Below are 60948 nucleotides of genomic sequence, written 5' to 3' on the forward strand. Positions count from 1 at the left end.
GTCCCAGCTACTCAGGAGGCTATGGCAGGAGAATCGCTTGAACCCGGGAGGCAGAGGTTGCAGTGAGCTGAGATTGCACCACTGCACTCCAGACTGGGCAACAGAGTGAGACTCTGTCTCAAAAAATCAATAAGTAAAATCTTAAAGTAGCAAATGACAGTTGCAGCCAAGTAATTCCAAAAGCCAGCTTCACTCGGAGAACCCTGTGCTTCCTCTTATTTCCAGTGATCCACATATTTAGAGAAACTTTTCCAGTAATAAACCATAGAAATTATACCTGGAAGTAGAGTCTTCAACTTGGATTTTTAGGTGACCCTAACAAAAGGGGGAAATTTCCCAAAACATATCCGAAATGGACTTTCTCACTGCTTTGGCTAGTCGAGGTTAGAATCAGAGGTAATTTTAGAACATATAGATAAGGTGACAACTCATACACCCAAGTATGTAGAGCAACTCATATCTACCCCACTGCATTTGGAGGGAAAGTGTTTCTCTGGTGAACTTGTGAGTATAAATAGATGGAAGAAGGTGTACTCAAACAGCAAACTTCTAATTATACAAACTGTTATATTTTCTGCTTAGTGAAGCCACATCCATGTAGATTACGATGCTATAATCATTACACCTGTCAACACAATGAAATAGCTCAAATCTCTGAAAAACTTTGCTTCACTCTTTATTATGTCAAAAATTACAATTCAAATTAAATCTTCATGTCTCTAATGAAACCTCAACTCTTTTTGCAAATTTCCTTATTTAAAAATGCTGTTTTAGCCAAAGAAATGTTTCAAAAATTCTGTATTCAGGCCAGGCACGGTGGCTGACGCCTGTAATCCCAGCACTTTGGGAGGCCAAGGTGGGTGGATTGCTTGAGGTCAGGAGTTCGAGACCAGCCTGGCTAACATGGTGAAACCCCGTCTCTACTAAAAATACAAAAAGCCAGATGTGGTGGTGCATGCCTGTAGTCCCAGCTACTCAGGAGACTGAGGCAGGAGAATCACTTGAACCAAGGAGGCAGAGGTTGCAGTGAGCCGAGATTGTGCCCCACTGCACTCCAGCCTGGGCGACAGAGCGACGCTCCCTCTGAAAAAAGAAAAAAAATTCTGTATTCACAAATAGCTTGATACTAGCAATCACTTGTTTACATTGTAAATAGGTAGCAGGCTGAAAATTTTTGATGACTTAATTGCAGGTTCACAGCTATGAAGGCAAGCCAAAGGGCTACCTTGCCAGGTCTGTAAAACTGATGTACATAGTATGAGCTGTTTGATCTTTGAGTAATCACAAAAGACAAATCAGGCTGGGCATGGTGGCTCATGCCTGTAATCCCAGTGCTTTGGGAGGCCGAGGCAGGTGGATTACTTAAGGTCAGGCATTCAAGACCAGCCTGGCCAACATGGTGAAATCCCATTTCTACAAAAAAAACAAAAGTTAGCTGGGCATGGTGGTGTGTGCCTGTAGTCCCAGCTACTCAGGAAGTAGAGGCAGGAGAACCACTTGAACCCGGGAAGTGGAGTTTGCAGTGAGCCGACATCATGCGACTGCACTCCAGCCTGGGAGACAGAGTGAAACTCTGTCTCAAAAGAAAAAAAAGGAAAGAAATAAAAGACAAATCAGCAAAAAGAGGAATTCATAAAAAGAGAATAAAGCTTTGCAAAAAAAGAACCTGTCTTTGGATCTTCAGAAGTGACTAAAATATTTTAATAGGTCCCTTTTAGGGCCTCTTTTTGCTTGCCTATGAAATATTGACAGATCTTCCCAACTGGGGGGAAAAAAACCCAAATTCATTAAACTCACTGTGTCTTACTTGGTTAAATAAAAAGAGGTAGAAAGACTATTATGAGAAAAGAGAAGCAATAGAAACTGTGGAAATTGGAGTTCCAAACATCAATCTTAATTTGATTGAATAGTAAAAAGTATATAAACTATGGAAATTGATGTTCCAAACATCAATCCGCATTCCTGAGCAATTTTCAAATTGGTCACCAGCTCTCCACTCCTCCTGTCATGAGTCACTTATACCTTAAAATATATCCTCTGAGAATTCTGAGAGGTATCCAGACCTTCCATTAGACAACTTCCAATCCATATGTGCCTCAAAGTTGTGTCTTCATTTTCCTCCTGTTCCATTTCCTTCAGATTTCCACCAAGATATGCATGTTGAGCTTTGTTTTGAGACTACATCCAGATGCCACCTACCTCTCCTCTGGCCTTAAAAAGATTCTGTAAGCACAGAGAGATCAGCCTGAGACATCTGAAGACTTAAGCCTGCATCCTTCCTGGTTTTTAGATTAAGGGAATGTAAAGATGAGAGGAAAATGAGTAAGGTGAAGTGATAACTCATTTCTAAATAAAACAGGAATATTTTTAAAAATCTGACACTGCTAAAGGCCAAGTCATACAGTAGGATTCCCACCAGGCCAGGCTGTAAATATTGATTCTCCTCTCTGCAACCCCAGTGTTCAGGCTTCAGAGTAACAGTCTTAGTTCCTTCAACCACATTTCTAACCACAAGGTCGCTGCACACTTCACCATCCTGGCCATCTTCCTTTAGCACATACAATTGTAAGTTTAAAAATTTTATCTTTTATTTTCAGTCCTCCCACAGCTGTTGGGACTTGGACAAACCTACCTCATAATCAAATATTTGCGGTGTTTTCTAGTTTGAAAAGCACTGTTCAAAAGTTATCTCATTTAATCTTTTCAACTGTTGACTTTACAGATAAAGAAAACTGCAGATCAGAAAGGTTAAATAAATGCCCAAGGACACACAACTTGTAAGAAAAGAAGCCAGGGCTAGGCTAGGCCGGGTGCAATGGCTCACACCTGTAATCCCAGCACCTTGGGAGGCCAAGACAGGTGGATCATCTGATGTCAGGAGTTCGAGACCAGCCTGGCCAACATGGTGAAACCCCGTCTCTACCAAAAATACAAAAATTAGGTGGGTGTAGTGGCGGGAACCTGTAATCCCAGCTACTCAGGAGGCTGAGGCAGGAGAATCACTTGAACCCAGGAGGTGGAGGTTGCAGTGAGCCAAGATCGTGCACTCCAGCCTAGGCAACAAAAGTGAAACTCTGTCTCAAAAAAGAAAAAAAAAAAAAAGAAGCCAGGGCTAAAACCCGCCTGTGCCCTTCCTTCATCTTCTAGTTCTGGGTTCTTTTCATGCCACCAATTGCACTTCAACGAAGTAGAAACATTTTGAAGTTTTTGATAAGACTAGTAGCAAGGCTTATTTTCAAATAGTCTATGAATTTTTATAGCTTGTAGAAGGTCTGAGGAAGATATAATTTCATTTGTATCACTTCAGAAGCAATACAAAAAAAAGTATTATCCTGTTTCTTTATTTTATATTCTAGGCCTATTAGAGAACAATAAATTAGATAAACTCAAAATCCACTTAGGCCTTCATGTATCACTTTTTTTTTTTTTTTTTTTTTTTTTGAGACCAAGTCTCACTCTGTCACCCAGGCTGGAGTGCAATGGCATGATCTAGGCTCACTGCAGCCTCCTGGTTTCAAGCGATTCTCTCAACTTTGCCTCCAGAGTAGCTGGGACTGCAGGCACGTGCCACCATGCCCAGCTAATTTTTGTATTTTAGTAGAGATGGGGTTTCACCGTGTTGGCCAGGCTGGTCTTGAACTCCTGACCTCAAGTGATGAGCCTGCCTCAGCCTCCCAAAGTGCTGGGATTATAGACGTCAGCCACCACACCCCACCTGCTCTGATATTTATTATTTCTTTTCTTCTGCTAATTTTGAGTTTGGTTTGCTCTTGCTTTTGTAGTTCTTTAACACGTACCATTAGGTTATTTATGATTATTAGATTAGTTTTTCTTCTTTTTAAATGTAGATACCTATAATTATAAAATTCCCTCTTAGTACTGCTTTTGCTGTATTCCATAAGTTTTGGTATGTTCTGTTTCCGTTATCATTTGTTTCAACAAATTTTTCAATTTCCCTCTTAATTTCTTCATTGACCCACTGGTCATTCAGAAGCATATTGTTTAATTGCTGTGTATTTGTATAACTTCCAAATCTCTTGTTTTGTTACATTGTGGTCAGAGAAGATGCCTGATGTTATTTCAATTTTTTTGAATTTTTTAAAGCCTTGTTTTGTGACTTAACATATGGTCTATCCTTGAGAATTATCCATGTGCTGAGGAGAAGAATGTGTATTCTGCAGCCTTCAGATGAAATGCTCTGTAAATATCTATTAGGTCCATTTGTTCTATAGTGCAGTTTAAGCCTGATGTTTCCTTGTTGATTTTCTGTCTAGAAGATCTGTCCATTGGTGAAAGTGGGATGTTAAAATCTCCAGCTATTATTGTACTGAGGGCTGTCTTTTTACCTTAAATAATATTTGCTGCTTCATATATCTGGATGCTCCAGTGTTGGGTGCATATATAATTGTTATATTCTCTTGCTAAACTGACTCCTTGATTATTATATAATGACCTTCTTTGTTTCTGCCGCCTGTAGAGACAAAGAAGGTTATTATATAATGATGAAAGAGTCCAGTTTTTTGTTGTTGTTGTCATTTTTTGAGATGAAGTCTCACTCTTTCACCCAGGCTGGAGTGCAGTGGCACAATCTTGGTTCACTGCAATCTCTGCCTCCTAGGTTCAAGTGATTCCCCTGCCTCAGCCTCCCGAGTAGCTGGGACTACAGGTGCCCACTACCACACTTGGCTAATTTTTGTATTTTTAGTAGAGACAGGGTTTTCACCATGTTGGCCAGGCTGGTCTCCAACTCCTCATATCAAGTGATCCGTCCGTCTCAGCCCCCCAAAGTGCTGGGATTACAGGAGTGAGCCACTGTGCCTGGCCCATCGTATGTTTTTCAATTTGGGGTTACCATGAGGCTTGCAACTACTGTTTCATAACCCATTGTTTCAAACTGATGACAACTTAACACTGATTGCATAAACAAACAAATAAGCAAAAAGAAAACTAATAAAAACTCTAACTTCATCCTCCTGCTTTTTAACTTTTTGTTGTTTCTCTTCATGCCTTATTGTACTGTCTGTTATGACAAATTGCTGTAGTTATTATTTTTGATTAGTTCATTGCTTAGTCTTTCTGCTTAAGAGTATTTTGAACACCGTAATTAAAGTGTTATAATATTCTATGTCTTTCTGTGTGCTATTACCAGTGAGTTTTGTAGCTTCACGTGACTTCCTATTGCTCATCAATGTCCTTTTCTTTCAGATGTAAGAACTTTCTTTAGCATTTCTTTTTTTTTTTTTTTTTGAGATGGAGTCTCACTCTTTTGCCCAGGCTGGAGTGCAGTGGCATGATCTCAGCTCACTGCAACCTCTGCCTCCCATGTTCAAGCAATTACAGTGCCTCAGCCTCCCAAGTAGTTGGGTCTACAGGCATGCACCACCACACCCAGCTAATTTTTGTATTTTTAGTAGAGACACCTGACCATGTTGGTCAGGCTGGTCTGGAACTCCTGGCCTCAAGCAATCCACCCGCCTCAGCCTCACAAACTGCTGGGATTACACACATGAGCCACCACGCTTGGCCTCCTTTAGCATTTCTTATAGGACAGGTCTGGTGTTGATGAAAATCCCTTAGCTTTTGTTTGTCTGGGAAGGTCTTTATTTCCCCTTCATGCTTAAAAGATATATTTTGCTGAATATACTGTTCTAGGGTTAAAGTTTTTTCTCCCTTCAGCATTTAAAATATGTCATGCTAGTTTCTCCTGGCCTATAAGGTTTCCACTGAAAAGTCTGAGGCCAGATGTATTGGAGCTCTATTATATTTTATTTGTTTCTTTTCTGTTGCTGTTTTCAAGATCCTTTTTTTATCTTTGACCTTTGGGAGTTTGATTATTAAATGCCTTGAGGTTGTCTTTTTTGGATTAAATCTGCCTGATGTTCTATAACTTTCTTGTACTTGAATATTGATATCTTTCTCTGGGTTTGGGAAGTTCTTTGTTATTATCCCTTTCAATAAACTTTCTATCCCCATCTCTTCCTCAACCTCCTCTTTTTGGCCAATAGTGCTTAGATTTGCCCCTTTAAGGCTGTTTTCTATATCTTGTAGACATGCTTCATTGTTTTTTACTCTTTCTTTTTGTCTCCTCTGACTGTGGATTTTCAAATAGCCTGTCTTCAAGCTCATTAATTCTTTCTTCTGCTTGATCACTTCTGTTATTAAGAGACCCAGATGCATTCTTCAGCATGGAAGTTGTACTTTTCAGCACTAGAATTTCATTTCTTTTTAATAACTTCAATCTCTTTGTTAAATTTGTCTGATAGAATTCTGAATTCCTGGCCAGGCGCAGTGGCTCACACCTGTAATCACAGCACTTTGGGAGGCTGATCACTTGAGGTCAGGAGTTCAAGACCAGCCTAGCCAAAATGGCAAAACTCCATGTCTACTAAAAACATAAAAATTAGTTGGGTGTGGTGGCACATACCTGTAATTCCGGCTACTTAGGAGGCTGAGGTGGGAGGATCACTTGAACCCAGGAGGCAGAGGTTGCAGTGAGCCAAGATCGTACCACTACATTCCAGCCTGGGCGTTCATCTCAAGAAAAAAAAAAAGAATTCTGAATTTCTGTTTTGTGTTTCTTGGATTTCTTTGAGTTTCCTCGACACGGCTACTTTGAATTCTCTGTCTGAAAGGTCACATATCTGTTTCTCCAGGATTGGTCCCTGGTTCCTTATTTATTTTGTTTGGTGAGGTCATTTTCTCCTGGATGGTCGTGATGCTTGTAGATGTTCGTTAATGTCTGGGCATTGAAGAGTTAGGCACTTATTGTAGTCTTCACTGTCTGGGCTTATTTGTGCCCATCCTTCTTGGAAAGGCTTTCCGGGTATTTTGAAGGAACTTGGGCCCCAAGTCCAATAATATTATGTTTCTTGCAGACTCATAGAGGTACTGCTCTGGTAGTCTTGGATAAGATCTGGAAGAATTCTCTAGATTACCAGGCAGACACTTTTATTTTTTTATCTTATTTTTTCACAAGCAGCGTCTCTCCCTGACTCTGTGCTGAGTCTCCTGGAACTGGAGGTGGAGGGACACAAGTACCCTGTAGCCACCACCACCAGGACTGTGCTGGCTCAGACATGAAACCAGCACAGCACTGGGCCCCACCCAAGGCCCGCTGTAACTACTATCTGGCTACCACCTAAGTTCACTCTAGGACCTAGGGCTTTATGATCAGCATATGGCAAAGCCAGTCTGATTTATGTCCCTCCATTCAGGGCAGTGAGTTCCTCCAGACCTAGGTTGGTCCAGAGATGTTGTCTGAGAGCCAAGGATTTAAGTCAAATACCTTAGAAATTTACCGGGTATTCTACTCTACTGCAGCAAAGCTGGCACTCAAACCATAAGACAAAGTCCTTCCCACTTTTCTCTCCCTGTGGCCACCACCACAAGCACCCCACGAGGGGTTCTGCCAGGCTACCACTGATGTTCACTTAAAGCCCAAGGGCCCTTTTGTCAGCTTGTGATGAGTGCTGCCAGACCTGACACTCACTCTTCAGAGTAGTGGGCTTCCTTCTGGTCCATGGCAGGTCCAGAAATGCTAACCAAGAGCCTAGGCTTGGACTTGGGGACCTGAAGAGTCTGCTTATTGCTCTACCCCACTGTGGCTGAGCTGGTACCTGAAGTGCAAGACGGAGTCCCCTTTACTTTCCCCCCTGTTTTTCTCAAACAGAAAGATCTTTCGCTGTAGCCACCACAGCTGGGAATGTGCTGGGTCACACTTGAAGCCAGCATGTCTCAGAGCCCAAGGCCCATAGTGTATTACCTGGGTATTGCTGGTGGTTATTCAGGGCCTACGGGCTCTTTTGTCAGCAGGAGATGAATCCTGCCAGGTCTCCACTGTGAGACGGCAGCACTAAGTTCAATGTAAAGTCCCCCGGTTGCTGTGCTCTCCCTCTCCCAAGCACAAAGATTTCTCTGCACCACATGGCCACTGCTGGGGGGTGAGGGAAGGGTGACACAAGCACCCTCCCAAGCCACCCCGGCTGGTGTCTCAGTAGGTTTCATGCCTGCCCAGTCCACTGGCTCTGAGCCCAGCTCAGCACTAGGACTTGCCTAGGAATTGCACTCCTTGTGACCTAGACTGACCCTTAAGTTCACTTAGTGCCCCAGAGCACTCCATCCCACGGTAATGAGGCTTGCTGGAACTCAAGCTCCCACCATTGGGATGGACAATTTCTCTCTGGCTAGAGCTGGGCCAAATGAACATCAGCTGAGTAGAACCTGGTTCTGCTTTGCACTGTAACAGGGGAGCACTGGGTTCAATGAAAAGCCTCACAATTGCTGCACTCTCCCTCTCCCAAGCACCCAGATTCTCTGTGCCACATGGCCGCTGCTGGGGGATGAAGGAGGGGTGGCGTCAGTGCTTCAACGCTGTCTTTCCTGCCCTCTTCAATGTCTCTTTCAGTGATATAAAGTTAAAATCAGGTACTATGATTGCTCACCTGATTTTTGGTTCTTATGGTGGTGCTTTTTGTGTGTAGTTAGTTGTTAAAATTTGGTGTTGCTATGTGGAGGATGAACAGTATAAGCCTCTATCAGCCGTCTTGCTCTACCCCATTCTCAGTTAATTTCTCAGGCACCAATAAGTGTGTGTAACTGTAATATGTCCATTACCCAATGTGCACAGCAAGTCAACGTGCTGATATATTGGATTGCAGCAGAGAAAGAGGTTTACGCGAAGGGTTGCTGAATGAGGAAATGAGAGTAAACCTAAAATCCATCTCCCTGAGAAATTTGGGGCTAGGATTGTTAAGGGTTTTGGAGTTGGCTGAAGTGTGGAGATATTGATTGGTCGAAGAGTGCAGGGTGAAATCATGGGCCAGGGAGATGAAGAAACGTGTTCTCATGCTGATTCAGTTCTGCTGTGGGGGTCTTCAAACTGGTTGGCATCAGCCATTCCACTGGAATTCAGAGTCTACTTAAGCAATTCTTAAAAAAGTCTTATGAATCTGATGTCAGAAATCCTATCTATAGGAAAAACAGGGCTGCAAATTGTCAGTATCTAGTGCTATGTGACTTTTGGTTACAAAGAAGTGGGTCAAAATATAGCCTGATTAGTGCTTAATTATAGCTATATTTCTGTCCAAAATTCTTATTAACCCTGTGAGAATGGCTTTATTAGTAATTGGTAAGTCAAGTCTGTGCTTTCTAGCAATAGCACTGGGTATTTCTACCCTAGTAGAAGGCACACACATATAGCCAATGTCTTATCCTTGCTTCTCTGCTCTTCTATGTGTTGAATTAATTTTAGCTGGGCTGGGAACAGTGACCTTCAGCATGGCTCCAATCACTTTATACTTACCAGGGAAGCTTTTTAAACATTTCATTCCTAGGCTTTGCTTTATATGTACATAAGTCAAAGTTCCTGGAGGTAGTGGTCTAAAATCTGTATCTTTATCTTTATCTTCCTGAATCATTTTAGGACCATATTTAGCATTTGAAAACCTCTGGCATAGGCTATGCAAACAGAAACTCTCTTATCCGACCTCTACTTAACTGGCTTTTCAAATTTGTAAAATGTAAGAAATGAGGCTCACAGCATGTTGCTACCCTTCCTGTATTCTCTAGTGGTAATTAGTGCTTAGTGTGTATTCTTTCAGGCCACTTCTAATGTACTTCAATGGATAAATATGTGCTTATTAAATATATATAGTAGAAAATATGCTTCTAAGAAAATGGCATGCCTGATGAATCCTTCTGCAACTTGCTTTTTACACCTACCAATGGAATTTGGAGATCTTCCCAGATAAGAATACATGGCTCCATCTCATCCTTATTAATAGCTGCCTAGTTTTTCAAAGATGGACATGGTTTATTTAGGTGGTCATTTATTGATGGACATTTTAAGCTTAACATCTCTTCCTATTTTAAACAATGGTCCAATGAACATGCTTATACATTTTTGCTTGTGTGCATGGAGGTTAAAATGCAGTCATTGAGTGTGCATTTTAAACATTTCAGTAGAATCTGTCAAATTCCGCTTACAGGTTACTGCACCAATATATATTCCCACCAGCAGAGCATGAAATATCTATTTTATCCATGGTCTTGCCAGTATTTGATAATATCAAACTTGATTATTTATTTATTTATTTGACACAGGGTCTTGCTCTGTCACCCAGGCTGGAGTGCAGTAGTGCGATCACTGCTCACTGCAGCCTCAACCTTCCAGGTTCAATTGATCCTCCCACCTCAGCTTTCCAAGGAGCCGGGACTACAGGTATGCACCACTATGTCCAGCTAATTTTTGTATTTTTTTGCAGAGATGGGGTTTTGCTGTGTTGCCCAGGCTGGTCTCAAACTCCTCAGCTCAAGCAATCTGCCCACCTCAGCCACCTAAAGTGTTGGGATTACAGGCATAAGCCACCGCATTTGGCCCAAACTTGATTTTTTTTTTCTTGCCAATATATCTAAAAAGTGTTACTTCATTTTAATAAAAATTTGCATTTTGCCATTTTTAATGAGGCTGTGTTTTTGCATATGTTTATTGACCATTTCTATTTCCACTGTTTTGAACCGCCTGTTGATGCATTCTTATACATAATTGTGTCAGTAATATTTTTGTTTTTGAAAATTAAACTTTTCTCTTAATTTTTAATTTTTAAAAATGTACATTTGGGGCATATGTGATAATTTAATACATTTATATTATCTGTAAAGATCAAATCAGTGTAATTGAGATATCCATTACCTTAAATATTTGTCTTTTATTTATGCTAGAAACACTTGCATTATTGTTTTCTAGCTATTTTGAAATATGCAATAAACTATTGTAAGCTATAGTTTACAAATATAGTCACTCTACTGATCTAGCAAACACTAGATCCTATTTCTTCTATCAGACTGTATGTTTGTACCCATTAACCCAGCTTTCTCCATTCCCCTCACCCTTCCTGGCCTCTGGTAATGACAAATTTATTTTCATCTTCATGAGATCCACTTTTTAAGCTCCCACATAAGAATGAGAACATGTGAAATTTGCCTTTCTGTGCTTGGCTTATTTTGCTTAACATAGTAACCTCTAGTTCCATCCAAGTTCCTACAAATGACAGGATGTCATTCTGTTTTACAGATTAACAATATTCCATTGTGTATATATACCACATTTTCTTTATCCTTTCGCCCAGTGATGGGTACTTAGGTTGATTCCATAGTTTGGTTATTGTGAATAGTGCTCCAGTAAACATGAAAGTTCAGATATCCCTTTGACATATTGATTTTGCTTCTTTGGTATATATACCCAGTAGTGAAATTGCTGGATCATATAGCAGTTTTTAGTTATTTGAGAAACCTCTATATAGTTTTCCATAATAGCTGTACTAATTTACATTCTCACCACCAGTGTATGAGTGTTCCTCTTTCTCCACATTCTCAACAGAGTCTGATATTCCTTGTGTTTTTGATAAAAGCCATTTTAACTGACTTGTGATAATTCATTGTGGTTTTGATTTGCATTTCTCTGATAATGAGTGATGTCGAACATTTTTTTATATACCTGTTGGCTATATGTATGTATTTTTTTTGAGAAATGTCTATTCAGATTGCTTGCCCATTAAAACAATTGAATCATTTGTGTGGGTTTTTAAATTAAATTTAATTTAATTTTTTTTTTTTTTTTTTTTACCATTGAGTTGTTTGAACTCCTTATATATTCTGGTTATTAATTTCTTGTTAGGTGGATAGACGTAAATATTTTCTCCCATTCTGTGGGTTGTCTCTTTGCTCTGTTGCTTGTTTCTTTTGCTGTGCGGAAGCTTTTTAGCTTGATATAATCTCATTTGTCTATTGTTGCTTTGGTTGCCTGTGTTCTTGAGGTCTTACACAAAAATCTTTGCCCAGACCAATATCTTGGAGAGTTTCCCCAATGTTTTCTTCCAGTAGTTTCATGTCTTAGATTTAAGTCTTTAATCTATTTTGGTTAGTTCTGTTGTATACGGTAAGAAATAGGGGTCTAGTTTCATTCTTCTGCATATGGTTGTCCAGTTTTCCTAGCACCATTTATTGAAGAGACTGTCCTTTACCTATGGTATGTTCTTGGTGCCTTTGTCAAAAATGAGTTGGCTGTAAATGTGTGGATTTATATCTGGGTTCCCTATTTTATTCCACTGGTGTATGTGTTTGTTTTTATGCCAGTACTATGCTGATTTGGTTACTATAGCTTTGTAGTACATTTTGAAGTCAGGTAATGTGATGCCTCCAGCTTTGTTCTCTTTAATTAAAAAAAAAATTTAGAGGCAGGTTCTTTCTCTGTCACTCTGGCTGGAGTGCAGTGGTGCGATCATGGCTCACGGCAGCCTCAAACTTCTGGGCTGAAATATTCCTCCTGCCTTGGCCTGCCAAAGTGCTGAGATTACAGGTTCAAGCCATCACACCTGGCCTAGCTTTGGTTTATTTTGCTCACGACTGCTTTGCCTATGTAAGGTCTTTTGTGGTTTCATGTAAATTTTAGGATTTTGTTTCTATTTCTGTGAAGAATGTCGTTGGTATTTTGATTGAGATTGCATTGGATCTATAAATTGTTTGGAGTAAGATTATCATTTTCATAATATTAATGATTTCAATTCATGAGCCTGGAACATCTTTCTATTCTTTGTGTCCTCTTCAATTTCTTTAATCAGTACTTTATAGTTTTCCTTATATATATATCTTTAACTTCTATGGATATATTGGTTCCTAGATATTTTATATTCTTTGTAGCCATTGTAAATGAGATTGCTTTTTTGATTTGTTTTTCAGATTGTTACTGCCCACTTACAGTAGCTTATGTAAGTGCTACTGATTTTTGTATGTTGATTTTGTATCCCGCAATTTTACTGACTTTGTTATTTCTAACAATGTTCAGGTGAAGTCTTTGGGTTTTTCTAAGTATAAGATTATATTGGCTAGGCATGGTGGCTCATGCCTATAATCCTAGTACTTTGGGAGGCCAAAGTGGGTGGATCACTTGAACCCAGGAGTTCGAGACCAGCCTGGGCAACAAGGCAAAATCCCATCTCTACGAAAAATACAAAAATTAGCCAGACATAATGGTGTGGGCCTGTAGTCCCAACTACTCAGGAGGCTGAGGCAGGAGGATTGCTTGAGCCTGGAAGGTTGAGGCTGGAGTGCAGTTACACCACTGTACTCCAGCCTGAGTGAGACAGAGAGGGAGACCCTGTCTCAAAAAATAAAAAATAAAAATAAAAAGAAAATTATGTCATCTGTGAACCAGACTGAGTTGACTTCTTCCTTTGCCATTTGGAAGCCCTTTATTTCTATCTCTTGCCTAATTGCTCTGGCCAAAATAAAACTCTTTTTAACCCTAGAGAAAACTGAGCAGCCATAGTCTACCAATGAGTTAGGCTTTGGAGATGGTGTGTCCTGTGTTCTGAATATTTGCATCCCTCACCAAATCCAAATGTTGAAATCCTAATCCCTAAGGCAATGGTACTAGGTGGTCGAAGCCTTTAGGAGGTGATTATATTACAAAAGTTGAACCCTCACGAATGAGATTTGTGTCCTTATAAAATAGGCCTGAGACCCCTTACTTCCACCTTGTGAGGACATAGTGAGAAGTTTCCCTCCATTAGGAAGGTGGCCCTCAACCAGACACCAAATCTGCTGTTGCCTTGATCTTGGACTTCCCAGCTTCAGAACTGTGGGAAATAAAATTTCTGTTATCTATAAGCAACCCAGTTTATGATATTTTGTGATGGCAGCCTGAGTGAACTAAAACGGTGGGGTATGACATCTTTGAGCTCATCAGGATATGCTACAGTACAGTTAAGACTGATTGAATTTGCAACAGTAGGACTGATCCATTGATTACGTGGCCTATTGCAGTATGCAGAAAGACAAAGGGGTAGAATCCCTCACCTTACACCAATTAGTACCTGTCAGGGTTTAGTGCAGGAAAAAGCTATTTTAATCAGGAAGGAACTTAGTAGAGAAAGTTAGATGCTTATAAAACCATTGAAAGATGGTTTTGAAAGGAGCGAAAATTGGTGACTAGGACTAAGCTTTTGCCTTCAAGGTGATACATTGCCACTTCTGGGGTCCAGAGATCAGGAAGCCACTGTGGCAGTAGAATAGGCAATGTTGCCCAGCACTGCCCACACTCACATCTATTGGAGCCTACATGTGCTCCTGCACCTCCACAGGAATACAATGGCCTCCGCCTCTCTTCCGCTTTCTTTTCCTTCCTTCGTCCCTCCCTCCGTCCCCTCTCTCTCTCTTTCTCTCTTTTTCTTTCTTTCTTTTTTCTTTCTTTCTTTCTCTTTCTTTCTTTCTTTCTTTCTTTCCTTTCTTTCTTTCCTTTCTTTCTTTCTTTCTTTTTCTCTCTCTCTCTCTATTTCTTTTTTGACAAGGTCTCACTATGTTGCCAAGGCTGGTCTCAGACTCCTGAGTTCAAGTGATCTGCCTACTTCAGCCTCCCAAAGTGTTAGGATTATAGGCGTGAGCCACCATGCCCAGCCTAGCCACTGTGCCTCGCTTTCTTCTATTTTCAAATGTCATGTAACTGCCTCAAGGGCAGAGACTACATCTAAACTCCTAGCTGCAAGGGAGCCTGGATACTGTAGTTTTTAGCTGTCAATGCAAAAAATAGAGCATGTGAAGAGAATAGCAGTAGATGCTGAATATCAAAAGTCTCCATCCTTCCAAAATACAGTCATGTGCCACATAACCATGTTTTGGTCAATGATGAACCACATGTATGATGGTGATACCATAAGATTATAATGGAGCACATATAGAAACCTGATACCTGGCACAAGGTACTGGCACTGCACATTAAGTGGGGGAAAAGATTGATATTCAATAATGGTGATAGGGCATTTAGTTTTCCATATGAAGAATATATATAAATAATAATATATATACCTTCTAGGTCTGTGGAAGTACATGCTACGATCTTTGCACAATGACAAAATCTAGTGATGCGTTTCTCAGAATGTGTCCCAGTTGTTAAGCTCCGCATGACTGTATTGAAACTTAAGTTGCCATCTGGCACTTACTAGGTGCCTACCTCCTGCAAAGCATTCTCATTTATCTAATAGATGAATGAATAATCACTTAGTAGGTAGAATTTCCATTAAGTGTATCAAACTCTGCTGATAGATAGTACTCAGTATCTGTAGTACTCTGCAACTCTCCCCATTCCCCATTTAAGGTATCAGGGTCTGGCAGGTGCAGAAGTGAGATGGGAGGCAACAGAAGCTCTCTTAGTCCCTTCCTCTCTCAAATCAGATCCCTTTACAGCTGCTCATCTTCAGGTCAGAGGCAGTGCAACTGTATAACTTGAAATCATGATAGTCTATTTTCTAACATTTTATTATCAGTAGATCATGTTTTCTTTACTCAAACACACTATGTGTAATAGCCCTCTTCTAGCCACTCTCATGGCGTATTACTCTATGAAACACTTTAATCAAAGATGACATGTGACTCTTTTTGACATCTTAAAGGCATCTACCCCCAAAAGGTATCTACAGCAAACATTTATTGCTGGTGAAATCTTTCTAGTAGGTTACAGTTAATACATTATTGGTTTATTATCATTTGCATATGTATGGGCAACACTACGTTTTTTTAAAAAAGGCTAGCTAGAAATACCATTTGACCCAGCCATCCCATTACTGGGTATATACCCAAAGGACTATAATTCATGCTACTATAAAGACACATGCACACGTATGTTTATTGCAGCACTATTCAGAATAGCAAAGACTTGGAACCAACCCAAATGTCCAACAATGATGGACTGGATTAAGAAAATGTGACACATATACACCATGGAATACTATGCAGCCATAAAAAATGATCAGTTCATGTCCTTTGTAGGGACATGGATGAAATTGGAAATCATCATTCTCAGTAAACTATTGCAAGAACAAAAAACCAAACACCGCATGTTCTCACTCATAGGTGGGAATTGAACAATGAGAACACATGGACACAGGAAGGGGAACATCACACTCTGGGGACTGTTGTGGGGTGGGGGGAGGGGGGAGGGATAGCATTAGGAGATATACCTAATGCTAAATGACGAGTTAATGGGTGCAGCACACCAGCATGGCACATGCATACATATGTAACTAACCTGCACATTATGCACATGTACCCTAAAACTTAAAATATAATAATAATAAAATAAAATAAGAAAATTAAAAAAATAAAAATAAAAAATAAAACAAAATAAGATCATATCATTAAAAAAAAAAAAAGGCTAGCTTGGAACCCAGGCACCACACGCCATTACTGGCTTCCTGAGTACACATCCTTTAGCTCTTACCTACAATTCTCTCCTAGAAATTATTGTTTGAATGCTGTGTCCAGAAGGTAACATATATATGTGTATACACACACACATACACACACGTATGAAAAACTAAATTGCTGCTTAGACATATAGAAAAGTTTTCCAAATTTTTGAATTCATAAAGTCTATCAACCTGATAGCATTTCTTAAAAAATTTTTTCAATGGGTAGAGGACTTGTGCTTTTCTTTTATTCTATTGAGAAATTCTCAAACCTCTAAGAAATTGTGCAAAGGAAATTTAAATCATATGAAGGACATAGTCAAAATGTGTAGCTACAAGGACTACACATTTCAATTGTTGAGAAACAGTTTACTCTCAATAATTTGTGAATGTTTGTTTTAATCTGCCAAATTCTGAGGAAGATAGTGTAAAAGGATATAATTTTTAAGGTATTTTTAATAAACCTGGTAACTTTTTGATCAGAGGACATTCAAATAAAATGTAGAGTATAGAGCAGAAATTCAGATGCAGTTTTTTAAAAAAGTAATGTATGGGCCGGGCTTGGTGGCTCACACCTGTAATCCCAGCTAGGAGTTCAAGACCAGCCTGGCCAACATGGTGAAACCCAGTCTCTACTAAAAATACAAAAATTAGCTGGGTATGGTGACGTGCACTTGTAATCCCAGCTACACAAGAGGCTGAGGCAGGAGAATAGCTTGAACCCAGGAGGTGGAGGTTGCAGTGAGCCAAAATCACACCTCTGTGCCTCCTCAGTGACACAGCCAGATTCTATCTAAAAAAAAAAAAAAAAAAAAAAAAAAAAAAAAAAAAAAAAAATCAGAGCAGAAATGAATGAATTTTAAATGAACGAAAAATACAAAAAATTGACAGAACAAAAAGTTGGTTTTTTGAAAATATAAAATCAGCAAATCATTATCCAGACTAAAAGATAAAAAGAAAGAAGACAAAATAAATAAAATCAGAGATGAAAAAGGAGGCATTACAACTGATATCACAGAAATTCAACGGATCATTAGTGGCTACTATGAGCAACTGTATGCCAACACATTGGAAAGTCTAGAGGAAATAGATAAATTCCTAGACACATACAACCTACCTACTGAGATTGAACCATGAGGAAATCCAAAACCTGAACAGACCAATAACAAATAGTGAGATCAAAGCCATAATTAAAAGGTCTCCCAGCAAAGAGAAGCCCAGAACCTAATAGCTTCTCTGCTGAATTCTAGCAAACATTTAAAGAAGAAATAATACCAATCCTGCTCAAAATGAACTGAAAAAATAGAGGAGAGGGAAATACTTCCAAACTCATTCTACAAGGCCAGTATCATCCTGATACCAAAACCAGACAAAGACACACCAAAAAAAGAAAACTACAGGCCAATACCTCTAATGAATATTTTTGCAAAAATCCTCAACAAAATATGAGCAAGCTAATTCAGCAATACACTAAAAAGATTATTCATTCATCATGATGAAGTAAGATTTATCCCAGGGATGCAAGAATGGTCAAACATACGCAAACCAATCAATGTGATATAACATCATATCAACAGAATGAAAGACAAAAACCATGTGATCATTTCAATTGATGCTGAGAAAGCATTAGATAGAATTCAACATCCCTTCATGATAAAAACCCTCCAAAAACTGGAAATAGAAGGAACATACCTCAACATAATAAAAGCCATATATGACAGACTCACAGCTAGTATCATACTGAATGGGGAAAAACTGAAAGCCTTTCTCTAAGATCTGGAGCACAACAAGTATGTCCACTTTCACCAATGGAAAGTACTGGAAGTCCTAAATGGAAAAATTAAACAAGAGAAAGATAAAGGGCCTCCAAATTGGAAAGAAAGAAGTCAAATTATCCTTGTATGTAGATGATATGATCTTATATTTAAAAAAAAAAACCTAAAGACTCCACCAAAAAACTATTAGAACTAATAAACAAATTCAGTAAAGTTACAGGATACAAAATCAACATACAAAAATTTGTAGCATATATATGCCAACAGTGAACAATCTGAAAAAAATCAAAAATGGAATCCCATTTACAATAGCCACAAATAAAATTAAATGCCCAGGAGTTAACCAAAGATGTGAAAGATCTCTACAATAAAAACTATAAAACACTGATGAAAGGAATGGAAGAGGACACTTAAAAATAGAAATATATTCCATATTCATGTATTGGAAGAATCATTATTCTTAAAATGTCCATTCTACCCAAGGCAGTCTACAGATTAAATACAATCCCTATCAAAATACCAATGACATTCTTCACTGGAATAGAAAAGACAACCCTAAAATTTATATGGAACCGCAAAGACCCAGACTCACCAAAGCTATCCTGAGCAAAAAGAACGAAACTGGAAAAATCACATTACCTGACTTCAAATTATATTACAAAGCTATAGTAATCAAAACAGCATGGTACTGGCATAAAAACAGACACATAGACCAATTGAACAGAATAAAGAAGCCAGAAACAAATCTATACACCTACAGTTAACTCATTTTTGACAAAGGTGCCAAGAATATACATTGGAGCAAGGACAGTCTCTTCAATAAATGGTGCTGGGAAAACTGGATATCCATATACAGAAAAATAAAACTAGACCCCTACAACTCATCATATACAAAAATCAAATTAAAATGGATTAAAGACTTGATCTTAAGACCTCAAACTATGAAATTACTACAGGAAAACACTGAGGAAACTCTCCAGGACATTGGTCTGGGCAAAAAATTCTTGAGTAATACCCCACAAGCATAGGCAACCAAACAAAAATGGACAAATGGGATCACATCAAGTTAAAAAGCTTCTGCACAGCCAAGGAAACAATCAACAAAATCAAGAGACAACCCACAGAATGGGAAAAAAATATTTGCAGACTACTCATCTGACAAGAGATTAATAACGAGAATATATAAGGAGCTCAAACCTCAATGTAGGAAAAATTTAATAATCTGATTTAAAAATGGGCAAAAGATTTGAATAGTCATTTCTCCAAAGAAGCCATGCAAATGGCAAACAGGCATATAAAAATGTGCTCAACATCATTGATCATCAGAGAAATGCAAATCAAAACTACAGTGAGATATCATTTCACTCCAGCTAAAATGGCTTATCTCCAAAAGACAGGCAATAACAAATGCTGGTGAGGATGTGGAGTAAAGGGAACCCTCATACACTGTTGGTGAGAATATAAATTAGTATAGCCATTATAGACAACAGTTTGGAGGTTTCTCAAAAAAAACCTAAAAATAGAGCTATCATGCGATCCAGCAATCCCACTGCTGGGTATATACCCAAAAGAAAGGAAATCAGTATGTGAGCTATCACCTCCATGTTTGTTGCAGCATTGTTCACAATAGCCAAGATTTGGAAGGAACCTAAATGTTCATCAACATATCACTGGATAAAGAAAATATGATACATATATACAATAGAGTACTATGCAGCCACGAAAAGAATGAGATTCTGTCATTTGTAACAACATGTGTGGAACTGGGGGTCATTATCTTAAGTGAAATAAGTCAGACACAGAAAGACAAACTTCACATGTTCTTACTTATTTGTGGGTGGTAAAAATCAGTACAATTGAACTTGTGGAGATAGAGAGTAGAAGGATAGTTACCAGAGGCTGGGAAGGGTAGTGAGGGGTTGAGGGTAAGCGGAGATGGTTTTTGTTTTTGTTTTGAGACAGAGTCACACACTGTCACAGGCTGGAGTGCAGTGGCATGATCTTGGCTCACTGCAGCCTCCACCTCCCAGCTTTGAGCAGTTCTCATGCCTCAGTGTCCCAAGTAGCTGGGGTTACAGGCACCCGCCACTACACCCTGCTAATTTTTGTATTTTTAGCAGAGATAAGATTTCGCCATGTTGGCCAGGCTGGTCTTGAATTCTTGGCCTCAAGTGATCTGCCTGCCTGGGCCTCCCAAAGTGCTGGGATTACAGGAATGAGCCACTCCGCCCAGCCTGCAGATGGTTAGTGGGTACAAAAAGTGTATACAGTTAGAAAGAATGAGTAAGACCTAGTATTTGATAGCACAAAAGAGTGATTATAGTCAATGATATTTAACTGTACATTTAAAAATATCTAAGAGTGTAATTGGATTGTCTGTAATACAAAGGCTAAATGCTTGAGGGGATGGATACTTCATTTTCCGTGATGTGATTATTGCTTATTGCATGCCTATGTCATGTACCCCATAAATATATACAGTTACTATGTACCCACAAAAGTTTTAACATAATAATTTTTTTAAAAAAAGAAATTAACTACCAGTGGCCAGGCATGGTGGTTCATATCTGTAATCCCAGTGCTTTGGGAGGCCAAGGTAGGAGGATGGCCTGAGAAGAGCTGGGACCTCTTGGGAAGTGATTAGGTCCTGGGGGATCTGCCCTCGTGAATGGAGTGAACTAGCTTAGGTCCTTTTTGCTCTCTTGCTCTTCCGCCTTCCACCACTTGAGAACACAGCAACATGGTGACGTATTGGGAGCAGACAGCAGCCCTCACAAGATACCAATGCTGGTGCCTTGATCTTGAACTTTCCCACCTTCGGAACTGTAAGAAATAAATTTACACTCTTTATCAATTACTCGTTTATAGTATTCTGTTATAGCAGCACAGACAGACTCAGACAGAAATAACTAAAATTTTAAAAAATATATCTACTGGGGCCAGGCACCGTGGCTCATGCCTATAATCCCAGCACTTTAGGAGGCCAAGGCAGGCAGATCACTTGAGGTCAGGAGTTTGGGACAAGCCTGGCCAACATGGTGAAACCCTATCTCTAATAAAAATACAAAAGTTAGCCGGGCGTGGTGGCTTGTTCCTGTAATCCCAGCTACTCGGGAGGCTGAGGCAGGAGAATCGCTTGAACCCAGGAGGTGGAGGTTGCAGTGAGCCGAGATCATGCCACTGCACTCTAGCCTGGGCCATAGAGCAAAACTCTGCTTCCAAAAAAAAAAAAAAAATCTATTGGGTTTTAAATTATACAATCATTCTAGAAAATGTCTTACAATACAATGTTGTATAAGCTAAGTATAAAAAGTAAAAAGAGTAAAAATGGCCAGGCGTGGTGGTTCACACCTGTAATCCAAGCACTTTGGGAGGCCAACGTGGGCGGATCACAAGCTCAGGAGTTCGAGACCAACCTGGCCAATATGGTGAAACCCTGTCTGTACTAAAATACAAAAATTAGCTGGGCGTGGTGGCGCACACCTGTAGTCCCAGCTACTCAGGAGACTGAGGCAGAAGAATCGCTTGAACCGGGGAGGCAGAGGTTGCAGTGAGCTGAGGTCACACCACTGCACTCCAGCCTCAGTGACAGAGTGAGACTGCATCTCAAAAAAAAAGGAAGCGTAAAAATTTACAAAATCCACTTCCTTCCAGCCCCAGTTCTACAAAACAAAGGCCACCACTGCTGTTGATATGTATATATAAGCTTCATGAGGGTTTGTCTCTTTTCTTTAACATTATATGCCTAATTTTTGCCAGTGTCTAATGCATAGTAATCATTCAATAAATATTCATTGATTAAATGATTAAAGTAATGTTCTGCATGTATATTTTTTACTTTAGTATCACATTTAGTGTGTATATATAAGATTACATTGTATTCTATATAATTAATATATTATACATTATTTAACCAATGCCTGAACTTTTAGGCTGTTTATAAGTTTTCCTATAGCAAACAATGCTGATACGATCAATCTTTTATGCACATCTTTGTACTTGTGTGATTCTTTCTGAAGAATAATTTTTAGAACTGGAATTACAGTGTCAATGTGCAAACATATTAAACTTTTTTTAGTATTTCTCTCCTCTATTTTTCTATTTAGGGGGCTTTTTTTCTAATTACAAAAGTAGTGCATGTTTTCTGTAACAAGTCTAATTATAATGCTAAAAGTTACCAAACATTTATTGTGTACCAGTCACTATGCCAGGAGTTTTTGTGTATTACCTTATGTACTGGCTGGTTAGGCCAAGGGAGGGTAGCCCATGGAAAGCCCCAAAGTAAGGAAAATTAAAAAAAAAAATTCTTCTGCATGAGAACAGATGAGGAAATATTGTTTCAATGACAATACAGCAAGAATTACATGTTCTAGAATGCAGCCATTTGGTTCGGGGATGATGTGCCTTTCCAAGGATGGTTACTTTTTACAATAGTAAGTATAATTTTGGGAGCTGACCTTCTTGAGGATATAAAAGACCTAAATCCTACATTGTTGTGATTCTCTCACCAGGCAGACATCTCATTCTATATCTATGCTAACAACTAATTGTTAGCATCTCTGACCTTTGGAGACTTTTCCATAAAAAGACAAAGGAGGCAATGGGAAACCACACCTACCTACTTGCATTTTTATCTTACATAGACCTTCAAGGTAACTTAGTTTAAGCAGACTTAAACAGAATCCAGATCATTATTCTCATTCATCTTTTTGTTTTTGTTTTTTTTCTGAGATGTAGTCTCGCCCTGTTGCCCAGGCTGGAGTGCAGTGGCGCGATCTCGGCTCACTGCAAGCTCCGCCTTCCGGGTTCACGCCATTCTCCTGCCTCAGCCTCCCGAGTAGCTGGGATCACAGGCGCCGGCAACCACGCCCGGCTAATTTTTTGTATTTTTAGTAGAGACGGGGTTTCACCGTGTTAGCCAGGATGGTCTCAATCTCCTGACCTTGTGATCCGCTCGCCTCGGCCTCCCAAAGTGCTGGGATTACAGGCGTGAGCCACCGCGCCCAGCCTATTCTCATCCATCCTTAAGACTGGACTCTTTGGTCATTGTTAACTGACTTTTTCGTATAGGATAAATTCTTAAACATGAGATAGTAGTCAATTCTGCCCACATTCAGTTGTTGTTTCTGAATTTCCCACATTGCTTAAGGTCAACTCCACCATGACGCTATAAAAACACTTTTCTCCATTTTTTCATATATTTGTATAGGTTTGTTTTTACATTTAAGTGAATTTTAAAGATAAAACTTACCTATCTATATGGTATGAGGAAGGAAACCTCTTACTTTCATATACATAACCAATTATGTTACACTATTTATTACATAAACCATACTTTATCAATGATTGCAGTGCCATCTTTGTCATATATTAAGTCCTAACAAATACCTAAATATGTTCCTACAATCTCTATTCTATTTACAGATCTACTTGACAGCTGTCGAACCAATACATGCCATTCTGACCATAATACCTTTAAGATAAGTTTGACCATTTAACATAAGAAGTAATAACCAGACCGGGCTCAGTGGCTCACGCCTGTAATCCCAGCACTTTGGGAGTCCGAGGCGGGTGGATCACCTGAGGTCGGAAGTTCAAGACCAGCCTGACCAACATGGAGAAACCCCATTTCTACTAAAAATACAAAATTAGCTGGGCATGGTGGCGCATGCCTGTAGTCCCAGCTACTCAGGAGGCTGAGGCAGGAAAATCGCTTGAACCCGAGAGCCGGAGGTTACAGAGAGCCGAGATCGCACCATTGTTGCCTGGGCAACAAGAGTGAAATTGTCTCAAAAAAAAAAAAAAAAAAAGTGGGGAAAAAAATCTTCCTCAGCTGAAGAAAGAAAAAAAAAACAAAACTGACATGGTAGACAAAATAGTCTAAAGCAATTCCCTACTACAAAATAATGAGATCCTGCACAAAACAAAATGTTTATTGCTGGGCTTCCAGGAAATAAAGTAAACCTCTGACAGTAGGTCCAAACCTTGAACTGACACCAGAATAGAAGTCCTAAGAAGCTTAAAAAGTCAGCTTGTCCTGCAGGCATATGTGATATCAGCTCTGCAATGTAGAGTTCAAATTTTGGGTCAATAGAAAAAAAGTAGTAGAAGCTGAAGCTGAGCTTTCCTGATTAAAGAAAGGGAACAAAAGTGACTCCTAGCAGAAGCTATTCCACTCACAGTTTCATTCGATGGATTTTCTACAAGTTAAGGTTAATGAAATCTGACTGCCAAGCATACGTGTTAATGAGTTTCTTCTGAGTGAGAGCCAGCTGAAATCACAAACAACAGATTTGGACACCCTTAATCATTTTAATTATGTATAAGTTGTTTTAAATAAATAGGAGATCTTTTTTGTAGTTCATAAATGCGATAATTGGGTTTTCATGTTTATGTGTGAGATGTGCCTCCCTCAAACCTTGTTATGATGTCAGTACGTTACCCATCTGATGTGGAAGAAAAAGAAAACAAACAAGAAGAAATAAATAGGAGACATAAAGCAATAAATTACAGAAACACAAATATGAGGAATAAAAGATTATCCAAAATGGCCAGACTTTAGAAGAAGCCAAAGTGAATTTTTAGTTTTTAAAAATTGTTGAAGTAAAAATTTTAATATATGGATAAAAATTAGATACAGCTTAAAACAGAATTAGTAAACTGGAAGTTGAGTAGAATAAATTACCCAGAATACAGCCCTCTCACTCCCAAATGGATAGTGTGATAAGAGATAGAAGTGTATATATCTAATTCAAATCCAGAAGTAGAGAACAGATAAGACTGAGAAGTGGCAATATTTGAAGCTATTTGCGGGGCACGGTGGCTCACGCCTGTAATCCCAGCACTTTGGGAGGCTGAGGTGGGTGGATTACGTGGTCAGAGGTTCTAGACCAGCCTGACCAACATGGTGAAACGCTGTCTCTACTAAAAATACAAAAATTAGCTGGGCGTGGTGGCAGGCACCTGTAATCCCAGCTACTCAGGAGGCTGAGGCAGGAGAATTGCTTGAACCTGGGAGGCGGAGGTTGCAGTGAGCCGAGATCGCGCCACTGCACTCCAGCCTGGGTGACAGAGCGAGACTCTGTCTCAAAAAAAAAAATTTGAAGCTATTATGGCTGAGAATTTTCCAGAAGCAATGTATGACATTGATCCACAGATACAGATGGAAAATGAATACCAAGGAGAACAAATAGAAAGAAATCTACACTTAAACATATTTCTGTGAAATACAAAACACCAATGCCCCTCCCTACCACTCCCCTCACACACACAGAATGCAACTACTGAGATAAAATAGATTACCAATAATGGGATGACAATTAGAGTGATAACAGACTTTTTCACAATGTGGGAAGGCAGGAGATAGTGGAATAATATCTTCAAAGTGTTGAGAAAAAATTGTCAATCTCAAATTGCATACCCAGAAAAACTATCTAATTTTAGGAAATGCATTGTGAAGTATTTAGAGGTAAAGTACTTAAGAGTACAATAAATCTGTAACTTAACTTCAAACATTTAAGAAAAAAATACATAAATAAATATATGTGTACACACATATATATTTAAAGAGAGAGAGAAGCAAATAAGATAAAATGTTAACATTTGGAGAATCTTAGTGAAGGGGATATTTGGGAATTCTTTATGCTATTTTTACACCTTTAGGAGTATAAAATGATTTCAAAATTTCAAAAGATAAAACTTACAATAGCAATAATAAATATAAGTACCTAGAAATAAAAGATATGAAGAAGACTACAAAGGAGAAACACACTGCATTGATGAGAGAACACTTAGTATTATACAATGTATATAATTATACAATTACACACTACACTTCACAACATCCCCCACATTTACCTACAGACTCAATGCTTTTCCTATAAAAATCCCAAAAGGAGTATTTGAGTAACTTAAGCTGACTCTAAAATTTATGTAACAGATAAAAGACCCCAAAATAATTAAAATAGCCCTGAAGAACAACAACAACAAAAAACATGAGTGAGGACATGCCCTGTCAGATAGCAAGACTTATTATAGATGACATAGTACTTAACACAGCTTAGTATCAGTTCAGATAGACAAAGTAATCATCTGAACAAAATTGAAAGCCTGAAAAAAAAGGCCCACACTTATGTGGACACTTGATTTATGACAAAAATGGTGAACTATTCAGTAAATGGTGTTGGGACAATAGGTTATGAAAAAAAAAAAGAAAATCATATACTTATATACCATACACAGAAGAAGCAGTCTCTGCTGTATTATATACAAAACTTGAATTATCTTAGAGAACGTTATAGGATAATATTTTTATAACCTTAAGGTAGGGAAGTATTTCTTAAACAAGATTGAAAGGCACAGATAAATTCAGCTACATTAAAATTAAGAACTTTTAGCCAGGCACGGTGGCTCATGCCTGTAATCCCAGCACTTGTGAGGCGGAGACGGGCGGATCACTTGAGGCCAGGAGTTTGAGATCAGCCTGGCCAACATGGTGAAACCCCATCTCTACTAAAAAATACAAAAACTGAGTATTGTGGTGCACGCCTGTAATCCCAGCTACTCAGGAGGCTGAGGCACAAGAATCACTTGAACCCAGGAGGTGGAGGTTGCAGTGAGCCAAGATCACACCACTGCACTGCACCCTGGGTGACAGAGTGAGACTCTGTCTCAAAAAAAGAAAAAAAAAAGAACTTTTGTTCTTTAAAAGGCACCATAGAGAAATAAAGAAGCTATTTGCTACACTTATAATCATTGAAGGGTTAGTATCCAGAATATCCAAAGTCCAAAAAATTAGTAATCCGTAAAACAGTAAATCAGTAAAACACACATGATGCAATATAGTTCTGGACAGGAAGTATGAGCAGGCATCTCACAAAAGAGAAAATATGAATGGTGAAAAGAGATATGAAACTTCCTCAAACTCACTAGTAATTAGCAAAATAAGACCATAAGGAATTATATTTTACACCCACTGGATTGCCAAAAGTTAAGAAGCCTGAGTCTACAGAGTTGGTGAAATTTTAGATCGACTGTAACTCATATATACAATTGTTGGGGCTGGGCATGGTGGCTCACACCTGTAATCCCAGCACTCTGGGAGGCTGAGGCAGGAGGATTGCTTCAGACTAGACATTCAAGACCAGCTTGGGCAACATAGCAAGACCCTGTCTCTACAAAACAAAATAATAATAATTTAAAAAGTAACTGGGCATGGTGGTGCTTGCCTGCATTCCCAGCTACTTAGGAGGCTGAGGTGGAAGAATTGCTTGAGCCTGGGAGGTTGAGGCTGCAGTGAGCTGTGATAATGCCTCTATACCTCAGCCTGGGTGACAGAGTGAGACCTCATCTCAAAAACAATAAATAAATTAATTAAATAAATAAAACCTCATCTTGGTAAGCTTTTTCTCAATATATAGGTGACTATATTTCCAGATTTTTAAAAAAAATATGGTTTCTTGGCCAGGTGTGGTAGCTCACACCTGTAATCTCAGCACTTTGGGAGGCTGAGGCAGGTGGATTGCTTGGGCTCAGCAGTTCAAGACCAGCATGGGCAACACGGTAAAATGCCGTCCCTACAAAAAATACAAAAAACAAAACAAAACAAAACAAAAAAATTACCCGATCATGTTGGCACGTGCCTGTAGTCCCAGCTACTCAGAAGACTGAGGTAGAAAAATCGCTTGAGCCCAGGAGCTTAAAGCTGCAGTGAGCCATGATCATGCCACTGCACTCCAGCCTGGGGGACACAGTGAGATCCTGTCTCAAAAGAAATAATATATACATGTTTTTTTAAAGATATCTTTGGATTCTTTGAGGTTTTTACAGATACTAACACAATCTTCATCTCTTTAGCAAGGCTATCCACATTGACTCTGGATATATATCCAGGAGTAATTTTTAAAAGTTTACTTACAATCATAAAACTGTGTTTGCATTGCTCAGTAGCCCTGCATAGTTTACTAAAACAGTTCAAATCATTTCGACATAGTAACACCAGCTAATTATCACAAACTAATCACACTTGGAAGAATTGTTTCCTTGACTAACAATTGCCATATCTCAGAACCATTACTTCTCAATAATATAAGCTCTTGGTCATTAGGATTGAAAAAAGAGGAGATGGGCTCATCATCATCTTTGGAGAGACAAGCAGGGGGCAAAAGCAACAAGACTGCATGTCCTGGCTATTTTCCCCAGAATAGATTCCAGTTTGCCTTACTCCTAATATGGTCAGAATATAAACCAACACTTCACATTTGGTCTATTTCTTGCTTCAGTCATTACGCTTTCATTAGTGGACTTTTTAGTTTCTTTAATTCTTTATCTCTCACTAGCACTACTTTTTAATATTTCATTTTATAGTCTTTATTAGCTTATTGGTTGTATCTCTTTTTATTTCTTCTCTTTTGTCTGGGTTTGTGGCTTTGGGGTCTACAGTGTACATTCCTCACTTGTTCTTTTTTCTCTTTCTTTTTTACAGACATGATCTCACTTCCATCACCCAGACTGGAGTGCAGTCGTGCAATCGCAGCTCATTGCAGCCTGGAATTCCAGAGCTCAAGGGATCTTCCCACCTCAGCCTCTCAAGTAGCTGGGACTATGGGTACACACAACTACACCCTGCAAAGTCTACAGTGTACCTTCTTAACTTATCAGTCTCTTTTCAAATAATATTAGACTACCTTTCTATTGATTTATTTTTTAATCGAGACGGAGTCTTGCTCTCTCGCCCAGGCTGGAGTGCAGTGGTGCGATCTTGGCTCACTGCAACCTCTGCCTCCCGGGTTCTAGTGATTCTCCTGCCTCAGCTCCCAAGTAGCTGGGATTACAGGTCTGTGCCACCACGCCCAGCTAATTTTTGTATTTTTAGTAGAGACAGGGTTTCACCATGTTGGCCAGGCTGATCTCGAGCTCCTGATCTCAAATGATCCACCCAACTCAGCCTGCCAAAGTGCTGGGATTACAAGCGTGAGCCACCACACCTGGCCTAGACCACCTTTTGTATAAGAATTTGGCCTATTATATAAAAGCCTTACAACAGTGTGCTTCCATTTTTCTCTCCCAGTTTCTGTGCTATTGTTGCCTTTTACTTTACTTCTGTGTACACTTTATTCTCATTATTTACAGATTCTATATTTGTAAAGTCACCTACTTGCTATAATTTATTTGTAACTCCAAAATCTATATGGTAATTCTGTAGTTATTTGTGAACATGCTCAGAGCAGCAAAATCTTTGAGTCCCTTGAGGTTCACAATCCAATCAGAAGAAATAAGGCACTGCCTGTCTTCTTTGTTTCAGCTCTTCTAATGTAAATAAGTGTCCTATTTTTGGTCTAGTTATTGCCACATTGTTTATATGTTGTGCTTTCCATGTAGATGATTTCACTGTTTAAAGTGGCCCCCCAAAAGACTTGTATACTGAAAACTATGAAATGTTGTTGAAAGAAATAAGTAAATGGAAAGACATCTGGTGTTCATGGAAGACTTGATATTGTTAAGATGTCAATATTACCCAAAGTGATCTACAGATGCAATGCAATTCCTATCAAAATCCCAATGACATTTTTTTTTTGCAAAAATAGAAAAGTCCATCTTAAAATTCATGTAGAATCTCAAGGAACCACCAAATAGCCAAAACAATCTTGAAAAAGAAGAAAGTTAGAAGTCTCATATTTTCTGATTTAAAAATTTTCTGCAAAGGTATGGTAATCAAAATAGACTGGTACTGTCATAAAGACAGATATAGAGACTGGTGGAAGAAAATAGAGAACCCAGAAATAAACCCTCTCATATGGTCAAATGATTTTCAACAAGGCTGCCAGCCATACTCAATAGGGAAAGGACAGACTCCTTAACAAATAGTGTCAAGAAAACTGGATGTCAGGCCAGGCGCGGTGGCTCACGCTTGTAATCCCAGCACCTTGGGAGGCCAAGACAGGCGGATCACCTGAGGTCAGGAGTTTGAGACCAGCCTGGCCAACATGGTGAAACCCCGTCTCTAATAAAAATACAAAAGTTAGCCGGGCGTGGTGGCACATACCTGTAATCCCAGCTACACAGGAGGCTGAAGCAGGAGAATCACTTGAACCCAGGAGGTGGAGGTTGCAGTGAACCTAGATCGTGCCACTGCACTCCAGCCTGGGCGACAGAGCGAGACTCTGTCAAAAAAAAAAAAAAAAAAAGAAAGAAAGAAAGAGAAAACTAGATGTCCACATGCAACAGAATAAAGTTGGACCTTTATCTTATACCATATACAAAAATGGACTCAAAATGGATTAAAGATCTAAACACGAGGCCTAGACCTATAAAACTCCTAGAAGAAAACATAGGGGAAAAGCTTCATGATGTTGGATTTGGCAATGATTTAGTGGATATCACTGGATAATGATAAATATTAGATAATGATTTCTTCCTTTGGATATGACACCAAAAGCACGAGCAACAAAAGAAAAAAAAGACAAATGGAACTACATCAAACTCAAAAACTTTTGTTCATCAAAGGACACAGTCCACAGAGTGAAAAGGGAACCTATGGAATGGGAGAAAATATTTTGAAATCCTTTATCTGATAAGGGATCCAGAATATATAAACAACTACAACTCAACAACAATAAAAAAATCAAATAACCCATTTTAAAAGTGGGTAAAGGCATGGAATACTGTGTGGCTATAAAAATGAGTGAGATCGCCGGGTGCAGTGGCTCATGCCTGTAATCCCAGCACTTTGGCAGGCAGATAATGAGGTCAGGAATTCAAGACCAGCCTGGCCAACATGGTAAAACCCTGTCTCTACTAAAAATACAAAACAGCTGGCTGTGGTGGCAGGTGCCTGTAATCCCAGCTACTCAGGAGGCTGAGGAAGGAGAATCACTTGGAGCCGGGAGGCGGAGGTTGCAGTGAGCCGAGATCATGCCACTGCACTCCACCCTGGGTGACACAGCGAGACTCTGTCTCAAAAAAAAATAAAAATAAAAATAAATAAGATCATGTCCTTTGCAGCAACATGGATGGAGCTAGAGGCCATTATCCAAAGCAAATACAGAAACAGAAAGCCAAATACTGCATGTTCTCACTTATAAGTGGGAGCTAAACAATGAGTGCGCATGAACACAAATAAGGGAACAACAGACACCAGGGCCTACCTGAGGGTAGAGGGTGGGAGGAGGGTAAGGATGGCCAAACTACCTATCTGGTACTATGCTGATTATATGAGTGACAAAATAATGCGTACACCAAACTCCTGTGACACACAGCTTACCTATATCACAAACCTGCACATGTACCCCTGACCCTAAAATAAAAGTGAAAAAAATGGATAAAGGATCTGCTTGAGTAGACATTTCTCCAATGATAATACACAAATGACCATCAAGCATATGCAAAGATGCTCAACATGACTAATCATCAGAGAAAAGCAAATCAAAACCACAATGAGATATCACTTTAGACCTCTTAGAATATCAAAAACAACAAACAAGCAAAACCCCAGAAAACAGCAAGTATTGGCAGGAATATGGAGAGGCCTGGACCCTTGAACACTGTTGGTATGACTATAAAATGGTACAACCACGGTGGAAAACAGTATGGTGGTTCTTCAAAAAGTTGAAACAGAACTACCATATGGTCTAGCAATCCCACTTCTGAGTATATCTCCAAAAGAACTGAAATCAGGGTTTTGAAGAGAGATTTGCAAACCCCTATATCTAGCAGCACTATTAACAATAGCAAAGAGTTGGGAACAAACTAAATGTCCATCCATGGATGAATCAATAGACAAAATGCAATATGTATGCACAATGGAATACTATGCAGCCTTAAGAAGGAAAGAAATCCTGTCACATGCAACAACATAGATTACCCTTGAGGACATTATGCGAAGTGAAACAAGCCAGTTACAAAAGAACAAACACCGTGTGATTCTTCCTATATAAGGTATCCGAAATAGTCGAATTCATTGATATAGAAAGTAGAATGGCGGTTACCAGGGGATGAGGGAAAGGGAAAATGGGGAGATGTTGTTTAATGGATATAGAATTTCAGTTCTGCAAGATGAAAAAGTACTGGTGATCTATTTCATAACAATGTAAATATGCTTAACACTACTGAACCGTATACTTAAAAAAGGTTAATTATGGGCTAGGCTTGGTGGTTCATGCCTATAATCCTAGCACTTTGGGAGGCCGAGGTGGGTGGATCACCTGAGGTCAGGAGTTCGAGACCAGCCTGGCCAACATGGTGAAACCCCATCTCTACCAAAAATACAAAAATTAGCTGGGCAAGGTGGTGCGCACCTGTAATGCCAGCTACTCGGGAGGCTGAAGCAGGAGAATTGCTTGAACACGGAAGGTGGAGGTTGCAGTGAGCCAGGATTACGCCACTGTACTCTAGCCTGGGCGACAGAGCTGGACTCTATCTCCAAAAAAAAAACATTGTTAATATGGTAACTTTTATGATTTGTTTTTTAACCACAATTTTTAAAATCTTATTTTAGTGTATATGTATAACTAAGATATACAGAAATTCCTGGCTCAGTGACCCTTCCAGATGCTTTGCCTTTGGGGGAGAAATCAAGTAGAAGTTCGGAGGGGCTAATATAGTTACACAGATCATAAAATATGCTGTGAGAGAAAAGAGGCAGAGTTGTTTGTCTATTTTGTGTTTTGGGCTCACATTTGCTCAAGAGCTTTATGTTTATCAATCAGATAATTAAAGAATATTTGCTTAAATATCACTTTGGTTTGCTGAAATCAGCACAGCCTAAGGATAAAAACCTAGTTTTTCCTCAAATTTTGTCATTACAGGTTGAATTAAGTGTGTCCCCTCAGATTTACACATTGAAGTCATAACCCCCAGTACCTTAAGATGATACATTTTATGTTGTGTTTTTTACCACAATGAAAATTTTAAAACTATTTTAAAAATAAATAAACTCAAAATGGATCAAAGACCCAACTATAAACTATAAACTCTCTTAAAAGAAAACATCAAACTGGCCGTGGTGGTTCATGCCTGTAATCTCAGCACTTTGGGAGGCCAAGAAGAGTGGATTGCTTGAGTCCAGGAGTTTGAGACCAGCCCAGGCAACATGGGGAGACCCCATCTCTATAAAAATACAAAAATTAGCCAGGCACAGTGGCGGACGCCTGTAGTCCCTGCTGTTCAGGAGGCTAGGGTGGAGGATCACTTGAGCCTGGGAGGTAGAGGCTGCAGTGAGCTGTGGTCACACCACTGCACTCCAGTCTGGGTGACAGAGTAAAACCTTGTCTCAAAAAAAAAATTAGGGAAGAAGCTTTATGACATTGGGTTTGACAATGATTTATTGGATATGACATCAAAAGCATAGGCAACAAAAGAAAAAATTGACAAGATGGACTTCTTCAAGATTGAAAACTTTTGTGCATCAAAGGGCACTATCAACAGGGTGAAAAGGAATCCACGAAATGGGAGAAAGTATTTGTAAATCACATATCTGATAAGAGATTGATATTCAAGATATATAGAGAACTCTCTTAAAATGCAACAACCAAAAAAACCAACCTGATTTTAAAATGAGCAAAAGATTCAAATAAATGATTTTCAAAAAAAAATACAAATGGCCAATAAGTACATTTAAAAATGGTCAACATGAGGCCAGGTGCAGTGGCTCACCTGTAATCCCAGCACTTTAGGAGGCTGAGGTGGGAAGATCACTTGAGGCCAAAGTTCAAGATCAGCCTGGTCAACATGGTGAAATCCCATCTCTACTAGAAATACAAAAAAAAAAAAAAATTATCTGGGCATGGCAGTACATGCCTGTGGTCCCAGCTACTCAGGAGGCTGAGGTAGGAGGATGGCCTGAGGCCAGGAGGTGGAGGTTGCAATGAGTCAAGACCATGCCACTGCAATCCAGCCTGGGTGACAGAGCAAGACCCTGTCTCAAAAAAATAAATAAATAAAAAATAACATCAGTAAGCATTAGGGAAATGAATAACAAAACACAGTAAAATACCACTTCACATACACCCATTAGAATGGCTATTACTTATTATTTTAAAAAATGACAATAACAAATAATGTGTTGGTGAAAATGTGGAGAAACAGGAACCCTTGTGCATTGCTGAGGAAAAATGTAAAATGGAGCAGCTGCTGTGAAAAACAGTATGGCAATTTCTCAAAACATTAGACATAGAATTACCATAAGATCCAGCAATTCCACTTCTGGGTGTATACCCAAATAACTAAAATCAAGGTCTTAAAGAGACATTTGTACACCTGCGTTCATATCACACTGTGATTATAGCATTATTCATAATAACCAAAAGATAGAAGCAACCCCAGCGTTCATCAATGAATGAATGAATAAACAAAATGCAGCATATACATACAAGGGAATATTATTCAACCTTGTCACAAAAGGACAAATATTGTATGATTCCACTTATATGAGTGTGGGAACAAGAGTGACTTCTGACTAACCCTGAGTCCAAAAATGCCTCCATAATGTCTAGCTGTCATTACTTTTTGTGTAGAAACAGCTAGTCACTGTAAGTTTCCTCCAAAACAACACTTAATGCTGTTACAAACATCATAGGCTAGGATTCCTGTAGCACCTATACATTCCTTCCAGAGCACATATATTTATATATTTCCCCAAGACATCAGCCTCCCCAAGGATCTGGGAGGTTGTGGTGCTAAGATCTACCTGTCTTGCAGCCCCCAAGACCATGCTTCTGTCCATAAGTTCCCCTGATAAATAATCTCATACCAACAAACTGGATTTGTCTGCTTCCTTCTTTGATTTCTTCACTTCTTTGGTATTTGGGGATCTCTTTGCATATACAGCCCTTTCACAGAACAATGAGGTACCTAGAGTATTCAAATTCATAGAGACAAAAAGTAGAATGGTGATTGTCAGGGCAGAAGGCACAGAGGACAGGGGAGTTATTGTTTAATGGGTATGGAGGTTTCATTTGAGAAGATGAAAAAGTTCTAGAGATGGGTAATGGTGGTGGTGGTGGTTGCAGAATAATATAAAAATACTTAATGGCACTGAATTGTACACTGAAAAATAATTAAAATAGTAAATTTTATGCCATATATATTTTTCACCATAAAAAAATGGCTCCCAGGGGCAATTGTAAAGTTATATCTGGTATTCGTAGTACGAGAAGACATGGATGTGCCTTATGTGTGTGTTAGATGAACTTTGTTCAGACATGTTGGCTGTGAGCTCCATGTTAATAAATCAGTGATATATATTACATAAGCTGTCTTTAAATAGAGACACACATAAAACAAGGTTATGTGTTGATTGCTTGACAAAAGTGTTGCAACCAGAGGTTTACAGAATCTAACTCTGTATTTCCCCTGTGAACAATGTTCAGTGTTCACGAATTCATCATTTTCAACAACTTTACAGAGCAAACTATCATGACTAAAAAGAATCAGCTGGGACAGACGCAGTGGCTCACACCTGTAATCCCAGCATTTTGGGAGGATGAGGTGGGATGACCGCCTGAGTCCAGGAGTTCAAAATCAGCCTGCGCAACATAGTGAAACCCCATCTCTAATTTTTTTTTGAAAAGTAAAAAAAAAAAAACCAACAAAAAAACTGTATGTTATAAACTCCACTATATATTACTATTTTTGCTTTAAAATATTCAATTATCTTTAAAAGAGATCTTTTAAAAACATCTTTTATATTTACCCACATATTTTTTATTTGCAGGCATGTTCCCATCTACGTCTTTGCACTTGTTTCTACCTCTGTCTGGAATTCTCTTGCTCCAGCAAGCCATGTGATCAGTTCCCCACATTCTCTTTAGGTCTCTATTCAAAAGTCACTTTTTCAGTTAGACCTTCCCTGGCTACTTTATCTAAATAGCTATATATCTTCACATCTATTTCCTTATTTAACTATCAATGTCCTTATTTAATTCTCAACTATTAATTATCCTTATTTTACAAATGAGGAAAATGGAAGTCAGAGGGATGAAGTGAATTGCCCGAGGTCACACTGCTAGTAAATGGTAAAGCACGTAGATTGTCTCCAGAAACTTCTCAATATATTTACCTTATGTACATCATATTTAGCCTATATAAACATTTACATATATTTATCATGTGTATACACACACCTATAGATATATCCCATCTTCAAGCTATATTTCATCATAGCTGTTTCTAAGTCCTCCATGATTGATGCAACTGGTAGAGACTTGGAAGTAAGATGATGCACTGACACAGCTAGCATTTACTGGGCATCTGCTAATAGGTGCCAGGCGTTGTGATGAATGCTAAGGATATAGAGATGAAAGATGCAGTTGCTGTCATCAATGACCTCACAGTTGGGAATAGAGAGAAGACAGACACTTAGAAGTTCCATGGAGAAAGAACTAGGTAGGACCCAATGGATAAAAAATACGGAATGAAGATTCTAATCCAACACAAGAAAGTTTCTAATGGTCAAAGCTGTCTGAAAATGAAATGGGTTAGAGGGTGGAGTTCCTCTCACAGGAGTTGTCCCAGCAAAAGTAGGGTGACCGTTGAGCTGGCTGTTATAGAAGGGATTGACTTAAACATAACATGGCTGATCAGGAGCCAGGTAACCAATGTGAGCTAGGGTTTTTAAAGACACTTTTCAACAAAGCGACTATTTGCAGAGATGTGTGTAGGGCTAATGGAACTAACAAGAATTTTGATGCACTCAGGGGACTAGCAGAAACTAGAAGGCATTTCCACTTCATGCCTGAAGGCACAGGGGGCGTCTGATTAAAAGCCAGAGCCTAGGAAAATAGGCTCTCAGAGAGAAAAAGAATTTCTAGAGAAGCAGCAACTGCCAGAACTGGAACAATACAACATTCCCAGAAACAATATACCTGCACTTCTCTATCCTTAGGTTGTTCGGTTATTTGCAGTGCCACTTATTCACCAAATGCAAATGGAAGCCAGACGCAAGCGCCTGCCAGTGACGCAGTTGATAAAGGAACTAATACTGTCCACAAAGGTCAGTGTCCGAGGGCCCCCAGCAGGGCAGAAGAGGGCGAAATGGATCCAGATGGAAAACGCAGGATAATCAGCAGAGTTGGTTTTAAGGGCCCTTTATTTATTCAGAGGCAAAATTTTCTTTCCCTTTAGACTCTACAAATGAACAATCGGGAAGCAAACCTCAACTGTGGGGTGAGTGGCGCGTGGAGAAAATTGGAGCTGAGTGGATAATCCGGCTATGCCCTTCCCACGTCTCTTTCCCACGCAGCGTCACCGTCGTGCTCTCCAGTGCACACCACCAGCCATCCCTGCCCTGGCGCCCGGACGAAGCTCACGGGCTGGGGAGCCTCTTTCCTGCGCCGGTGATCAAGGGCGTCCCAGCCCACTGAGGGCCAGGAGGCGAGGCTTGGGCACACGTCCCTTCCCGCCCGGACGCTGGTGCCCGCGAGGTCCTCTTGGCCCTGCTGGGAGCGCAGGGGTCGCGGCAACCATTCTGAACCCCGGCTGCCAGACAAGCGAGGCTTTCCACGTGGGCAGAGGCGACGTTGTTCAGGTGGCAAGGATCCAAGGCTGAGCCTTCCTCCCTCTGCGTCCACCCACCGCCCCTCCCCACCCCCGACCTAGAAAAGGACACGCACACAAAAAACTTTCGCCACACTATTAATATATTCGCGTTTCCTCCCACTTTCCCAATGGGCTACCAGCTGCAGAACTCCTGAATAGAAAGCTTAATTGTGCTTTGTCATGCAGAGTACCTCGATTTTCTATAGAAGGTTACAAAGGGCCATTTGAAGTATTTCTTTCTCGCCTAATAGTGAACCATTTGCATACGGCACCTCTGCGCCTGCCAGACCCAGGTAGCTGCGCCGAAGCTCCGGGGGCCCCGGAGTAACAAAACCCAGGGCGGTTTCCAAAGGGCGCCCTACCCCGCCTCTCGCCCAGCGTTTGGACTTTTCTCTCCAATTCCCTCGGGTCACTGCCCGCCCTAGGCAGCTGATTTGGAGGACGCGAAATATGGCCTGCAGGCCGCGGGTGCCCAGCCCGTCCGTCTGATATCTTGGAGGCCTCGGGCCATCCAGGCCCTTCTAGCCTGGACCCGAGCCTTTTTTAGGCCGGGTCTACCGAACCCAGGTGGTGTTTTTCATCTACTATCTGCAGGTCCAGAGACCAGGCCTTTGCCCACGCGGGGTCCTCCACCCACTTGCTTCCCACGTAAGGCCCAAGTGAGGCGCTGAAGAACTGGAAGGTGATTATGATTTCGATACCACGCTGTTCGTTTCTCCTGGTTGATTGACAGGGCTGCGTTCAGAATATCTTTTCTTGTTGCTTGTTTTGACAGTTCAAATCCAGGTCTGTGTGACATATAAAGCTAATAAAATTCTAATTTCATTGTTAATCTTATTTCATTGCAGTATAGGTTTTTACCCTCACACCTGCATGGCAGGGTGTAATTCCATTAATAAAAAAAATCAACATATTCATTGCATGTCTTTTCCCTGATGATATATTGTGAGCAGTGTGAGTTGAGAAAGAGCCATTTATTCCCACCGTGAATGAGCCTGCATGGGGCGGGAGCTTCACCTGCCCCTCAGTCAATTAGGAATGTATCGAAAAGTCTAGCAGAAAACGAGTTAAATTAACCGTTGGCTAATTTCCTTATGTCCCTCCTACATAATCCCCCCTTTTCAGCTTGCCCCAGAAATTACCACATGTTGCAAGGTTCAAATAGTGCCTAATGAAACAGTGACTAAACGCTTCTCCCTCCAGCGCCACCGACGGGGGAGCCCTTTCGCCGGCCTTCAAAGCTTGCAGGATTTCGTGGTTCTGGTTCCCGTAACCAAGAAAAAAAAAGAAAAAAAAGAGAAGAAAAGAAAGAGAAAGAAATTTTTGACAAGCAGAAAAAAGAAAATCTAAGCTGTCAAGAACTCTCGATCCAGCGAGTGAAACTACATTAATGCCCACCCACTTCCTGCCACCGACGATGCAGTGGGATTCCGAGATGCCTGTGCCCGCAGTAGAGACCCAAGTAGGAATGGCAGCTTTAGCATCCTCCTCTTTCCCCGGAGAGCTAGGAGGATTGAGCCATGGCCAGGGGAGACTGGATGGGGAAAACGGCCAGGAGAACAAAGGGTGGGGGTGGGGGCGGATATCAAGGCAGAAGGAGATGGAGACAAGACAGAGAAATGCAGACAGAGAAAGATCACTGAGGAAGCAGATGCAAAGGCAAAAAAAAAAAAAAAAAAAGACAGAGTGACAGCAAACACACCTCTAAGTCTCAACTCCCTTATCCCGAGTTAAAACTACATGTATGGCTTAAGCAACTCATCAGCCTCTAGCCAAAGGCATTTTGAAGCCTTGACATTCAAAATCCTAATAATTAATCATTCTTATTAATTAATTAAGGAGGAAAGGAGGAAGGTGGCTGGCTGCTGCTTGACCCCAAACAATCTAAATTAGGGTTTGTGAAGGAAGTCTCCAAAAGCATGCACTCCCTCTCCTTCCTATTCTTTCTTTTTCACACTCTCAAAAATTTCCATTATAATCCTTCAAGGTCTGGGGCAGGCAGAGCTTCTCACCCTGCTCCATCCCTTCCCAGCAAACTGAGACCAAGCTGGCTTCTGCTCCTTGGAGCCGGCTGCCACTCATAGGCAGGGAGCTCTTTCCCATCGGGAGCAACTCCCACCTGCCTTTTTTCTCTGCACCTGCTGTGGGTGGTTTCTCCTTGAACTTCAGAAACCAAGTAGTTGCCTAGAATTACTTTCGCCACAGTGCTCACAGGCTAAATATTACTACATTCTCTCTCTCTCTCTCTCTCTCTGTCTCTGTCTCTCTCTCTCTCTCTCTCTCTCTCCTCTTCTCTCTCCTCTCTCCCCTTGCCTCCCTCTCGCTAGAGACTTGAGTCCCCTATTTGAAATGGTGCAGCTAATACAAAGTCATCAAAGCACTATGGTTCTTGTCTTAAAGTGACAGCCTGCTTTATGAGACTGTCTGAAATACTCCCCTTGCTTTTCAATGTCTCTCTATCCATCTTTGTCTGCTCTTCAGAAAAGGGGACAATATAAAGCCCAGCCTGGCGAGCTCCCCACGCTCAGGCCCGGGCAGTGCCAACCTCCTCCTTTAAGCAGATTGAAATTGTCACTGCTTCATTAATCTGAAACTAGTTACTTTCCTAAGCACACAGCATACACTTCCGATCTGTTAGGATTCACTCAGGGGAGCCCCTGGGGCCTTCCTGAGTTTGCGATTTAGAAGGCTCAACAAAGATACAGCAAGGGTTCAGGAAAACATAGGGCTCAGCTTGAAGAAAAGCAGTGCCCAGTACCAAAGGGCGGCATTGACATCAGTATATTAACAGAGCACAAAACACTATTTTCCGAGACAATGGGATGCCCAGGATTTTGGAGGGTACACTTGAGAATAAGTAGTCTGGCTATGGCAACAGACAAGGTTATCTGTTGCCACATGAGCAGCACTAGAGGTCTCACAGGCCTCAGAATTTTTTTCCCCAAACAGAAGAAACTGGAATCCAAATTTCTTTGCAAGTTGGAGTTCTGCTGACTTTTTTTTTTTAGTTTTTTTTTTTTAATCTGAGTTCTGATTCAAGTCTGATTCTAAGAGATGTCTTAAGTTCTGTGCTTCTTTGGCCCCTCCCTTAGTTCCAGCCTGTGTTGCCCACTCCAAGTGCCAGATGTTGGATGTAGAAGCCTCGGGTCCTTATAGAGTTTCTATGAGACAAGTTGCCCCTTTTCTTCATACCCCCACCATTAACAAAAGACAATACAAAGGATTCTATTACTTTTAATATTTCTAGCTGGCTTAGAATAGCAAGTTTTTGGGTTCTATTCTATGTAGTTTAGGGAAGAGACGTAGGCATTTTTTAAGAGAAGCTCAATTTTCAGTAATGTGAGCCTAAAGATTTATAAAATAGATTTATATTAAATTATGTTAATAGACGCCTAGTAAATGCACCATTTAATTGCATGGAAAAAATGTTCCCTTTTAAAAGGTCTGTCACCTTAACAGGTACATTCAAAGATTTCCTGTGAATAATGAAAATAGGAACAATTGCTTTGATGCACTGAACTGCATTCATCGTCTAGGACAGCTTTGGGCTGTGTTTGGAGAAGATGGGAGGAGCTCTTTTGAAAGGAGTGATTGCTCCTTTAAACCTGATTTCCTCTAGCAAATAGGTCCTATTGGAGTGTCATTCTCCTCCCCTCTCTCACACCCATAAGGCTGGGCTTGAGATCATGCCCCAGAGCTCTTCTCCATGTCTCCCCTCCATGTTCAGACTGTTTTTCCTCCCCACAACCCAACACTGAGCACCTCCCCATCTCCCTCAAAGAAATCTCTCAAGGAGTGCCATTAAAAGCGAGTGGAACCTGCAGGAAAGGTATAAGTGGGAAACAAAAAGAAAAAGAAAACCTGGCTAAAAATTACTCTTTTCCACCTACATCACCACCATCAAAGGACCCTCTCTGTCTCTTTCACACACACGTGTGCCTCATGCATGCACACACTACACACATGTACAAAGACCCTGTTGCCCTCTGTGACCGCTTTTAGTTAGAACCACCACCTTTCTGGCAATTGTCTGACCACAGTTAGAGTGTGCCAAGCAAACTGCATTTCTAATCCTGACCAGATATAACTGGACAGAATTGGTGGGGCGTTGTGGGTTAGCGGGGTGGTGGTTGGCAATGAGGAGATGGAGGGGGAGGTCAGAAATCAAAGACTTCACATCCCCAAGTGTTTTGTCTCTCCTAAAATTATTAGATATTCTTTAGGGGAGTGGGGAAGGGACTGAGCTATGATGACCGCTTCAGAATAAGGACCCTAGAGGAAAAGAGGTCTATGGGCACCAATGTCTCCATCATGCAGGCCCACTGACACCCTAAGGATGGGCTACTGGGTCACTTTTGCTTTTGGCCTAGTTTGCTATCAGTATCAGGCCCTTGGCCTTAGGCATTTGTTGGTGGCTGAGTGGGAGAGTGAAGGGGAAAGTCTCTGTTCCTCCTCTGTGCTCTGAATGTCTGGGCTGGGCCAGGGCACATGGGTGAGAGGTCATCCTTCCTGCTCTCCACTCTGCCTTCCACCCCCAGCTCTTTTCCTGTTTAAAACTAACATGAGACTTGTTCTCAAAAAGATGAACTCAACCACACTCACGGCGGGTGCTACCCACTGATTTTCTCTTGGTGGAGCAAGTTCCTGCTTTCTAATTCTCATTTTCATTCTCTTTCTTTCCATTCTTTCTTTCTTTCCATGACCTCTCTAAGAGGTCATGCTCTGGGGGAACAGAGTTCTGTTTCTGTTTTTCAAGTGGGGCATAATGGAAACTAGTATCTAGTGCTTCCCAGGTAGAGAAATTGTCAAGGGTGACCCCATACATCTTAAACTTTCCTCTTAAATGGGTGTTTGATATCAAGATTATTTAGCTGAGAATGTGAGTTTCTGAGGGTTGGCTTAAATGCTCTTAAACTAAAGTGAAACTGTTGGTCTTTAGAATCAGACCGACTCCAAAATACCAAAGCATTATTCCGATTTGAAAACTTCAAAAACATCAACTGATATTTTTTGAGGAGTGGGGATAGGGGAACATGTAAAACTTATTCTAGAATAGTAGGAGACCTCATACTCCATTCTGAAAGTGACCAAAGAAGTCCACTTTGCATCGGATGTCCTAGAAGGAAGACCTCCCTGGGAACCCTGGAGAACCTTTTCTTCTATGGAGAGTGTCCCAATATCTAAATAGGTATCGCTACGCTTTTTTTTTTTTTTTTTTTTTTTTTTTTTTTTTTTTTTTGCCTCTGGGCAGAAATACTTTGTTTATTCCCCTTTCCCTAGGGAACTTCCCCAAAGATCGAAGCAAGAGGGGCTGGGGCCATCCAAGCAGATCCAAACCATCTAAACAGGGTTGGCGCTGCGGCTATCTGCGGCATGGCAGAGCTGGGTCCACCGCGCGCGGTACCAGGTGTTCCAAGTGCGTGGCTCCGCAGGGCCTGGGAGCCCGGGGCCGGGAGAGGCTTAAGAGACTGTGATCGGGGCTAGTCATGGACATAGGGGAGGGCTAAACCCGAGCGCTGAGCCCCAGAGGGGCCGGGCTGGGTAGACGGAACGGGGACCAGAGGGGTCTCCCCACAGCCCAGAGGAAGCTTAGCTTTGGGCAAGAGCGCAAAGAGCTGCAGCAGGCGCTCTTTGTGCTTCTTATTTCCCCTGGTGGAAATAGTCTGCTTAAACTCCTGTTCTTTGCGCCTGCAAACTCCCTTCCTCCCACCTCTGTTCTCGCGCGCGGAGAGGCCTGCTTCTTGGGAAGAAGGGAGACAGAATCTTTTGGAAAGGCAGCCGGCCTGCGCCTCCTCCCTTTCGTGGCAGGCAGGGCGAAGAGCCCGGAGCTCTGCGCGTGAGAGACAGGAGGAAAGAGATCCAGAGGCCTGAGCTTCCCAGGCCGGGCAGTAGTAAGCCGGCTGTCTGGGACCTCTGCGCAGGACAGAGCTCAGCACATTGCACAAAGCGCCGGCAGCTCCCTTTTCAGCCTGACACAGTGCGGGCCCTCCTCCCTACGTCCCTTGACTGAACGAAGAGGGATTTTCCTTCTGAGCCTACTGTGTGTGTGTGTGTGTGTGTGTGTGTGTGTGTGTGCGCGCGCGCGCGCGCTAAAGACAACACTGAGGGAAAACCGTGTCCAGTTTTAGAACCCCAGCCGGACCTGGTGAGGTTCAGTCCGACCGGCCTCAAGTAACTCAGACCTAAAGCCCTTGTGTATGTGTGTTGTCATTAACTCCTGTGGCTTGAACCTATTGGGTGGCCTCTTTATAGAACCTAATCAGAAATCACACCAGTTGAGGATTAGTGGGGCTCAGCTTGCAGGGAATGAGATCTCTTCGTTTTCCTGTTTCAAGTTTCTTCACTTCTCTCCCTAAGATAACAAGCCCAGGCTGCACTGAGGAGAGAGCCAGTTGCCCTGCTGAGGGAAGAGCTAGAAATAAGTCTTCTCTGGGACCAGGCTTAAAGGAAGTGATTCTGCTAGGCTATGGGAAGGGGGGTGGGCTGGAAGGGACTAGAAGGGAGCCAAATTAACTGAATATTAGGGTGACTGGGAAAAAAACCCCCAAAACTCAAAGGTCTAAAGGCATCTCTGGGCTGCTTTGAAAAAGCGAGATTATAAATCTTTGAACAGAATACTTCCTGTCCCTGACTTTTTGTTTTCTTAACATTGAGGGAAACCCGCTAATTCTGCTTGTAGCATCGTTTTTAAGTTTCCACTGTTTGCTTCTGACCTGTTTGATGTATTGTTGCTCTCCCTAAAACTATTCTGACTCTACAAATTCCTTCACATAATTCAAGTTCTCGTACTGAGAGAAATGAGGAAGTAGAAAGAAGAAAACAAAAACTAGATGGGGGATTTTTACCCTTCCTTGCTAAATAAAGGTTTACCTGTCGTTAATGGTCAGTGTCATTCCAGATGGAGTGATTTGTCCTATCAACTGTGAGGAGGTTGCCTATTTTAAGGATGGAGAGGCACTGCCTGGTAGATGCCATCATGACTAAAGGTGTCTCCTTGGCGAAAGTTCTGTTACATAGAAAACCTATTGAGCCACAAACTCCCTCAGTCAAGAGACCCACATTACCAAGTTCTTACTCAACATTTTCCTCGAATTCCTCAGACAGCTTTTTCCTGCATATGCCTTTCTCTAGACATTGGAGGAGGGGGCAGGAGAAGATAGGGAGAGCAAACACCACAGATTTAAAATTTTGGTTTTTGTTTCATTTATTTAAATAAATATAAATATAAATTTTATATAAACCTATTCACATACAAAGGGACTTCCAGCGACTTAGATTTTAAATTCTCCCCAGGTGAAATTTCAGAAAGCAAGACCTACAGGGTCTAATTTTCTAAATTATTTTCAACTTGGGTGTTTTTGTTTGAAAACGACAACAGAAAATAATCAATAAACCCTGTGTTCTTATCGAGTTCTGAAAGAGAGTAGGGATGGGGAAATGACTTGTGCTTTCAAAAACCCCATACAGTGTTAAACTTAAACCAACCCTGTTTTTCCTCTGTTATACGACGAGAATGAGTTGAATTATAGGTTATTTACATGTTTTAAAAAAATCTATAACTTCAAGTTGGAGCCCCAGATAAACAGGTCAAGAAGGAGACGCGAAGGGTCAGGTCCCGGCTTGTCCATTCCAGAACTTCCAGGTTCGTTTCTTCTCCAGATGGGACCACTGCAATGAGCAAGGATTTTGGCCCCTGGGTGCCCCACGCCTTGGCGTTGCCTGGTCTGCCAGGAGCGGGGGATGTGAGGGAGGAGGCCCTCCCTCATAAGGGGGAAATCTCCTTGTCATCGTTGGCCGAGGCCGGCGACAGGGAGTCCTCATCCTCGGAGCGCGCGTAGTGCACCTGGCTCCCGACGCACTTGCAGCCCGCGTGACTGTTCCTCTGCGTGCCCTTCCCCTCCTTCTTGTGCTTCACTCGGCGGTTCTGAAACCAGATTTTCACCTGCTTCTCCGACAGGTTCAGGTAAGTGGCGATTTCAATCCTCCGGAGTCGAGACAGGTACATGTTGGAAGAGAATTCTCTCTCCAGCTCCAGGAGTTGCGTGCTAGTGAACGCCGTCCTCATCCTCTTGCCATTGGGTACCTGGCTGGCGTCAGAGCCTCCTGCGGACCGGCGAAGAGAGAGTAGAGAGGTAAGGCTCGGGCAAGGCGCTCCCACCCCACGTGCTAACCAGGACGCATTTCAGGGACCCACCCGGGGAAGCCCAGCCGAACATCTGTATCCCTTTCCCATTTCAAGGCACGTGGTTGCTTAGCGGGGAAGAAAAGAGACGTGCAAAGCAAATAAAGGTCTTCGATGCGCAGGATGCGAAGTCACAGGATTAAAGAGGGATGGGGGCTTGCACTATCTGATCGTCTCCCTTTGAGCCAAGCGGAGAAGCGCGCAGGCTTAGCCAAAAACGTCAAAACGCTTTAGCCAGCCCCGACGCGGAGATGCCACACAGGTTCAAACACACCCACCCCAAACCCCAAGCAGTTAACCTCTGGTTTCTCCGCCGTGACGTTCGAGGTCCCTAAGGCCCCAGTATTAATAAGGCAATACTCGAGCACCTACTACTAGGAGTAAAACGCACCAGGCTGAGTGGAGAAGCTGGCAAACTAACTTCCACTTTCGTGGAACTCTGCGGCTGACTCTACAGTTACACTAAAAGCGCGTCCTCCCTCTTCACCCTGTCCCCGGGCTCCCACTTCCTCCACTGGAGGTGGAAAGTTTGCTCCAGGAGCGCGAAAGGCGCGGAGCGCAGGTGCCCCAAGACCCCGCCCTACCCATGGTGAGGCAGTGGAATCTCCGCGGGTCCGCCACGTTGTAGGTGGTGGCGGTGCAGACAGGTGCGTGGTGTTGCGGGTGCCCCAAGGCCGCCGCGGCCGCCGCCGCCGCTGCTGCTGCTGCCGCCGCCGCCGCGGCCGAGCCAGGCTGCTGGGGCTGATGGTGGTGATGGTGGTGCTGCGGCGGGTGGTGGTGATGATGCGCATGGTTCACCCGCGGGCAAAACTGCGCGTCCCCAGGAGCCGAAGAGAACTGGCTCTTAAGCAGAGGCAGTGCCCCTGCGGCCCCTGCCACCCCACTGCCTCCGGCCCCGGTAACCCCGGCCCCTGCGCCCCCGCTGCCGGCGCCCACAGACCCCCGAGAGGAGTGCAGGTGCGAAGTGACGCAGAGAGGGCACACGCAGAACGCGCCGCTCTTGCGGGACGGGCAGCCGGGGCCGGACACGGACATCACCAATGGGGACGGCATGCCAAGCGGGATGAAGAAATCCGGCCCGGGGTGCGGTTCAGGCAGCGAGGGCGCAGGCCGCGAGGTGTCCTTGATGATGAGCGAGTCGACATAGAAGGAGCGCGACATGTCGAGAGGGGTGGGTGGCTGGAAGCCCCGGCAGGTCGCGGCGACCCCTCTCCTCTAGTGTTCTAAGCTCTGCCCTGGGAGCCGCGCAGACACGGGCAGTCAAGCCCTTGGGGACGCAGAGGTGTTGGCGTCTGGGCTGGGAACAAAGGGGTCCCCGGAGAGGGCTGGTCCTCACGTCCCCCGCCCGGCGCCCCGGCTCGGGTATTTTATAGCCCCCCACCCTGGCACGTGATGCTGCGGAGTACCGCTCGGCTCAGGCTCCTCGGCAGCTCCCCACCCTCGGGATAGGCTGCCCGAGTCACAACAGAAGCCGCGAGGAGGGGCGGGCGCGCGGCAGGGAAGAACTCGGGGGAGGGGGATGGGGGAGACTTTGCAAAGTGTAGGTTTTGTTAATTTCCCGGGGAGGCCGGCCTCCTCCCCCTCTTTCTCCACGCTTTACTGAGAAATCACAGCGCTGCATCCTCCATCCCACCCCCTCTCGCTACCCTGGCCCAAGCCCAACTCTTCCCCACGCCCCACCGCAAAGCGTACCAGGTGGGGACTTGGAGGCTTATTTAATAGGAATGCTCAGTGTTTCCAGCTCCTCTGTGGTAGGGGTGGCTGCGGCGCGGTGAAGTGTGAGGCCTGCGGTTTGGAGCAGGATTGTGCGGGCGACGGACTGGCAGTCGTCCAGTGACTGAGCGCAGCTCTGGCCACGGTTACACCTACCCCTGTCCACAGCTTTTGGACTTGGCAGAGGTCATTCAGGTGGTTAGTTCAGGACTGTCCGGCGCAGAACTGTGAGGCCTCCCAGCTAAGAAACCGTCAAGCTTTTCATGCTGATGTTCGACAAGGTCTGAAGTGTCTTTGTACTTGGGGCCCTCCTGGGGCCACTCAGACCAACGACCCTTCCCTGTTTCCCTTTCTGATCGGCACCTCCCACTTCCGCAGAGAGAGAGAGATGTTGAAGAGTCACCCTTTTCTTTCTCCAAGTAGTTAACACCATGGCATTCCAGGGCAATCCTACAAACTCCATCCTGAAGATTTTGGAGGGAGGACCTCAAACACCAAGCCCTCCTAAAGACGCAGCAGGGATTAGATAGACCTTCGCTCTGGGTCTGAGGATTTCCTGTCCCTCATTTTTACCAGTCTTGGGCAGCTTAGCAAGGCTAACCAGGAAGCACTCTTTCCTCTGCATCTTAAGAACCTAAAAAGGATGAGGAGGATTCAGCCATCCAGGGAATCTTGCCTCTGATTGGCAGAAGTGGCTTTGTAAGGGAAATCTCTCTGGTCCATGGAAGTCTTGCACACCCCTTACTGCCCGAGAGAGGGTGGCTGCCAAATTATTGGGACTATTTATCTTCGGAGAAGGCAAGGCAGCAGAGGTGGCCATTTTCTCTCTTCGTTTCCCCCTGCAGAAAAGCGGGCTGGGGCCATGAGGTTGGGCAATAGTTAGAAGTCTGATCCTTTTTCCAGAACAGCTAACTTCAATCCTGAGTTCATGATGGTGCTAAGAAACTTAGAGACAGGTACTCCCTCCACCTGAGAGAACAAGGTGCCCAAATCCAGGAGAGCACTAGCTAGAGGCACCACGGCTCTATCTTTCCATCCTCTGTCTTCCCCTCTCCATCTCTGTGACAGTCTCTCTTGCCTGCTAGAGAAGTGTAATTGGGTTGTAGGGATGCCCCGCTCTGGGGAGCCCAGGATTTATGGATGGCAATTAAAGTTTTATGAATTGCAGCTGAGGCTGGTTATTGAGCTATTTGAATGTGATTAGAATTCAATTAGAAAGCGGTTAGTGGACGGTGGGTCTCTGGAGTGTAAACAGACAGCTATTCCAGAAATGTGCTAATCCAACATCTTGTGACAACAATTAAGGAGTCTCAGGGCTTAACATGGGGCAGCTCAGCTGTAACTACTTTTGTACCACAAGGTCTGCAGACGCTCAGGCTCACCCCAGCCCGCCCTTGTTCATGACTGGAGGATCTAGGCAATCCCCGAAATCATTTCAGCCCCAAGAAGAAGGCTTGGAGCCACTGATGGAGAACGGCAAAAAAAAAAAATACCCTGCTGAATGGCAGGATATTTTTTACAGTCCTAAACTGTCCAAATAGATGACTCGATTCCCCCCATTCACTTTGCAACTATACAAGCATATATAGATATAGATACTCTTTAAGAATAATAGCTTTCTCTCTTTTCCTCCTCTGGGTTAGGTCCCAGGTTATCCACAGTCTGTTTTGGGCTGATGGTTTGAGTCACAATGTTCCCAGCGGTTTGGGATGTGTTCAGAGGAAGAGCTCCTATGCTAAAGTCCTAGAAATCGCACCCATGTGCAGACCATTTTACTTTAGAGAATCTTAACTATGCAAGAGGCTTGTGCATCTTATTCAATTTGTGTCTGACTATGGAAACTTTCATTTTTCAGTGCCAAGGAATTTTGAGAAATGTGAGGGGCTCATGGGGTTTCCTAAAGACTTCAAGGGGAGCAGTGGTTTCAGACCAGGCTGAGGCTGAAAGCAAGACCATGTCTGAAAAACTTGACCCTTAGGGTACTTGGTTAATTCCTTCAGCCCACCAAGAGCAAGTATACTGGAATCCCATTTCTTGCACAGTTTCTGTCCACTCTGACTCACTTCTCTAGTTCTCTTTGGATCTCTCAGTGTCTGCCAGTCTCTCTCCCTCCTTCTCTTCTGAGTCCAGCCCCTATCTGGCCCTACCTGCCTATCCTCTCCTCAAAGGAAGCCTACCCTCCATGCCCCTGGGGCAGCACTGCCCCCCCCACCCCGGCCCTGCCCAGCCCTACCGTTCCCCAGAGTGCAGTGCCCTGAACCAGCAGGAGACCCCAAGTTCAGCTTTCTTTTCCTGAGAGGGAACAGATAGACCATTGGCGTGTGCCCATGGTGTCTGAGCTGCCACACAATTTTATTTCTCAGTGATTCTGTCCGATAAAATTTCATCGTCCATTAAGTAATCCCCAAAATGAGAGCTCTTATGAGCCTATAATGAGCTCTAATTGCCACGACTCCGGGAGCCACGTGGAAGGATTTATTCGGTATTAAGCAGTCGGGTACAGAGTACAGGCTGTTACCTAAGCCATTACTTTCATAATTCAAGGAGAAAATTAGTTCTTTTAAAGGAAAGGGGAAATCTTTTTATTATCTCCCTCTTGCTCGGGACAATAGAGTATGGTTTTGTCTTCCTTGAGTGCAAGACAGTGTCACATATGTGATGGTAACAAAATTGTTCTTTGTACCTCCTCCTGGCCAAGGCACTCCACCCTTACCCTCAACTTACGAAAAAAAATCAAAGCTATTCTAGAAAGAACAGCAGAGGCATGGCCTTCTTGTCTCTCGATTCTCCAAGTTGAGCCTGGGTGAGCAGTTTCCTTTCAGCCCAACCTTGAGATTTGGATTCTTAGTTCTAGCTTCCAAAAGGTCTCCAGTACTTCTTCCCAGCTCTGGAATGGCACCTGACCTGAACCCCACATTCCTGTCTCACTTCTCTTTCTTCCTGTTTGCTTTCATGGGCAAAGTCAGGACAAGTAAAGGGCAGGGACTTAGCATTGCTTATTCAACAGGCCCCAGAGTTCTGACCCGTTCCTGTGCTTAGCTGTTTTTTTCAGGCTGTAACTCCCACTTTGCCCCTCCCTCTGTGTCCTCCAAACCTCCCCACCCACCCCGCAACACCACTTTCATCCCCAGTCCTTTTTTCTCTTAGTTTCAGCATTTGCCCACATGGTTCTCCAGCTCCAAATGGAGGCTGCAGGCAGGGCGGGACAGCCGAGGAGTTGGCGGGGCCGCCTCGGATTTATTTGCTCCTCTTACATTGATTTCATATTAGTTTCCAAAGCGATGAATGATCTCAAAGCTGGGTTTTGTTAGCCGAACACAAACAGGAGACAGGACTTACTTGCCCCCAGCTCCCTTTAATGAGGTCATTATCAAAGCGTGAACAAGTCTATGAATGTTTTATTGAAAGTGCATCGTTAACTTGTATCCATCCTTTTCTCCGAGTGGCATTGTGATATTGCTGTCTGTGGCACATCTTACCCGATATAGCCCGAGATTTCCCCATTCTCTGTAACCAGGCAACCCTTTCTGAATACCCAAAAATTGAAAAGAACCGCTTAGTCTTCAAGAAAGTCCTCAATAATAGTGGAAAAGAACAAAGATCCAGGAGACAACAAAATGCCACAGGGGTGACTTTTCATGAGCAATTATCTCTCATTAATCAGAAGAACAGCTGCAATATTAATTTTCTCTCTTTCTTCCTCTCTTTTCACAGTCCCCAACATTTGAATAATCATAAATTTTGATTTTATGAAGGAGTCACATTTTCAGGGGCTGGAGGAAAGCAGCTACCTAGGTGAAGACAAGAAGAAAATGCTCTCATTTTATTTTATTTTTTGTTTGGGTAAAGCTGCCAACAAAGCAAAATGGAAAAAATAAAAATAAGAAATGCCAGAGAAAATGCCCCCCCCCCCTTTCTTCTTCTAGATGGCTGTTGAGAATAAGGACTCTCTTCTCCCCCACCCTCTGCTCACAACTACCCCTCCTTTCTTTCCTCCCCCCGCCCAGACCCATTCCCCAGTTTTGCTCTGAGCAGGGCGGAGGGAAACGTCCCTGGCGTCTGGCGTGGGAGTTTCAGCCGGGTTTCTGCCCGTTTAACTTGCAAACGTGAAGCCAAGCGTTGTCGATCTGACCAAAGAGACACTCTTTGGGCGTAACTTGCATTGTGGCCATCAAAAGCCCGCCAGCCTTGGATGAACTGAGAAGTGTATTCAGCAGAAATGGGGCGCTCGCTCTCCTTTCAGGCTCTGGAGAGGCAATTGTTCACAGGATGTGTAGCCAGGGTGGAAAACGTGGGTCCCCAGATAAGGCTATAACCTGCAAACGAGCTTGGGGGAGTTAAAAGAATCTCATTAAAGCCCCGGCTGCAATTAGCAAATACACACTCATAGAGAACTCAAGCTCCTCTTGAAAAGCTGTGGGTCAAGATGAAAGAGGGCAGTTGGGAGCTAGTCCCCACATTCTTGTACTGCTTGAGTGATGGGGGGCTCAGGAGCCAGGCTATTCCTTCAGCTGCCCCAATATTGTTAGTTTAATGCAAGGCCAGGGAAGGCCTTTCTAGAGGGAGGGCAGGCTGTGGGCCCTGTGTTCATGCACCACCAAAAATAATCTTGCTTCTCCCTGGTGTTTATTCAGAACGGATGGGCTTTTGAGAAACCTGAATTCGCCTTTGTGCTCACCACAGTTGCAAGAGTTCAATTCGGCCCTCTGAGAAGAAGCAGTGGGGAGAGGGGGGTGGGGGGTGGTAGTGGAGGTCTTCTGAGAAATAAGTGAGGGGTTTGGCTTAGAATTTCAGGAACGGCCCGGTTGGAAAAAAGTTTTGATGGCACTGAATGCCTGCCACACAGCCCCTCTGCTCCCCATTTCACTTTAATTAATATTCGCCCACCTCCAAATCCTCAAGCCGAACAAGGCATCCCTCTCCCACCCTCAGAGCTCTCCTCTGTCATCAGAATAAAATTTATCGAGCGCCTACTCTGTGCCCAGCGTGTGCTAGGCACTGCAGGGAGCAGGCCTGAAAAGGCCAAGACAGTAGCCAATAGAATATTGTTTCATTTCAGTAACAATGGCCTGAGGTGGGGAACAATTATCCGGATAATTGAAGCAAATGCTTCACCTCCCTCCCTCCCTCTCCAGTTCTCCTGGCACTTACTATTTTTTACTAACCTATTCAGAGATGTGGTTTTTGTATTGGAGGGCGGGCGGGGGAGGCAGGAGTGTGTAAGAGGAGGGTTGAATTATTCACATGCATACCAATTCCCCACTTCCCTTGGCCTAAATTTTCTGAAAGCTTGGAGCCAAAATAGCTGCTTAGTTATGGGAGCAAAGACTTAAAAAAAAAAAAGTCACTAAAATAAGAGCAATTCTTTATAATTTTTAGCAGCCCAGCCCTTCTGGTTTTTGATCTTGGTCATCTACAAAAATCACCTGGAGAGCTTTATAAAAATACTGATTGCCTAAGGGATTTCGATTTAATGATGTGAGGCTGGAACACAGCGGGGTGTAGATGGAGGGGGAGACAGAAGTCAACCAGAATTCTGCATGCGGTTCTGATGTAGTTGAGAAATAAATGATAAATCCTGCCTCCTACGCCCTCCTACCATGGAATCTGAAGAGAGCAACGTAACTTTTTTGAGCCTTATCTGGTCATTTGATAGCTGGAAAGTGTGTATTGAGCGCCTATTATACCCCAGGCTGCGCGCCAGGGAATTCAGTAGCACAAGACCCGCCCCCGGGGAGTTTCCAGGTTAAGCTAATCAACAAATTAACTCGGAGCTGGTGAGTTAAAAAGGTCGTGTGAATATGAAAGAAAAGCTCAAGGGGCTCTGGGTGATGATAAAACCGAAGCTTGAAGTGACATTTAAACGGAGACCTGCAAGATGTGAGGGTGTTGGCCTGCGAAAGAGGGATGGGGAATGCGTTCCCGGCCACCTAAGGGTGCTCACGGGAGCCTCCGAGAGTTTCTCTTGGTTAATTGCAAAAACTGAAAGGAGGCCAAGGAAAGTGGAGAAAGAATTTCAGTTTCTGCATTTGTAAAATAGAGAAAATGCCATCGTCTTCGAGTTTTTGTGAGGAATTCAGGACTGCCTAACACCGGGCCTGGTGCCTGGTAAGGCTCGTGGCTTCTCTTGTTGGTTTTATTATTATCTGAGACCTGCAGCTCCATGGGCTCTTGAAGCTTGTAAATTAGGTATCAGAGTCCCTGGGCTTGGCAACGAGGAGCCAGGAAGCCGCTGCACAATCATCTCTCCGTCCCCCCGCGCCTTTTCCCGGCCGAGTGTTGCCCTCTAAGGCTCCTCCACAGCCTGGCGCTCGCACCCTGAAGGCGTCCAGTGTAGGGCCTTTCGATCCCTCGGTTTCTGGGCATATCTTTGTTCAGCAGTTACATTAACCTCGCCACTCCCCACCCCCGTCAAAGGCTCTGGCGTCCTGGCCGTCCCTACTTGGGACTGCGCCCTAAATTTCAAAACGTTCCTATGATATTAGAAACCTCCCAGCTTTGCTGCAAACCCACCTGCTTTGCATAGGAGGAAAACAGTCGCCTTTCGAGTATATGACAATACTTGTAGGTACATTTTCTGAGCTCTGTGTGGCAGTTCCTGAACCAAGAGCCTTGCCTGCATGACCTCATTAATCCGCACAACAGCCCTCCCAGATAAAATGCCATTATTTTCTCCGCATTATGTTTGCGGAGAACCCTATTTGAACTACTGAAGTTCAAAGACTGAACCAAGGTCACACAGCTAGTGATGGCAGAGCCTTTAGGCACTAAGCAATACTAACCACCTGATAGCACCTAGCATTTATTGAACACCTACTATATGCCTGGCAGTGGGTGAAGACTTTAATGCCTCCTTTATTTCTCACAGCAACCCTGTGAGGTAGGTGCTTTTATTACTTCCTTATTTGTTGGCTGTCCATTTGTTGGTTAGTGTGGTTGGTTTTCCTACCTATTAAAGGTTCTGAGGGCCAGTCCAATGTACGGACTGAAATTAGAATGAGGACAGGGAACATGATTGTTTTTATTCACCTGTGCCCAGAACACAGTAAGCGCTGAAAAACATCTGGAGTGGATGAAAGCAATATTTTATTATTTAATTCAAAAGCCCTCTTCATAATCAATCCGTATGCTTATTGACTGCAAACTGCTCCTGGGCAGAAACTGGGTCTGTTTTATGTATTCACCAGTGTATGCCAAACGTCCAGACCAGAGGTAACATATATTAGGATGGCAATTAATATTTGTTGAATGAATGATTCCTTATTTCAGATAGGAAACGGAGGCTCCGAGACAACGGTAACCTGGCCAAGGCCACATAGCAAGTGGCAGAGGGAGAATTCCAACCATAGTTTCTAACGCTGAGTCCCTTTTTCAGCCTCCTGCCCTGTGTCCCCGGGGCATAGGGACAGGGCGCGGGAACCCTGTGCTGCGCGGCCGAGGACGGTTGTAAGTCTGTCCTCACTCGCCCGCGTCCCACACCTGGGCGAGGGCAAGGGAGGCAGAAGAAATGAGACGCTGGAGAAGCCGCTCCGAGGAAGAGGGTAAACAAACAGGCTCTGGGGCTGCGCGAGGCGCTCTCTGCGCGACAGCTCCTACCCGGCGCTGTTGCTCCCACGGCTCTAAAACCGCAACCTACTCCCTTCCTCCAGTCTCGGTCTCCCTGGGTCTCCGCCTCTCTCTCTTCCTGGCTAACTTATTTCTCACTGGGAAACCAAGGAAATCTAAACGATCGCACTGACCCCACAGCCTCAAAACAAGCCCATCTGCAAAGGCCACCAAACACCCGCTCCCACACCAGGCACAACGTCCTCTCCGCGACGGATGCGCATGCGCGAGCGCCAGTGAGGAGGCAGAGTTCGCGTGTGCGCCTGTGCGCATGCGTGAGTGTAAGTGGGTAGGGAGTCCTTGAGTGTGTCTGCGCGCAAGCTCGTGTAAAGAGCGAAGGCGAGGTGGGGGCGAGTGTGCATGAGCGCGAGCATAAGTGTACTGTCAAGAATGAGATTAAGGTACGTGGGCGTGATGGTGTGTGAAGAGGTGAAAAGTGAATTAGAATGAGGGTAGGGAATGAGATTGCTTTTCCTTTTTTATTTTTAAATTATTTCAATAGTTTTTTGAGGAACAGGTGGTGTTAGGTTACATGGATAGGTTCTTTAGTGGTGATTTCTGAGATTTTGGTGCACCTATCACCCAAGCAGTGTACACTGTACCCAATGTGGTCTTTGATCCCTGTGCGCAGAGCTGTGTGAGTGAAGCGTGTTTGGGAGCATGGGTGTGTGTGAATATATGAGTGTATGAATGTGTGAATGTGAGGAATACGAGAAACTGGGGGTGTGCATAGGGTGAGTGCGGTGTGAATGAGAGTGTGAGAAACGTGCGTAGAGAGAGCAGGAGTGTGTCTGCGTGTGCCCGGCCCCTGGAGCCCCGCCTCCCCACTAGGCACGCCTTTCTCTTAGTGGGGTGCGCGACGGGCGCAGCCCAGTGCCTCTGTCCGCGCAGACCCGCTCTGCTGGTCCTGGAGCCTGGCGTGGGCTGAGGCTTGAAACTGGCGTCACTCAGCGAGCCAGAAAGGAGTGGGCGGGAGTGTCTGGGGGGTGCGCTGTCTCCCCATGTAGAAGCCTGGACACTCTAAGCAGGAGGGGCTCTGGCAGTATTGCCTCGAGGTCCTCCCTTTCACCTGCCCCCAGTATTGCTCACCCACCTGTAGATCATCTTTATGTTCATGTACTCAGGGAGCATCCATGGTGTGCCTATAGTATGCCAGGCTCTACTTGGGCTTGGGAAACCATGAGAACAAGATAGCTTAGATCTCATTCGTTTTGGAACTTCCACTGGGCCTTTTATTAATGTGTAACCAGCTTGCAAAATGCCAGTCATACACAAGTTTTGTCGCCTCCGTCCTCAAGCAGAGTGGCATGGAGATTATGAGACAAACACTGATCGTAATAAGATGATGCATTGAAATCAGTGCAAATCCATTTCATCTCCAACCCAACCTCACCCTTTCACTGCACCGCTGAGTTTGGGATTGGGTTTAGGAGGTCCTGGATGTGAATCCACCTTCTCTCTGACCATGGAAATAATAATGACCCTCTTCTCACAGGATGGTTGTGAGCATTAAGTGAGTTAAGCCTGACATCCCTTGGCACAATGCCTTGCACATACTTAGCACTCAGTATACAAACTATGACAACGTTGATGTGTGATGACGTTCCCTGAGTCTGATGGAATGTTGTGGGGAAAGAGAGAGGATGCGTTTGTGAGCTACAAAGTTTAAGGGATTATTTCTGGATTTAGGTTAAATTAGGCCGGTCGTGGTGGCTCATGTCAATAATCCTAGCACTTTGGGAGGCCGAGGCAGGCAGACCTCTTGAGGCTAGGAGTTCGAGACCAGCCTGGCCAATACAGTGAAACCCCATCTCTACTAAAAATACAAAAATTAGCCAGCGTGGTGGTACACGCCTGTAGCCGCAGCTACTTGGGAGACTGAGACAGGAGAATTCTTGAACCTGAGAGGTGGAGGTTGCAGTGAGCCGAGATTGCACCACTGCACTTCAGCCTGGGCCACAGAGCAAAACTTCATCTAAAATATATATATATATAAAATAAATTAATTAAATTGTGTATGATTTATACAGATTGAGTATCCTTTATTAGAAATGCTTGGGACCAGATGTGTCTGAAGATTTTGGATTTTTTATGGTTTTGGAACATTTGCATGTATATAATGAGATATCTTGGAAGAGGACCCTGGTCTAAACACAAAATTCATTTATATTTCATATACAGCTTATTCAGTGTACATAGCCTATAAGTTTTTTATACAATATTTTAAATGATTTTTTGCATGAAGCAGTATGTTTTAAGTACTTCTGTGTGGAATTTTCCACTTGTGATGTCATGTTGGTGCTCAATAAGTTGCAAATTTTCAATATTCAGCCTGTATTACATTCTCCTCTAGCATCAGGCTAGTATTATAGTATCAGATACTCCATCTTCATCCTTTACTATGACTTCTTTTCTTCCACCAATGTTATCAAAAGTGCTGTTACCAAGGGAAATAAAAATGCAGCAAGAACCTATAGGAGCTGAATATTCTTTTAGGCAGCTTTGGAAGCATTTTTAGTCCTGTTAAAATGGAAGGGCATATTTTCACAGTGGCACAAAATGAATGCTGTAATTTAACCTTGTGAGCAAAATTTCTGATTAAATACGACATAGGAAATATGTTTCCTGATTAGCCATGTACCTCCCTGGAACAAGGTATTGTATAAACAATTGCAAGACATACTTATTTTTATTTTAGAGAAGCTGACTTATTAAAAACATTTTTTGATATTTTGATCAAATATTTTGATCACTATATATATATATATATATATATATATATATATATATATATATATGGAATGTGGTGGTGGGATCATAGCTCACTGTAGCCTTGAACTCCTAGGCTCAAGCTGATCACAATATAATTTTGTTTAAAACCAAAATTTTTAAAGATTGGATTTCATTATTGAGATGTTTTCCCAAGGAAAAAAAAATCAAAAAGAAGGCTTGAAAGATTGAAGAATCGATTGCAGATCTAGGTTCTTGAATTTAACAGCAAGAAAGGAATTCTGTCCTTATGTAACTGACCTATCTCATGTTATAACTAGGGAGACTGAGGTCTCGAGGGATGAAATGGTCTTAGTGGTCAGTCTCTCCTACAGTCACCAAATAGGACCACATCAGCTTTGTTCCTCTACCTACAGTTTTATACACTTGCAGGAAGATGCCCTGGAAACTAGGAGAAGAGAAGGTACAGGAGTTCCAGGTTCCTGCATTACCCTCAGGTCTCTGTTGCTGGCACCTCCATCTTCTGGTGGCTCTTGCCCAAATCCTTTGAATCTTCTGTGACTCCTCTCTTGCTCTTTCTCTAATCCTGTACATTTAACCCATCGTGAAGTCCTGAAGGCTTTATCTTCAGATGTAACTGGAAACTGACCACTTCTTAACACTCCAGCTACTATCACACGGGTCCAAGCCATCACCACTGCATAGGGATGACTGGGTTCATTCTTCCTATACTTGCCTCTACAATCTGTTCTCAGCAGAGCAGCCAGAAGGATCCTTTTGAAATGGAAGTCTGATCAGGTCAGACCAAGAACAAAAGGCCCTCCATGATGCCACCATGGCTGTCTCTGACCACTCCAACCACTGGCCTACTTGCTCCCTCTGTTTTCCTTGCTGGTCTGGCCCTCTCTAGCCTTCCCCTCTGTTGAGAACTCTTCCCCTACAAGCTCACACATGTCTTACTTCCTCACCTTTAGGTCTTTCCTCCAAAGACACTTTCTTACTGTCTTTTTTCTTTTTTGCTTTGAAATTTAGAAACAAATTTTATTTAAGATCTGAAATGTAATTCCTAAAATATCAACTTTTCCAGAAAACTGTGGCTTACACAATAATGCATTGCCTCTATCACGTTACAACATGCATTAGACTCAAATGCAAAAACCATGAAACAAACCACCATCCTTCAACAATTTGCGCAAAGATAGAATGCCTAAGGAACAACATAGATGGATTTGCAGAGGATGGGCTGTTTTACTTCAAGCATCATTAAAAAAAAAGAGAACAAATGCATGGGTTTTTGGGTATATATATTAAATTGAATGTTTGGCACTAGGAGTCAGGGCATTTTGTCATGTAGCATTAACACATATTAGAAAATTGTGTAGTGTCAAAGGGGTAGAACCACCAGCATTCAAGCAATGTTGTCAACTAGGCAATAAAATGTTCCACTGAATATTTCTTCTTTGTTCTAATTACTGCATACCCTGGTAGCAACTTTGAAATGAGAAAAGGAGCTTACACTCCTTTTATTTTCTGTTTAAAACAGAACATGAAACAAACTGAAACATAAGCCCTGTTTTACATTAACAATGTTAAAGAACATCCATTTTACAAGAAAAAGACTAAGAACAAAAAGTGTTTCCAGATCTCAGGCAAATAACAGTGAGTGGTCTGTAGACCAGCACAGGGCTTTGTGGTGGTACTTAGCAGAAGCTACTTTGTAATCACCGCCAGTAAAAAGAGATGCAGAATTCTTTGCCAGATATTTTAGGAAATCATGCAAATGGCCCAACAATAACTCAAGGCTCTTCTCATCAAGGGATATATAGGCCAACATTTCTCCAATTCTTACAAATAACCTCAGTAGGTGTGTGCCCCTTAAACCTGGGACACAGGAGCATCAGGGTGAGCCAAGAGGATTTCTGCATACAGGGGCCTCTCAAATTTGTAGAGCAGCTGAGTGCCTAACATCACGTCGAAATATTCTCTTATTCTTGTCACAATTTCATTAACTGCCTATGCCTTGTTATCGACTTTTCCCTGCGATGTTTTGCAATTTGCATACTCCTTTAGAATTGCATCTACTTTTTGCTTAGCAGGGAGTTAAAACAGCTGCTTCTGCTTGGTAACTAAGTTCCAGTCCCCAACAAGCCACGGTTTCGATTTTTCAGGCATCTTCACTTTAAGTTCCATTCTGTTCTTAAATGTGTCCTCGCTTTCAACAGTGAGGTCTGCCCAGGCTCTTTCCTTCCCTGGGGTCTGAGGTGCTTTGCTGGTACTGCCCCCATATCTGCTTCCAAGAGTCCTCTGTTTGTTCTTTCTGGTCTTCCTCACGGATCCTGAAGCTAGGAAGTTCTCTGCAGAGCGACCCCACATCTTCCTGAGAGAGGTGGTTCAAGATTTTTCTGCTGTGGACCAGCTGCCTTCTTTCCTGAGGAGGCCCCTCTCATCTCTGCATGTTGCTTCTAGTTGGTTTTTTGAAGTTGTCTTCTTCTGCAGATTGTTGTCCATGAGATTGAGAACCCGGCTTTCTGGAACTCATTCAACCCTTTTTATTCCAACCAACAATCTTTCTTCTTTCCAAGAACTCCTAGGGATTTCCCAAAAGGACTCTTATAGATCTTGCAGGATGGTCTAGGAGGATGAAGTGGGAGATACAATCCAAGATTCTGTAATCAGAGGTTTCTATAATCAGGATCAGATCTCCTGAGCCTTACTATACAGCAAACTTAGCTTTTCTGAATGGTGACCTGAAATGAGAATCCAGATCTTTCTAGCTGCCGCTTTCTCACTCTTTTTAAAATATCAAATCTGCTACCGTGCCTTCTGCACTCCCAATCCCTTTTCCATGCTCTATTTTTTTCTCCCATAGCAGTCATCACTTTCCAACTATATGCTACATAATATCTTGTGTTTATGTTTATCGTCTCAATCTCCCTGCTAGAATGGAAGCTCCTGCAGGATATTTATGTCTACTGGGTTCATTGAGAACAACCACCCTATGAGAAGAGGGCCATTATTATTTCAAAGAGAGGGTGAATTTACATCCAGGACCTCCTAAACCAAACCCCAAACTCAATGGTGCAGTAAAAGGGTGAGGTTGTGTTGGAGATGAAATGGATTTGCACTGATTTCAATGCATCATCTTATTACTATCATCATCTGTCTCATAATC

The 60948-nt window shown here is 42.6% G+C and overlaps 1 protein-coding gene, 1 non-coding gene and 2 pseudogenes across 2 annotated transcripts; 1 reads left to right on the forward strand and 3 right to left on the reverse strand.

Moving 5' to 3' along the window:
* Positions 1–100: 100 nt before the first annotated feature.
* Positions 101–293, reverse strand: LOC115934525 (uncharacterized; annotated as a pseudogene).
* Positions 294–24360: 24067 nt separating this feature from the next.
* Positions 24361–24465, forward strand: LOC115934488 (small nucleolar RNA U13). The gene has a single exon (XR_004070279.3). It is a non-coding gene; the product is annotated as a small nucleolar RNA U13 (small nucleolar RNA).
* Positions 24466–44732: 20267 nt separating this feature from the next.
* On the reverse strand, positions 44733–47071 carry GSX2 (GS homeobox 2). Its single transcript, XM_004038683.5, has 2 exons — positions 46313–47071; positions 44733–45649 (listed from the first exon to the last, which is right to left on the reverse strand). The coding sequence occupies exons 1-2, from the start codon at positions 46887–46889 to the stop codon at positions 45309–45311; spliced, it is 918 nt and encodes a 305-aa protein (XP_004038731.2). The 5' UTR covers positions 46890–47071; the 3' UTR covers positions 44733–45308.
* A 12350-nt stretch (positions 47072–59421) lies between these two features.
* Positions 59422–60352, reverse strand: LOC101125293 (mortality factor 4-like protein 2; annotated as a pseudogene).
* Between the last annotated feature and the right edge of the window lie 596 nt (positions 60353–60948).

The sequence above is a fragment of the Gorilla gorilla genome, chromosome 3, assembly GCF_029281585.2.
Source record: "Gorilla gorilla gorilla isolate KB3781 chromosome 3, NHGRI_mGorGor1-v2.1_pri, whole genome shotgun sequence".
Lineage (NCBI taxonomy): Eukaryota > Metazoa > Chordata > Mammalia > Primates > Hominidae > Gorilla > Gorilla gorilla.

What these genes read in the sequence shown, in the direction of transcription:
- GSX2 (XM_004038683.5), bottom strand. Translation starts at nt 46,889, where the DNA reads ATGTCGCGCTCCTTCTATGTCGACTCGCTCATCATCAAGGACACCTCG. An exon ending in ATTCCACTGCCTCACCATGG is followed by an intron (nt 45,650 to 46,312) that starts GTAGGGCGGGGT and finishes GCCGGTCCGCAG; the next exon opens with GAGGCTCTGACGCCAGCCAG.